The 67838-nt window shown below is 36.2% G+C and overlaps 1 protein-coding gene across 1 annotated transcript; it reads right to left on the bottom strand.

Annotated features, from left to right (window-relative positions):
- Nucleotides 1–7224: 7224 nt before the first annotated feature.
- Nucleotides 7225–60439, bottom strand: HEATR5A (HEAT repeat containing 5A; the record flags this gene model as incomplete). The annotated part of the gene is made up of 35 exons (XM_082000666.1): nucleotides 59260–60439; nucleotides 57960–58171; nucleotides 53248–53356; nucleotides 52573–52722; nucleotides 52139–52310; nucleotides 50046–50206; nucleotides 47379–47634; nucleotides 46232–46387; nucleotides 45230–45480; nucleotides 42195–42306; nucleotides 41164–41316; nucleotides 39688–39787; nucleotides 38810–38923; nucleotides 34444–34603; nucleotides 34147–34322; nucleotides 32581–32686; nucleotides 31424–31614; nucleotides 30814–30973; nucleotides 29500–29689; nucleotides 28755–28924; nucleotides 24314–24452; nucleotides 23034–23213; nucleotides 21935–22171; nucleotides 20857–21038; nucleotides 19011–19079; nucleotides 18419–18598; nucleotides 17457–17691; nucleotides 16769–17017; nucleotides 15004–15131; nucleotides 13940–14087; nucleotides 12969–13241; nucleotides 10439–10663; nucleotides 9399–9553; nucleotides 7790–8003; nucleotides 7225–7526 (listed from the first exon to the last, which is right to left on the bottom strand). The coding sequence occupies exons 1-35, from the start codon at nucleotides 59383–59385 to the stop codon at nucleotides 7225–7227; spliced, it is 6141 nt and encodes a 2046-aa protein (XP_081856792.1). The 5' UTR covers nucleotides 59386–60439.
- Nucleotides 60440–67838: the final 7399 nt, after the last annotated feature.

Raw genomic sequence — 67838 nt, 5'->3', positions numbered from 1 at the left:
CCTGAAGGGGAAAATTACAGCACTGAAAGCCATTGCTTTAGTTAATGTGCAGAAGGAGCCAGTGAAGAATACTGCTTTGAGTCCCGACCACCAGCTGCGGAGCTGATCCAGCCACAACGTACCGCAGCCTGGAGCAGACGGTTTCCACAGGCAGCAGCAGGAGCTCTGTGAGCTGCTGTGTCTCCTCTCACTGATGTATCAAAGCCACGGGAATTTTTTGGCGAATTATGTATACTGGAAAAAAAATGATCACATAACTGCACAAAGTCCATCATATGCAGAAGTCTTGCAGCTATGCTTGTCACTTCAAGCTTGACAAACCAGGTAAGTCTCTGCTTCTTCATCCCTTTCTTGGTCACAGAGGCTTTGCAGTAGTAGTCTCATCTTCCAAAGCTGTTTCCGTGGTCTCTCTGCTCTGTAGCCAGTACGTCCAACAGCCTTTTCTCTTCCGTCTTGGTTGGAAAAGCTTCAGGGGTCTTTATGAATGGCTGCTGCTTATCCTCAGTCATTGCAGGTCCCGGTTCTGCAAGCGCACCGAACCGAGCCGGAGACCGCGTGGATAAATACGCATGCGATGGCTTCAGCAACTGCTGCTCTGAAGGACACCACGGAGAGACACGCCTGCGTGGTGGCACAGACCAACATGAAGAAGAGCTCGATTCTCATGTATCGATTGGATTTATCCGCAAAGTCTAGTTGCATTTGACTACCAACAGTCTCAGCTTGGATCCAGACCGCCAGCGGTCACTGAGCAACGCGCATGCACACGTAGCGTTCCTGAGCGGTGGCAGCTGTGTGCTCCAGTGGGATCCCAGAACAGGAGACTGTGTGAGCAGGTCTAGAAACCTGCTAGAAAGGTAGGAAATTGCCTACTTGAGGGGGGAAAAAAAAAGTATTCACTCATAGCTTCCCCAGGTCCAGCTGGTTTCAGACAGAGAAAACTACTGTGGTAGTTCATACCATGCCCACTGACTGTCTGTCTTCCCTGTACCGACAGGGTAGGGCTATGGCCTCTTGCCACGTCTCCGATGCTACGTGGGGAAACAGGGATAGAAGGCTGCGAGCCTTCAAGCCCTGGGGATCCGCACGTACCTGCATTTACTGTGTGGTTCAGAGGGTGCCTAGAACTACAGACGGGTTGTGGCTCCTGCTCAAGGCTGCTCATTCTGGAGTACTTCAACCAGCTTGAGAATTCTCGTTTCACAAAAGTAAATTATTCCCACGTTTGTTGACCTCAGAAGGGAACTAGGAGCAATATGGACTAAAAAAAGCCCATGTACCCTCCCACACTGCCCCTGACCACGATACGGTGTCACTTGACTCCCTGACAACTAAACTCTACATTGCGTCGTGCCTCAGGTAGGAGGGGAAAAGCCATTTACTTGCATCGTCTCTTCTATTACCCCTCTTCGTTCCATCCTTGCTCATTTAATAAACACAGTTGATGAAGTATCACGAAAGAAGACCTGATCTTTTCCTATAGGCAAATTCTTTTATTCCTCTAACTGAATTTCAGGTAAATTTGGTGGCAACAGCTTGAACCAGTTATCCTTGTATCGGTGTTTCCTGTAAAACATGCACACGCATCTGTGACAATTTTTTCTTGGTGTTTGCCATGAACCTTACATGAGAGAGGATGAGGTTAAGAGCATTTGCCTTCATAATGATAGGTTGTATTTTCAAATTGCATAATATTTCTATTTTTAGATATAAATCAAAATTGTTTCCAGAATCCCTGAGGCCTGTACTCCTACTGAAAAAGCATCACATGCAAAACCACCTCCTTTTCTCGCAGGAAAGGATACTGAGAACTGAGGCACTAGGCAGGTAAAAAATGCTGACAACAATACCATAATCAAAATCTTCCCCAGAGAAGCTAATAATAATAAAAAAATTCCCACTAGTAGCACCAGGGAATCTCAGCAATTCTGTATTTCTTTTCACTGGCAATGAGAGAATTCACATACATTTTAATACATGAATATTAACATTGGTTTTAGAAAATCAAGTTTCAGGCTAGACAATTGCAACTCATAAGGCAGGAGCTTAGAAGATGATTTCACCGATCTTTTCCATTACTAAATTTAGCTTCTTACCAGCAACTTTCAGAAACAGGCTTTACTCATCTGCAAACTTCTTCACGTACATAAACAACACATTTTTCTCTGCAATAACTGGACAAATTGGCACATATGCTAACATGCATACCGAGAGCAAGCTCTGCTGCGGCTGGTGCCCGTCGTACCCATTTGTTTTCTCCTGTGAGTGCCGCCCTTAAGCAGCTGGAGCGCAAGCACAGAGGAGGAGATTTGATGCCACGTTCTACTTTTTAGAATCTGATTCTGCGCTTCAGGTGAATGGGGACCATAGAAGCGAGAACTGGACCACAGAGTAAAACTTATATTTGGCTGCAAAGTGAGTGAACTGGGCTTAATCTGCCACGGATTACTTAAGGAGGTTTCGGAAGTCTGTTTTTGCTTTGGTCTGTTTCTCAGAAAAAAAAAGTCTTCAGCCCTGCTTTTGCTATATTTAGATGTCACTTCCCCTTTCATTGTTATTTGTAATAAGCCATTTATTCTCCAGAGAATCCAGAGAACGTTTTAGGGGAAAAAAAAAATTAAAAAAATCTACAACTGTGCATCAAAACCAAAATAAGAACCACACAACATTTTGGAGATGTAGGTGCATAGCCCTGATCTCTGTAGTGTTTCCTTGTGCAGACAACATAACATTTCAAATGCACCTGGTTTATTTTATACTACATAATACATTTTCAGTATTCATTAGTTAAAAATAAGTTAGAGGCAGGTAAAGCGTGTCATGTCTGGCCAAATATGCATTTTAATTTTTGTATCTTGGAAGCTATAGCCTACGGTCATTAAATAGCCTGAGCAGTATATGCAAAAATGAACTGTTTGCTATATACTTCAGCTAATTGAATTGGAGTCCGGTGTCAAACATCATCTACAGCAACAGCTCCAGCGTCGCTCAGACGAGAGCGTTACGGACAAATGCGAGTGCTTCTTCTAACACTTGGCTGCATGAAAGTACAGTTTAGCTTTATTGGCTATTTTTAAGCAGCAGAGGTAGCAACTCAACAACTATTTCATGATGCCTGTATTTTAAGAGCAACTTTACTTGTGTGTGTAATCAGGTTTCTCATGTGGAAAAAAACCAACATCTAGGAGAGCTCACAGGATCAGGGCTGGCCAAGTAGCGCTACTTCCGAGACACAAAGGAATGACTCTTCCTGTGGTTTCTGACACCACAGTGCAGACAAGTAGAAGAATAATCTATCTTGCTGTATGGTTTTTTATTTAAAAACTGAACAAAGAGTGTTAATATTCTATGGATTTTTCCCCTTGCTTTCTTGCCTTGAAGTATCATTGGCCAAGATTTTCAGTAAACACGAAAATTGGAAGACCACTATCGGTTAGGAAACAATATGCTCTTCTAGAAAACAGCTCTGACTTGCTGCCTGCTGATAAAGAGAGTTACATTTCAGGAAACAAAAGATGTACACCTCGCGGTGCGGTTAGGGATGAAGTTTTATAGGAGACTGTCACAGTGACCTCTCATATGTTGTTATTGCCACAGACACCTCCAGCTTCACTCAAAACTATATTGAAATTCCATTGAGTTTGCTGCCCGATCCCCACTATTACTATCCCCCACAGTATTACTATTACTTCTCATAAACTAGCAAACTATCCTAGATCACTGCACCCCTTCTGCAATGGCAACAACTCACATTGTTACTGCTGTGGCACTCTTGGGGGAAAAATTGTTAAATGCCAAAAAATTAAATTCCCATTATTAAGTGACTCTTTTTTAAATAAAAATCCTACTATGCTTCCTATGCATCTTGTAATCCTATTTTATGGCGATTATGGGCATCACTTGACTCCTGCACCTCTCAGCCTGAAGGTGACTCCCGCACCTTGGAACATACCCGAGCAGTCTCGGACTTATTCTAGCCTAAGCAATACTATTAGAAATGCTGCTTATTCAGCTGGAGTGCTACAGACTTGTAGCCAATTAAAAACAACCAGTCCCCAACTATGTGATGCTTTTGCACGGTTTTGACTAGTTCTGGTTTGCTGCAGTCAACAGAAAGTTGTCAGCAAGTAATTTTTGCATAGCACTTAATTCCTACATTCTGTGATGTACCCATATTTATATATGTATACACTTAAGGTTAGGCATAGGCAGTACCTTTTGTCACACAAAAGCATTAAACTTGCTAAATAAACAGTGGAAACATACGAAGTAAACATGCTTGCAGGCCCCATGCTTCATCGCAAAGACAATTTACTGGAAGAAAATTTACTGGTGTTTATAGAGAAATGGCAAGAAAAACCATCAGCAAGGAGGCACTTGGACACAGGAAGCAGGAGTGGTAAAAGTGAGACTTTGGTTTATGGCTAAACATGTATTTGGCTTTATGTGTTTGGCTAAACATAAGAGTTCGAATGCCAAGCACTGCCTAAAAAAAGAAGAGTGTAATTAAAACCAAAACCCTCTGTGGTCTTATTTCTTCAGGAAAAAAAAAAAAAGTTTGTGCAACTTCCTTGTAAATAAACCAGACTGCATCAAAGATATCTGCTATCTAGAAGCCAAATTCTTACTGTAACTGAAACAAGACTATATCTGTAAGATTCAGTTATAAAATCTTAAATGAGGAGACTTATTCACATGATCCAACTCGCCATTTTAAGTATACATAATAAAGCACAACACAAGGCACAGGTATTTTTACTGTGTGGATAAATTAATTATCTGGATAAGTTAAGCTCTAATTTACAGTAGACATTAAGAATTAGCAATGGTTCTCTTCATTGAATCGCTTTTGCTTCTGCATTTGGAATATACAGGTATGTTGAAAACGGTGCTTTTCCACATGTGGCTACAAGACTTGACCAAGAAACGTCAAATCACATAATTATGGCACTTTTCAGTGACTCAGTTGTGAGCTACTACAATAAAAGACCCTCTAAAAAATATAGGACTAAGCTATTCTAAACTTTAATTTTTCGCTTTTAGCGGCTTTGCTTGGTGCTCTTGCAACTTGAGCATGCTTCTTCAATTTTTTTGAGCAAACCAATTTCATCAGACTGCATTATCAACATTAAAAAAATGTTAATGAAAAAAAGGTTAATGCTGTTCTTATACATTACAGAAAGTGAAAAAAAGTAGCCACGTATACCTGTTGTAGCAACTAACCTTCTCAGCAATATTCTTGACCACTTTGATAATAAACATGACGTGAGTTTCATTTAAGTGTTTCAAGTCCTGTAAGAATCTCTACGATTTTCCAGAAGCAGCCTTGGGGGGGGGTGGGGAAAAAGGTATGTACCCACTTTGAAGGGAAAAATAACGAGGTAAAAAATTACTAATGAGATAAAGATGAGTAACTGCCAAATTTAATGTAACTCCCTTTCAACACAGCCAACAACTACAGATTTGACTGCAATGAAGAGGTGGAACAAAGAACTTCTGGTTCTCCAAGGAAAGAGGGAAAGCATCTCAACCATCTTCCCACAGGCCACACGTTTCAGCATTTGGCACAGGTATTCACACATATAAAGTCTACCTCCCTGATCCTACTTATTTACCCATTATGCTATACAGGACAGAGGAAGACCTCCAATGTCAAGTCACAGACCTTAGTGTATCCAGCCCAAATATTTCTTATTAGTTGCCTTGTGGCAAGCATACGAACATTTTATTTGTTACAGAAGTCCTTAGAGCTCCTCTGCTATTGGGTAAAATGACTAAGACAAATCTCAAGTGAAGAAAATTAGCTTTATTATGTAAATTAGAAAAATGACTTGTTAGAACTTTGGTCAAATGGTTAATTCTGTACAATTTACAATTGTATTTATATACAAAACTTATAATAAAATACAGTACATCACACTTTTCCTGAGTCACGGTGTGTTTCTCAGTTCTGTAATTTTTTTTTAAATTCTTTCTTTTAAAGTAATTAAGAAGGAAATATTATCCTCAGTTCAATTGTGTTTGGTTTAGATAATACTGGTATTAAGAAAGAAGTTAATACACTATATATGTAGAAAATACTTTATAGCCATTGCAATTTTGATAGTTATTTTTCTATATTAAAATATGTTCCTTGATAAAAATGCTAATTAAATATTTCTTATTATGAGTTCCTTGCACTTCATTTGACACAAGACAAGCTGACTTCAAATATGTCCATCTCTCATGGCAGAGATACATAAATTGAGGTGTGTTGCATGTATATATAACAGATCATTTAAAGATCGGGAAACATACATCCAGATAAAGCAGATGTCTGAATCGAGGCACAGTATATTAAAATTGCTGTCCTATCCTGGACAAGATATGTAAGCTTCAACTGCCTGGCAAGCCTCATACAAAATTAACACAAGTATTCATCCTGAAAAGTGAGACTATGTCAAGCAGCAAGGCACCGAGCCTGCAAATACTTAAGTACGCGTAATAGTCCCACTGTGTAAAGCACTACGGAGTCCTCAGCCACGAAGTACTGTAGAGCCGTGTTTAACAGCATCTGTTAAATCTTGGCCAGCTCAATTAGTTATTAGGATTAAAGCTATATTATCTTACTGAGTTGAATTTTTTGAGATCAACAATAACCTATTGTAAGGCTTACAAGGATATTTGATCTGTTTTCTTACTGATGCAGCATGTTAAATTAGTAATAAGGATAGATTACAACCTGCAAGTAAATTTAATGTCCCAGTTAAATCCAAAAACCAGTCAGGCTAACTGAATTTTGACAAATGTTGATATAAAACAAAATTAATTTTACTTAATGGGTAAGTGTGGGCTGCTCCTAAATATATCTATGGTAAAGTTCACTATACTTTTTTAATATAGGCATGTGCATTTCTGGTATCTTAGTCCAAAAAACCCCCCAAAAACAAAACAAAAACAACCCCTCCCCCCAAAACCCCCAAAAAACAACCCACCAAAACACCCCCCCCAAACCCAGATTGATGACCTCCAACAGATTTATTCATAGTGTTTAGTGATGTTTAAGAAGTCTTATAATAACAGAAAGTTATCTAGAGATTTCCTTTCTCTTAAAAACCTTCTATAACACTTCAGTGCAAACAGAAATGTATGAGATCAGTTCACAGTGATCCTACCCTGATTAGAAATTAAAAGGGACATTTTTTGCTGCTGGTATCAAAGTGCGTAAAATGACGGTATGAGACGTTAAAGAAAATTGGTCTTCAGCTGAATGCTTGAACTCTTCCCAGGATTCTTTGCATGTTTAGCAGTCTTTACTTTGATGCTTTCTTGATTGCCTTTTACAGCTGACTCAAGCCTGGCTTTCATAGTTGGAGAGGAAGCCATTAGTTTTTTAAAAACTGATGAGTACTGTGGACCAATCTGCATCAGATTTTGCAAAGCAAACTCATGGAGATTTTTTGCCGAGTTCGTAGCAGAAACCAGGGCATTTTCATCCAAAAGAAAGGAAATAAGGATGGGAAGAAGGCAGGCCACCAAATGAGCACCTATAAACATTGAAAATACAACTTAAACATACACTTTTTAAAAACAGATTCAAAATCTAACTAGAAGTTATTTCTAAGTTAACATCTAACACAAGCTATAAAGCTGCAAACGTTATTTGAACCGTGTGTAAAAAGGACCAACATTCTTGTTAGCAATTCGTGTTCGGGACTGGATTCCTGGTGCTCATTTTGTTTTAATTTGTTAGTTATGGCAACTTTCAGCATTTCTAATGCTTTGGTTACTAGTAATGGAAGTAACTTACGGTGCTCTTCCTCAGCAGTGGCTGTAAGAGCTGTAACCACCTTTATTCCCTCCTGAATGACTTGAAGTTCAGCAGCATTTTCAGGCTTTGCTTTTTCTGTTTCCTGCAGTTTTCCCACAATGGACGGTGCTAAAGAATGAATATAAGGATATGACACAGTTTTGTTTGGATGCTGAAAGATGGAGTGCAGCAGCTGGTAGCACTTACACTGTACCTAAAGGGAAAAATCAAATTTGCAGTTACAAAGCATTATACTTAAAAATACATGTCACAGTGTTTTCAGCTTGTCAGATAAAATTTTAGGGAAGGGGAAAAAACGAGTCTCACAGCTTGAAAATTCATCAGGTTGCAGACTGCTAATACATAATACTTTATAGGAGCATCATAACTTGTAATGAAATTAAGAGAAGCTAGATCATGCTTCTGGTTTCTTTCCACCGAGTCCTACATCTTCCCACATTTTTGAGTTAAGGCGAAAACACTATTTTTTCTGTGAAGATTATGTCTTAGTACTGTTCTGAAAAGACACTCTTTTGCAAAAAATACAGCTGACTGAAAACAGGTGCTTAAAACATTAAGCATGACCTCTGTCAAACTGTAGGCACAATTTTAAAAAGCCTCAGATGGTGCAGTAGCTTGCAAGTCATTGGAAGTCAACAGGACTGAAACTTGATATCAAGTTCCTACATAATTTCTAAATCATAATTTTCTCAGATGCCTGAACACTTGGATAACATTTGCAAATGCACACTACCATTTTCTTGCAGTCAGTCATATTTGGCATCCCCAGTTTCCCATCAGTGGAAAGCAGTGTTAATAATACCAGAAATGTATTCATATATTAAAAAGTACTTTCTTTCAGCTATTTCTCAAGTAAAGGTAACTGCTTAATTTTTGTTACTGCGTGAATATATATAGGGAAGATGCAGGAAAACCAGTTTACAGTGAATTCTCAGTCAGACATGAAATCTAATACATGTTATTTTCAGAGCTGGACTTTCAGAGTGAGGAAAGTCCCACTCCTAGAAAAGACATTTGTATTTGCAATGATAATATATACAATGTATTTTTTTTTTAACTGATACGCCAGTATCTTAGATGAAGAATAGTAACAGATGAACTGTGACACTACAATCTAAAGCAACTACATAAAAATATTCATGCTAGGTTGGAACAAAGCATTAATCTAGTTCAATATGCTGCCTCCAGTAGTGACCAGGAGCTGATGCTATGGTGCTTGCTCCAGCTCCCAAAGACCCAAAACTGAGGGATTTCCTGTGCAAAAGATAGTATCTGTGTGTTGAAGGTAAAATGAACAAATAAAATGAAACAGGTGCCTGAAAAACACCACAACTGTATCATATATTTATCAATATATAAAGCTCTGAGTCTGACCCAATTAAAAAAATAAATCAGAATAAAATAAAGATAAAATGCACCTCTGAACATGCTCTTGCTAACTTGCCCAAACTGTATTAAGATACAACAGATATAGTCAGGACAGAATTAACCGGAATCAACGCACAGAACAAGTGAAACACCTGAACCGAAAATCAGCTAAAATCCATTTAGTATGATACGATATTTTTACAACTTCACCAGTACTTACAAGAGGATCTTTTGACTCAAGCGTTATTTTAAACTTCTCAATACAACGCTTTTGAAGGCACTCTATGGTAGTAACTTCTGGACCGGTAGATATAACAAATACTGTAATAGCAGTAAGCAGGCTAACTTCATCAAGTTCTTGGAGAAGCCCACCTGCTATCAATAAAGTAAGCAGTCTGTTAGATTTGCATTAAAAAGTAATTCTATGAATTCAACTGTTACAAAGAGGTGGAATAGAAATATCAATGTCTACGTTTCTTTAGGAATATATTTTTTTCAAATACATGACATACCCTGATGCACTGATACGAACTTTTACTGTAATAAAAGCCAAGGCCAAAATGAGAATTCAGGGGTGGTTATATGCATATTTAGAAATAACAGAATACTCCTATGCCATTGTTCCTCTGTATAAAGTACAAGAAATATCTTTGAAGAGCTTGTATGACATATTAGGATAAAACCTATTTTAAGAATAATGTAAGATCTGCATTAAGAACATCACTATAAAGATCTGCATTAAGAACATCACTATAAACAAGTTCCAACAACAAATTACCTCTTAGAGGTTAACGTAAGGAATCACAAAAATACTACAAACTTGGGAAGCTGAAGAAGCAGCACACAGAAAACTAGCTTTAAGACAGAAATATTTTTTCTTGAACTACTGTTCTAAGACCCTTTGCTTCAATACAGACACTAATTCTTTGTGGAGAACCTGCAGGCAGTACAGCTGTCCTTGATGCTTAACTGTACACTGAAGCCATAACTCCTGTTTATTCCATCGTGCCATATAACTATGTTGTGGCACTACGTAATACAGGGATAAACCTGGAATCCCACATGTATACCTTTACTGTAGGGACAAAATTGCACTATAGTTTCAACAGCACTTGGTAGCCAACTAATTCTCCTGTGACTAAGATGTCAGTCTTTTTTTAAGATGTGCATGAATTTAATTTCAATAAAATCAAACAACCTTTCACCCAAACATTTTTTGTTCTGTTTTTTTAAACACAAAAACCCAAAATTTGTGCTTACCTTGATCCCAAGAGTCAAGCACTGTGACCAAAGCACTACGTAGAAGATCAGTCCAAGCAGTCCGACTCTTCTCTGCTCGAGCCATTGGAGAAGACAAGAGTCCTTTAAGAGCTTGTAGAGATGCAGCAACCGTCAAAGGTAACTGGCCATCTCTCAATTTCAGAGCAGTTTCTTTAAGTACTCCAATAATTAGGTACAAGATAGTAGGAAGAACTGAAACACTTCCTGTAAAACAAAGGAAATTGATTTCACAGAAGTTAAAAAAAAAATCAGGTACCTTTTACATTAAAAAAATTGAGGCAGTTTTCTTGGATTCTCCTTTTTATTTATAACTTATAATTTTTAATCACCTACGTGAATGCAGGCACTGGTAATTTGAAGAAAGATTTGAAATACCATGTAACTCGCTATAGCAAACACAGCGTCAGACTTGCTTAAGTGAATTTAAACCTTTTCTGTGTTTAAATTAGCATTGTATATCTTCTCCTCGATGATTTTCTTATATGAAGTGTGTAATTATGTCATGTTCAGAGAAAAGCAAGAACAAAAAGATCAGAACCACCAAGAAGCAGAAGAAGAGAAGTTATGGAAGTATGAAAAGTATGGAATAGCAGAAAACAAATTATGAGCATCTAAGCATATTTTGCAATGAAGACAATACAGTGAAGGAAATTAACAGGGGGTAATTTCAAAACAAGTAAAAAGAAATACTTCTCCCACATGATGTGTAGTTAGCCAAGGATGTCCCTGCTCCAGGAAATCACTGAAGTCAAGAATTTAGTGAGATTAATGAGAAGAGGATCTCAGATTAAAATGTGTAACAAAAATTCCTAGAATTATAATGAAAAAAACTAACAAATATTTTGGAAAAAGAGGAGACCTAAGAAGAGAAGCAGATTGTTCCACAGCCAGATCTTCATGTCCCTGAGAATCTGATAGTTGACCTGTCAGAATAAGATGCTATAAAAAAAATTAAAATCACAGGAATAACTTGGCATAGCAGTTTTGCTTATTCATATGTCTTGTATCTAATCTAATAGTAATACAGAATTCTGCACATATTGGAGACAATCTGGAAACCTGCATACTTATGTGTTGCTCCTATCTTAAGTTCTGATGTAGCAAAGCACAGAGTTAAGCATATGGCTTAATATGCTCATGTCCTTACCTTTTTAAGATTTTAATATACTGATGTTTGTGAGACAGCTGTTGAATAATAAGGGTCTCTGACATATCCTTAAGTATCTTCTGAACCTGAGGACATCTACCTTCTATTTTTAAACAGTCAGGTCTCTGAAAACTGACTGTTGGAATTCGGTAGGAAATCCAGTTCCTGAGCATCATTTATTTGAAAATTTCATTATGCATACATATCATGACAGGTACCTGAAGTAAGAGACATAGTAGTCAGAGGACTATAACTGCAGTTACCTATTGAAAGGGGGAAAATTATGCAATTCCACATAGGAATTCTCTTCTCTTTGATTATATGAGTTGACTTTTGGAGATGCTTCCTTATTCAACTGACTGTATAAGCAAGCTTAAGCTCCTCATTTTAGTCACCTGATATAAATGCTTAAATTCTCTAGTGTAAACATCCCATTTGGTCTGATCCTGCAAGCTGTTGGCTTGTGGAATAACTTGAACAGCTAAAGACAAAAAGAACGACAGGGAGAAACGAAAAAAAAAAAAAAAATCACAGATTATTTTTCATACAAGATAGTTGCACTCAGATCTAAGGATGCTATGTCTGTTTCCTTTTGCTTTGAAGTAATAAATCATGAGCTGCAGATAGAAAAGAGAAATCATATCACCACCCTACAATGACAGCAAGAACTGCCCACTATTCCATTTGGAGTATGCTATGCCCCGAAGAAGAATCCTGTAATGGAGAACCGATTAAAAAAAAAAAAAAAAAAAGACATATCCAAGGCTGGTAAATGCACACGTTTGCAGAGAGTGTAACACAGATACCCAAGGTGAGAACAGGGGAGAAAATGGTTTATAAGTGTGGCTGTAACAGTACTGAAAGATCATACTTATAAATATGATATTGCAGGGACAAGGGAACCCTCTTAAACTTTGGAGTGAACCCAAAATGGGTCATAGGTAAAAGTAAACTAATCTGAGAAATCAACCATAACTCCTTACAGTGCTTTCCTAACATTCAAATGATGGAAAGGTAACACGATACATTTCCCTTTTAAAAATCATTTATGTCTGCATTATAAATTCCAGAATAAACAATTCAAGTAGAATGGAATCATGTAGCTATCTCATACTTCCCTGTACAAAATGAATCTAATAATTGCACTACTACATGTAGGAGGAAAAGAATTAATTGCTTCAGTTTTGTAACTTGTTTTGTAATCTGACAGTCAAAAAAATACTTAGAACAGGAAACTGTCACAAGCAAATCAACAAAACTTGTTGCCAGATTTATCCAGCTGAGAAAATTAGGTAATAACAAGGGGGCTCAGAAAAGCCCAGTATTCTTTCATTAATCTTTCCTTGTGATGAAACGGCATACCTTCAGGAGAGCAGACTGCAGGAACATCAGAGAGAATAACTAATGCTGCTGCTACCAGTCTACTTCCATCTTCTGACAATAACAGATGTTTTCCAGATTGAACTGCAGGGCTACAAGTTAATTTAGGGTTGAGCTGGGGAAGCTGTCTGACAAGAATACAAACACACAACTCCAGTGTTGCAAAGACTAATGATTTTCCAGGCACCAGTCCTCCTGTATCTTTGCCTTCTCCAAACTCTGGTAACGTTTCCTTTTCTGCGGCACCGTCATCAACTAAAACAAAAAAGACGAAATATGGCAGAAACCTGCAGGCTGTACCTTGTTTCCAAAAAGTTTACTTCTTCAGATTGTTTCATTACCAAATGATAATCTTGATACGTATATATGTGCATGCATATGAATTCAAAGTTCTACTGGCAAACACTCATCCATCTGAATAAGCAAACTATGCATGGACTCAAACGGCAAAAAAGCGTGTGCAATAGATTTAGACATAGAACACGCTGAGGCACCATGCCAATATGATGTCACCTGATAGAAGTGTTTCATTTCATCCAGTTTTTTTCTTTTAGAAGAACTTTAGGAAGTTACAGAGTAACTAGTGGAGTCTGTCTTGTAACAGCTGTGGGCTGTGTGTGCTGAGTCTCTCCCTTGCTCTACTGAGGCTGATCCCAGCTTTCCACTAAGACTTCTGCCTCCCTAACACCACACAAGAATACCCCAACTGCAGTTTCTCCAGTTTTCCTCCTGACTTCATGCCCTCTAGTCACCTCCAAAACTACCTGCTATCTACCATACCATCCCAATTTCTCATGTCAGGCATGTGGACTGACTTAAGTAAACCAGGACTAGTCAACAACTGTGAAACTCTTCAATTAAGATTGGAATATCACCTTCAAGAATCCAGTTTTCCAAGAAAGCATTGCTTTAACCCTGGTAATACCTGTTCATCATCTCACACATTACTGTACCTTCTGCACTTCTCCGCTTTTCCTTCACATGTTCCTGAGCTGCAAAAAGAATCAGCCGAACGACTTCAAGGGCAGCAAGCTGAATATCAGGCGATTCTCTAGTCAGTATCAGTCGATGCAAAACATTCAGCAGCTCTACACCCAACTCCTACAGTAAGAAAAACGCTTAATATGTCCCCACTTTAATGCAGGAATTTTAGAAACTTGTTAATGCTTGTTAAAGCCAACAGTATTACTCATTAATCTCACTAAGGGACACAGTATAACTAATATACAGGAGTTGGCATTTCTTCAACATCTAAGCTCCTAGCTCCCACTAGCAGCAGTCCTGCCCAATTCTTCCACCACCAAAAGAGTAATCATGGTAATTTAGAGATAAGACACTTAAAACAACTAAAGAAAACCCCTCAAGTCATCTTTATCTTATGGCTTTTTAACTTTTGAATGTGGGGATACTACAGTGTATTCCTCCTACAGTATATGCATTTCGTTGGAGAGAGCATCAATAGTCAGCAGGACTTAGGCATGTCCAGAGCTTTATCACTTTTGCTGTGTTAGACAACTGCATGGCACACAGGATGGTAAAATGCTTAATTTAAAGGAAAAAAAGTATTTTGAAGTTACTACTTCTTTTTAGGATCACTGGTGTGTTGAGGGTTGGTTTGTTTGTTTGTTTTAATACTACTGCTTTTGTCCAGTTTCCTTTTATTATCTTGGATATTTACAACAGAATTAATTGAACTGTCCCTTGACAGAGAGACTAAGAGAACTTTTTTTTTTCCTGGAATTCTGTCTTTACCTGGCTCTCATCCTACTCATCTAATTAGTCCTTCCTGATGAAACGTCCTCAAGTTCTCTGCCCCCACTGTGTTCTTACAGGTTCCACGTTGTGCTCTTTTTCTCTCCTCCCTCTACAGCTTTGGATTTTGGTAAAGTGTATATATACATAATTCACCTACTAATTATGTGTTGAAGATTCCTGGATATACAATAGAGAGTAGAGATAGTGTTCAAACTAAAATTATGCCTTAATTCTGGGGGTCTTTTAATCATTAAGACATTACCTGATCACCACCTATTTTAGACCTCGGCCATGGAACATCGAAGAGTGCCTGTAGGGCATGTAAACAGGCAATAATGTTCTCCATTGCTGCATCTGATCGAGGAGAGCAGAGAAATTCCACACTAATTCCTGTAAGCATCAGAAGAAAAAACCTGTATGTGCTTGAAATTTTAAGAAATAATTTGTCAATTACTAAATAACCTATCAGTAGGTTGAACAGACATAGAAATAGCATTTGCATTTTATATTAAGTGAATTCATCTCCTATTACGGATATCTTGGGGCAAGAACTCTACTTCCCTCAAAACAATGAAAGAACTTCAGCTTCTAGACAAGTAGACACAATTATAACTGCTATTAGCATAAATAAATTAAAAAATAGAGCAATTTCTGAGTAAAACACTGAACTCTAGGTCCAATGAAGAGGCAGACAATTCACGAGTATATAGCAGAATATTTGCCTAATCACACTGATTTATGTAATAGAAGAAAATAATGGAGAACATAATAATAGTTCACAAACTCAAAGGCTGAGGCCTTATCTTCCCATTTTACAAAAACGCTAAAGATCACAGCTACCACAACTGGATCACCAGCAGTAAGTAAATTACATGAAGACTAAGCTTGCAAATCCTGGAGCAGATAAAAACAATGACTTTTTTTCTGAGCTTTCAAGACTCTTCAGATGACATTTTATGACATTGGAGATAAACTTCATATAAACAGTGATCCATATTCTCATCCCAGTTGCACAGCTGTAATTCCAAAATGTGTGGTGACTTGGGAAAAAGATCAATGTACACTAAAGAACTGCTGTGAAATGAAGGAAGTGAAAATGAACAAGTGGAATATGCTGAGAAGCAGAGTAAACAAGCCAGGTGTCCATGGTAAAGTATATGAAATTTGAAGCACTAACCCAGTAGCACCAGACACAGGGGAAATGAGCAGCTTTTGTATCGGAGGTCCCACTTTTAACTGAGGGAGCAATGGAGTCCAAAAGGAGGCTGGCTCTGTGCAGGAAGATTGGGATTCGAAAGAAGCCATATACATCTGGGTCATACAAACCCATTCCAAAATAGAATTTACAAAAGAAGGATAGAAAAGAGACCAAAGAAAAGAAATAAAACCAGAAATTCATAATTGTGTAAATTTAGAGAACTGGGACTGAATCCAACTGCCTGATTAGCCTCTGCAGTAGTGGAGGCTTAAACAGAGCTTTATGGGAACTTAAGGAAACACTTTACCATGAGGGCAACCAAGCACTGGCCATAGATTGCCCAGAGAGGTTGTGGAGTCTCCATCCATAGAGATATTCAAAAGCTGCCTGGACACAGTCCTGGGCAACTGGCTTTAGGCGGCACTGCTTGAGCAAGAGGTGGTGGACAAGATGACCTCCACAAATCCCTTCCGAAGAACACGCTATTCTGTGATTTAAAACTGTACTTCAGTGATGCTAAACTGTACATTCTGTAATAGTAGTGCTATAACTGCGACAAAGTCCACACTTGAACTTGCATGTTTATGAGCAGAGCAGTAAGCACTTGTTTAGGACTTGTTGAGATCACACTGAGTGTTTTTTCTTCCACATTTGGAAAAAGGCTTTACAATATTCTCACTAGAACTTAAATATTTTACTTATTCACATTTAACTTCATTGTTGAATATTGCATCTCTTAGAACAATACACAGTTTGTTTGCTAACAGTTTTATCTATTAACAATGACATTTTGGGTTACACCATCTAGACAGATTACGCACTCACTAACCCAAGATAAGATGAAATCTGTCAGTGTTCACATCCTCAGGAGATTTCACCGAGGGCCTGGTAGAAGAATCTTGACACATTGTAGTTGGGGTAACAGGTCTAGAGAGATTAGTAACTCCTTCATCTGGATCAACAATGATGAAACCTGTGCTAGTAAGCCATAATGCTGTAGCATAAAGTATCAGTGCCCAGGAGTTGTAGTAATGAGGTCTGGCATTTTCAATTGTCTCTCCTGTATAAAATGTACCACCTACAAGAAGAGAAGCTACAGTTTTAAGGATGTCAGTTATTTTCAACTACCATATTTTCTCATTCTTGTAAAAGGGGATTCTTCTTATTGAAATTATATTCACTGTATTTTATGTATGACTTTAAAAAAAAAGTGCAATATTAAAATTCAGGCTAATGAAGGCACTTCATTTAGATTTATTTTGATAGAATCCAATACAATTACCTTTTTCTTCTTTCAACCATAAAATTACCCAAAAAACAAGAATACCAGACAAACTACTTTTCACATCAATGAAACCTCTGTTTTCAAAAGCAGTCTTTATCTTTAGATAGGTACACAAGCATGCGTATTCTCGATACAATTCAATCTTACTGTGATCTTAACACTAGTCAGCTAGGACATTAGTGATGTGTACTTACAAGTGACCTATGAAAATACAGTTGATTTGCCTTCTTACCTTCAGCAGGTAGTTGCAATGCATATTCTGAAGGCAAAGTTAAGAGAGCAAAATCCTGAAGTGCAGCAAGCCAGAGCTTGCTTAGTGTTCCAAGATCTGCCTGTACTAAATCCAGAAGTCCACTGGCTGAATATGTTACATCTCTGTAGCTTTCTTCTGCAGAGTTTGCAATTTTTAAACAGTGATTTTGTGCATCACTTTGATTTTTCTGCTTTTCAACTGCAACTATGTAAACCTGTTTATATATTTGGAGAGAGATTTACAAATATCAACAGTTGGAAAACTACTGTGATCATTAGCATGACTGCCTATTGAATGGGCATGAGCTCCCTGGTTATACACAGAAATATCATATTAACGACATAACATGCTCATATTTAGCTGGTTATCAACCATCAGCATCCAAGGCCATTATCAGTGCTTTCTAAGACACATCTTCTAGATGTTACATACATTGTTCACATTTTTTTTTAAATCTCTCACCTTGCATTTACATGGATTAAAACAGGCATGCACACAGGCTGACTTTAAGGCAGTTAGCCAATGCAGTACTGAACTGACATTGTTAACTTACCAGAACTACCTGTAAGAAATTAAATGCCAACAGACAATGAGAAAAATTACACCTATTTAAAATGGTACATTCAGCGGAACATCATCATAGCCATTTACACCATGCCAATTTAAAATTAATATTGAAATATTAGAACATGTTAAGAAATTAATATTTCTTAAGTACTAGACATATTTCTTAATGTATAGTATAATACAAACAGTTTAACTAGCAGTGCTTTTGTCAAGTTTACAAAGTTCACGTACCATTTAGAGGTATCAAAGCAAAGCAAAGGACCAGCAACTTCTATTTAATGAAGCATGTAAGGAATTCCTAAAACTTTCTGCCTGAAAAGTTCTAACTCACCTACTAGATATCAAGAGTATCATTACAGCGCTGTTACACTAACCTCTGCCCAAGCCTTAAGCACAGCCAGTATCTCCATAGTTGAGGCGCTTTCATTATATTGTTGACTTTGTGCTTCTTTCCCAGCCTGCACTTTGACCAAAGAGGATACAAGCAACTGGTGAACCCTTCGAAGGTCATTAAGATCGCTTACTACACCACTTGCTATCCAGGCACTGCACACCTAGTGTTGTAAAACAGAAATAATGAGAAACAAGAGCCAAACACCACTGGATACTCTTTCTTCCACCTGTAAAATCATGAAAACTGGATTTCATTTCTACTGAGATACAGTTTCTCTCAGATACTAATCAATGTTAAATGACATTACAGTTTAGTATACTTAAGTAATGCAAGCCAAAAACATTAGAGGGATGTCAAAAATAACAGCGGAAATATCAACTGCTATAAAGTTTCTCAAAAAGATTTTAATCTTTGAGTTGTTACAATATAGAGGTAACATGGGCAACATTCTTTGGTGTGCACTGAGGATTTGAGGGTAGATGATTTTATTTCCTTTTTCTTGTGTGGCATATCAAGCAAAAAGAAAATTTCAGAGGGTCTATTACCCAAGACTTCTGACTTTCAACACTTGCCTGACATGCTTTTGCTGTGACATCAGGGGGAGTTTCAGGAGCAAAGGCAGGCCTAAGTGCTGCTCCAACCTAAAGAAAAGTTATACAACGTTTAATACATAGTGAGCAATTAACTAAATTACTTTTCATGAGCAGGCTTTGTTGTAGTTTTCCTTTATAAAGCATAGCTTCCTTTCCATTTTTCCACAGACTGTTTCAGTGAGATTAAAGAGCAGGGAGACAGCTGCAGTCATACTTTTACTGTTTTGCGTTGCTTACACTGAAGATATGCTTCTCTCTGAGAGGGGTCTTCAAAGTCGATTCTATTTTTTGCACAGTCTAAAACTGAAAGAGAAACCTCTTCCTCCCTGAACTCTTGACTTGCTGAGAAGCCCGCAAAAGAAAAAAAACCCTATGTTCCAATCCATGAAAGACCTGCAAAGACACCTAATGAGTGACATTTCCTTACTCATTCCTTACTCAGAAAGAATACAGATTTAAGGAAACAAACAGCTCAAGTTGGTCAACTTTGCCAAGTGAAAGAAGGGGAGAGCACAGACCCCATTTGCCTAATAAAGAACACAGAAACATATACTTACCAGGTTGCAGAGATTTTACCTACTCTCACTTGTTGAAAGCTGTTTCACTAAAGGCTAATGAAAATTTCCCTTGCTGCTTCAGCTAGTACCTGAAAACTCAGACTTAAGTTCGATGCTCCCTGTGACAGAAGCACAAAGTGTAGTACAAGTACTACAAATAAAAGTTTGTGAAAATAAAAGTGAAAAGGAATTGTTTTTAATGACAACTAATGACAGGTTCTTAAGACCCCATAAAGCTCAGACCTAATTTAAGGAACTTCTGAACAAGATTTCAGGAAACAGTTACTTAAGTCTGGAAAAATCTACATCTGCCTACTTCTGGTTATTGTTATGGAAAAAAAATTGAGAAGAAAAAACTAGATATTTAACTGCTTCACATCTCTTCAACTTCTATGAAACAGTTGATGAGAAGATCTATGCATAGTATTAGCAGAAACACTTTAAGGGTAGTGAAGGTTAAAAGGAGAATTATTAGCTTTACTTGTGACCTGCTTGATGGTTTTGGACAGCAAGCATGGATAGTGTATTTTTTTCCCTTGGTAGTTCCAGACTAGATCAAGTCACTTTTCCTTTCGTACAAAGAAGCGCCAGCAGAATAGAATTCTAACAGCAAAAGCAAGATCAAAGCAGGTTAGGATGTCTTCAGTGTCAGGATCTCCCCATTTCTATGAGAGAAAATGATCGGACTTATTCAATGCCTGCTAGAAAGTGAAGAGTGGGAGTCAGATGAAGGTTAACACAGCTGTCTGTCATATTTAACGAAAGTGCAGTCTGGGATGCAAAATGATCAGGTCATCTTTTCTGTAAGTCTCAATGAAGACTTAACTGAAATAGACCTTGTAAGTACAACCCATGCTTTTACCTCCTCTAGCTTATTGATTGACCAAGATCTCCTAGTGTGATTTGCAGAGTGCAAAGGCTACTTATTTCTAAGCAGTGTTTTAAATGATAGTTTTACCTAATATTTCTTGCAATACTTCCGCACTTTGAAACCAATGCTTTCCAAAAAGCTGCAATGTTCTATTTTATTTTTGCTGTATTCAAATAGGGAAGGGGGAAAAATGCTAAAAGTTTAAAAAACTTTGGGGCTAAAACATACACCAACTGAAAAGATGCTTGCTAAGGAAGTTAACTCCAAACAAATTAATAATAGTTTCAGTAACAAACTAACTGAAACCGAAGTCTAACACTATGCACTGCAAAAGGCGGATTTCTTTTAGTGATTAACTGTAACTAAACTTCTCTAAATTAACAGCAATGGCACTTACATTGGCTTGATATTGCTCCAGAATTACATGACCTGGAAACTCTGGCTCTGGAACAGCTGCAAATTTCCGAACAACAATTAGTAATGTTTGAAGACCAGAAAGACGAAGCTGATCACTGTGATCTGTGGCAGCCATAAAAGCCATACGGATCAAGTCAGATAAATGTAATACCAAAAAGTCATCTGAAGAGACAACAGAGATTAAAAAAGAAATTAGTTTTATTAAATTTAGCTTTAGACTTAATATATTTTACAAGACTGCTCCCAACATTTTCAAAATGTATTATTTTACATTTTACCTTACCACATATCAAGGATTCACTTAAGGCACCTTACACATAGAACAATCTTACTTGGACATCTTATGCTAGCTGATCTAGGCTCCTTTCCATTTGAATTGACTCAACTCCAGTTGAGTCACCATCCCTGGAGGTATTTAAAAGACTGTAGATGTGGTGCTTAGGGACATGGTTTAGTAGTGGACTTGGCAGTGCTTAGGTTAACAGTTGGACTTGATGATCTTAAAGGTCTTTTCCAACCTAAACAATTCTATGATTCTATAATGTAAAAAAAAAAAAAAAGGTACTTAAAATAAAACATAAATATCTTTATGTATGAGGCAGATTTTCTAAAAAAGAGTTTTGAGGAAAACACCTCCAGATAAACAGAGAGGTACTGAAAATTGGCACTCTGTTTCTACTGGTAATTATGCAAATTACGGAAAGAAAAACAAGCAGAGTTTAAGTCATACTCCCAGATACCAAACTGTGGTGTTGTAGGCTGGTGCCAGCTATCACTTCTGAATGCCAATGCTTATGCAGAAACAATGGCTTCCTATGCACATACCATGGTACCATAACCGGGAAAGTAAGTCTAAATGCTGCAGTGATATGCCAATATTTTGGCAAATAAAAATTGCTCTACACATTAATAAATATAGGCTTCCAATCAGAGTAATTAAAGGTTTCAATGATTACAAACAACAAATTTATGATGAATTTCATTAAGATGCAAACAGCTAACATTTATTTTAAGCCTACTTTGCATTCTGTGAAATTCTTTCAGTGCTTAACACATACCTCTTGAATCACGTTGTTTTCTTTCTTGAGCCAAAGTTATGTCAAAATGTGCACTGCCTGCATTTTCACATTGGCTTATAATTTTACAAACACACTCTGCAGCAAAAACTCTGGTAGACCATCGTGGATTACTGAAAGGATGGAACCTCTCATCACTGTCAGACGTTAATACAGATGCATCATCCACTTTGGCAGTTTCCTCTTGAGTGGTATCTACTGAAGCTACTGTATTGAAATCTGTATTTAGGACACGGGGCAGGGAGAAGGAAGAAATGTAATATTCTTTTTTACTGTAACTGAAAACTACAGAACAACTCATAAGAAAAATCTCTTTGAAGTCCATCTTTAGCTTCCAACTCACTAGGACTCCCTTTAGCCCTGGTGTCTGAAAGTAAATTCTAGAATTAAAAATAAAATGTAAAAAAACTGTCTGCATTTGGTTGCTATTAATTGCTGGAAGACAAGATCAATACCACAAAAGGAAATGAAGAACTGTAGTGAAAGAAGTGAAAGAAAAAAACCCCTTTAAAAATAAGTGTGACATACTAGAAGCTAGTACCTTTCCAAACAAAAAACCTAAATCCAAGGAGTTCTCCTCCTGCACTGCAGCGAAAAGAATCCTCCCCGCCCCCCCGCCCCCCCATATTCATCACAGTAATTAATTTTATCTGCTCGGGAGTTTCATTATGATATAGTAGGTCTCTACCATTCCTCTTTATTAATAGGAGAGAGGGTCTGAATATTTTTGTTGTAGGTACATGCACAGGATGCACAAGCTCAAATGTATTCTGCGTTTACATTTCTGATATGGAAATAAGTTAACATTAGGACTATAAATCAACAAGAATACGAACAGGCAAGACATACTAAAATGTTTACAAAAACTTGTTCAATAGGGAAAAGGCAATCAGAAGGGAGAAAGGCATATTCCTTCCGAAAGAGCTAAGTTAAAGTGTCCAGTGTTTCTATATGAAGGACAATGATACACTTGGTAAGTGTCAAACATTCAAGAAACAAGAATACTTGCCCTCAGTGACATACTGTACTGCTGCAGGCCTTACTTTCTTTGGGTTCTCAAATACAGTGTATTGGGACTTACCAGCAGAGGCAGCAAGAACATCTTTACAAAGCTTCAGCCAAAAAGAGAGCTTTTCAACAGCCATTGAAGTAAGCATATGAGTCAGAGTCTCTTTGATATCTTGGCATAATCTTTGATCCAACTCTTTGTCCAGCAAGCCCAGCAACGCCCCTTCCAGGCCTATTTCTCTGATGTTAACATCTGCTAAGAACAAAGTCTGAGCTGAATGTTGTACCTCACAAAACTGCAGTAATGACCACAGAAACCCCACTAAATGTTGCACGCAGAGTATCTTGTGAACAAGTATCTAGCCCTGAAATACTTTTGAAATAATAATATTAATTGCTTTAATACCATGTCTAAATCATCTGAGTACAAAACAAACTTTGAACTTTTAGAGAAACGTACTAACAACAGGAAGAAAGTTACGCCAAGGGGAAAAAAAAAAAAAAAAAAAGAATCCTACTCTGAATTTCACAACATTACTATCACCATAGCATCCGAACTCCTGAAAAAAATTATCTTTGGCCATCTAATTCCTCACATTGACTCATAAGGTAATAGTAAAACAATGTTTTAACTTGGAAGGGAAGTTAAAATTATTCTCCAACAAGGCTCAAAACCAGACATAGAAATAATTTGTAAAATCCATATGACAAATTTTTATTTGCCCAATATTACCAATTACAAAAATCATCAATTTTACCAAATGGCTATAGACTATCTTCTCTGAAAATTTCCAAATGAGCTTGAATTGAAATCCAAAGTGAAATCATTTATTACCACCATCCCCTCCCAGGAAGGCACATGAGGATGAACTAGTGATCAAAAAACCCAAACTTTTAGGAAGTTAAAAATTCTAGGGACCCCACCTGATCATTACTTAACTAGTTATCCAAAGAAGTCAATAGAAATGTCCTTCAACAGGTTTGCAGATTTTTAATTTGAGATTTACATAGGAAAATACAATTATGAATAGGCATGTAAAATGCAGGACTATGAAGCAGTTACTACAACAGCCACCGGCTAGATAGGCTTAGGTTTTTCTGGAACTCCACTTGCATTTTCTTATTTAGTGATCCTACCTACAGTACATGAAAAGCAATAGTATCTTCATTTTATCGCCAAGTAAGTGTTTAGATGTTTCCATAATTTGGTACTATATAGAGAACTGAAGCAGAAAACCATTTTGAGTTAAAGATTTCAAGGACATAGCAAAGTTTTCATACCCATAGCAGAGTGTTTTTAAAATTCACTATCAATATGTCAAGGTCTTTGATCCCAAAACTTCAATACATTACCTGGAGTAAAATCTTCTCTGCTCTCTTTAACTAACGCAACAGCATATTCTGATACCTCAGCAGCTTCTCTTTGCACAAGTTGACGTAAGCAAGCTACCACTGCACGTCTCAATAATAAGTACGAGCTACAGAGATTCACCTGAAACATGCAAGAAAAAGCAGTAGGTTAGGTGACTAACAAACATTTATAGCAATACCTCAGTAAGGCCCGTATCTTATGAACAACTGCAGTTAGGACAAATCTGTGAAGTCAGTAAGCATGTAATTGATGCTCTTTTTGCTCAGCGCTTTTTTTTTTTTTAAACCCCCAGTGAAAGGCATTGCAACTCCTGTAATCAATTTTAACGTATCAGTACTTTTAACATTTTCTCTCCAGAGGTAACTTATAAGACTGGTTTGGGGCTGGATCCAACTCCCTCTGATATTGGTAGAAAGACCCCCATTAACTTCAATGACAGCTGAATTGTGGTCTCAATGAACAGTTAACTCTAGTCTTTGACTACAGGGTATATATAATGGACTTGAAAACTCAGTGCAAGAGAAAATTACAGAAATCACCATCATATGTAACTAGAGAAATGCCAATGTAACTGAAGGTGAGACAGTCAATCACACTTTAGTAAATCTGAACTCCATGCATGAAAGAAAGTTTATAAGAAAGGGCAAAAAGAACACTGCTGCAATTTCATCGCAAAAAATATTATATACTCAGATTACATTAAATTACATTTTAGAGAAGGCGAGAGGAAGGGTGAGAATTACTGGTGAATGTATCACACTGAGACAAGTCAGCTCTCCTGAGTAGTTTCCAGCAAAAAAGTTTATAGCATCACCATATTTTAATGCCACGAGGCCAGTGTTTGTTTTTTATACGGAAAAATATATGATAAAAGATTCATTATTACAGGAACAAGGAAAAACACTTAAAAAACCCAAGACATAGCCTCAAGGGTTTTGTTTGTTTGTTTGAGTAGAGCTTTCTGATTTTTATTTGCTTGTTTTCAATTTTAAGAACATTCTGAAGGGGATCCCAAAGATACAATGAACCAGCTATCTGGCCAAGCAAGATGGCTACACCAATATTTATGCGGCTTCTTTTAAATTAAGCTTAGGTTATCATCAAAAGAGTTATTCTCTACAACTAAGTAATTGTTGCACCCTTAGCTGTCACCGTCCTTAAGATAGACAGAGCTGAGTGTCTGCTGCAGGAAAACCTTGCGGTAACGTCATGCTCCTCATACATTAGTCAAAATGCCTAATATGTAGTAGTTCGTAAGTTCTTCTTTTTAACTGCATAAGGACAAAAAGAGTAAGAATTTCAGCTTTGTTACATTAACAAACCTAAGCTTTGTCTTCTGAATTTCTATGCGTGCACGTGAATCTACAATACTCAGAATTACATATTTAATGCACACAAAGATACACTCTCTGCATAACTCTTCGAAAAGAAACCTGACTCATTAAGTACGCCTACAAGATACTTTAATTGAGACTTTGAAAACAACAAGGGAGGCTTTAAATGCAAAATTTATGCAAGCAGGCTACACATTCTACTTCAAGTTGGACATGCATAAATTGCATGCTCATTTTTAATAGGGAAAAAACAGAGGATCCAATAAAGGCTACTGAATAATGCAAGATGCACATTTTTCATCTCTCATTCTCCCACATTCTAAGCAGGGGACGGGACTAAATAACAGACACAAAATGCAAGCATCACATACAAACTTAAATGAACAAGCAGTTCCCTTTCTGTGCTTAACATGTTAAAAACAAAATTATGCCTCACTACGCACATAAATGAAATGTAAGTCTGCCATGGGCAGAAAGTTAGGAAGGGTCTGGTTAGGATGACAATCAAATGTCACTTGACATGCTAAAAGAAATTACATTAAAATGGTTAAAATGAAAAGATAAAAGATGAAATAAAAACACCACTGCAGACTGCAAAAGTTTAGGATTAACAAGGCACAGGGACCTACCAACACAGAATTATCCAACAAGATTTCCTGCACAAAAACAAATGACAAACCAGTCATGACAAAACCAAAATATAGATATAACAGCGATACCAACCACACATGGAGACTGTTACATGTAAATTCAGCGTATATCAAAATTCAGAATCTTATCTCAAACATACAACAACCCTAATTTTTTAGTTCATTTATCTTATATTTAATGTTGAACACATTTAAATCGCAAGCCAGCTGCCCCTAAAATTAATATTTAAACAGTACCAAGACAACAGCACAACATAGTTATTGATATTATATACTTAACCGTGTTTCAAAATATCTTTAATGTCTTGCAGCTGAAAAATGGTGTTCACTACATCATAAGCTTACACAGATAAGCTCTTTAGAAGTTTGTGCTCACCTAAGTTAGCTTTAGAGCTAATGTTAGACATGATTAAAAGCATATGATTTCTATTCTGCTGGAGCCAAGAATTTAACTGACAGAATAAGCATTACTGTTAGATGCAAAGCCCTGAGACAAAAGATCCAACTGACAAACAAGGAATACTTTCAGAAGCTGAAGAAGGGAAGCTAGATAATGACAGGCACATGCACACAAGTTAAAGAAACAAAAACCAAGCCAGTAAAGCTGTGTATCCATTGCCTGAGTCATGTTTTGTTAGTGCTAGCACAGTCACAAACTGAATGGTGTAAATAACTTTGGGCACCTGAACCACAGCATGCCCTAGGGGCTGGGAAGACAGGTGAAGGTAGCTTGCAGCTGCTCACAGCAATTGTGCTGGCATGCTTAATGCTGTATTTATTTTTAAAAAAGAAAGAAAGAGAGAAAGGGGCACACAGAGAGAGAGAGAAAGGGGCAGGAGGAGGAAGAAAAGAGAATGCCTATTTCAGGATTTTAAAAAGGCAAGTTTGAAGACAGAAATTTTCTGGAAACTTTGGGGAAAAAGGGTGGAGAGGGGAGTTGATTCAAATGTTAAAAAAACAACTCTGCACATTTGTTTTCAAGATTTTATGAGTGAGGATTCATGTTTCTATAGACAGAAGTGGAAAAGATCACTTATCTGACCACAGATTCTTTGTCTCTCAGTGCCTTAAATAAAGAATGCAGGGGTTAATATCCACAGTACCTAGCACCCAGCTTCTATACTCCCCCATAAGACTCCAAACTGAGTTGCAAAGGAGGACACTCACACCTTGCTCTCCTCTTGCAGAAATTTCAACTCATGGAGAATGACTTGCTGAGGGCCACCTTGCAAGCCAACAACAGAGTTAAGAGCAAATTTCAGGTCCAGTCCAATAGTTTATTCTGCTTCCCTAGCAAGATGGTGATTTAAGGGGAGTAAACTAACACAATATGGGGCTGAAAAAGCTTCTCCTTCAATTCTTCCTGGCTCCCACAATCATGTTTCCAGTCAAACTGAATAAAGATAAATGGAAGGAATCTAAACTTTATACAAAAATCAATATATGGTTACTATCAATACAGAAATGCTACACAGACGAAGACGTGAATGAGAGCTGTGTCAAGATAGACAAGAGAGATTTCAAAAAACTGACCATGCTTTATTGTTTGTGTTTTTTTGTTTCTCCCTGATTTACAGGGAGACTAGACAGTCTTACATAAAACAAAACACCACAAAAACACCTAGCTAGCCCCTGAAAACCCATCAAGGTAAATAACTACCAGAAAATTATTTTTGCTTTCTTCATAGACCTAAATGCTTTAGAAGAGTAGCTATTCAAAGACAGAGAGACTGTGGGGGAAAAAACCCCAAAAAACCCCCAAAACCCTCAGCAAACAAACAAAAACCCCCAGTTCTTTGTCAAATAGGGATGAAAAAGAGTTTTCTTTATTTTTTCCAAAGACCTACTTTAACTGTTACTTATGTAAGTGTCAGAAAGTTTTACACTGATTGCGAAGAAGTCAGAACACTGAAGCATTAGTGCTACAGAAATTACAAAATAGAGAAATCTACAATTCTGCACCATCATGAAAAGCAAACCCGAACAAGACAGTTCTCAGTAGTTAGTACACACAATTGTTTTTTAATCAATCCTTCACCTAAGACATAAAAAGCAGCAGAAGAAAAAACTGGCCAATGTAAAATAGCTGGTAAAAACCTAGCACAAAGTTGTAACGGATGGTATACTCTGCCAGACAACTGGCCTTAATAAGAGCAGCAGAATGCTGAACTTGCAAGCAGGTCAGAAGGCCAAGATTTCTACAGAATGTGCTCATCTTGTAAAAGGGAAGCAGAAACTGGGGAAAAATACTGGGGGGGGGCGGGGAATAGAGAATACTTGCCTGTAGGAGGATATGAAACACCTCACCCCTACACAATGATCAGTTTCTCTAAGAAAATGATTTCTTGTTCTCTAAAGAAGCATCTGCATTTTTTTAAATCGTTTCCGAACAAAATGTTTTAAAATACAAGGATACAGACTAGTAAACGCATACTTACACATAGGCAGCTTACAAGGCTACACAAGTTGACATGTCGAGGAGCAAACATGTGAAGCTGCTGAAGGCAAGAGATGGCTTGAGCCTGAACAAGGCAGTCAGGATTATCCTGCATCACTGCACAGCCCAGGAGGCAGGAAGTTCTTAAGGCTGAAACTGTCGTACTGCTGCCTATATTTGGAAGAAAAAAGGTTTTCATTTTTTGTTTTTAAAACATCAACTTTTTTTTTTTTTTTCCAAAACATGATAGCCCAGCTTTTTCCCAAGCAACCCATAACTCCCATCTTTTTGAAGGATTTTTTTCTATATCTGTGTTATACTCTGATATCAAGGAGTAATAGTCACACTGCTCTCTGGAAATTTCAGCGTCCAGCTATCTAAGAGTTGATTTAGATACAAATTTTCAAAGTCTGCATCATAACTAAGACATAGACTGGCTGCTAACTCTTGAAATATGAGTACCTTCTGTTTTCATGCTAAATGTAAGAATTTTCAGTTCAAGGCAAGGCTTTGAGAACCCGTTCAAACAAAAGAAAAGATGTCAAAAAGAGACACAATTTTTGGAAAACTGGCAGTCATGTCATCTTGATTGCATAAAATTATGGCCTGTGAAATCCTGTCTTACACTGAGGAAAAAAAAATAGCATGCACTTATTTGTTGATAAAATTTGAATTACACATTCAAGCAATGCTTAGCAATTTTGTTGCTAAACCAAACAAAGCTGATACTATTGTACGTTGTATACCTTGCAACTCAGGGCCCAGCGTGGTAATAAGTGCATTTAAACAGCGACCAAGGCTTTGGTGAACTTCAGCGTAAGCAGGAGGCACAGTCAACAACAACATGAGAACAAGAGATAAGGTAGGTTCCACGTGCACGTGATACAAGGGGCCAGCTAAATCTACTATCAGTGACAGAGAGTGTAGTGCCCATGCCTGTAAAATAAGAGAATGTAATGTCATGTCATGCAATGTCTCTATGATAGAATAAACAGAAGATCTTTTTAGAATTTATAGTTCCAAGTGAAATTCAGTAATTAAGTGTAATAAAAGTTGCACTTTTAGTTTCCAAAGGGACAAATGGAGAGGTTATAGAAAGAAATTTTAAGAACCTGATGTTTAATAAGCCATTTGAACATTTCACAAGGAACTGTACGTTCTGCAATGAAAGAATCATTTTAAATTTGTCATTGTTCATTTAAAAAAATTATCTAATAGTGAATTAATTTAACAGAAAAATGAAATAGATAAATAAAAATACTATCCCTCAAATCTATTCTACTCTTTCTAAAATTCCTTACCATTCCATGTGCAAGAACAAGAGAATTATGAAAACATACTGCAACAGAGTTGTTGAAACAACATATTATTTTAGTCTCAGTTACTTTGCACAAATAGCCACATCTGTTTCATGTCAACACACAGTTCTTTATGTAAAGATATTGTAGAGAAAGCTTAAAAAAAAATATAATCTTTAACTGAGATTTAGACAATTACATGGAATACACTCAATGTCTTTTAAAGCTATTCTGACTGATAGCAGTTATAGCCACAAAGAAATAATTTGAATTAGTCTTCAAATACCTTGCCTTATTCAAGGGAGTATATTTACCAAGTTCAACAGCATTCAGGCTACAAAACCCTGTTATTTACTGCATAACCCTTCAACAAAAAAATGCTGTGACGTAAACATCGTAGCACAGACAAAAACTAACATGAGCAAAAAAACCTAGGTACTATCTAGTCAAGGTCAAGATATAGGTGAATGTGAAATGAATCAATTCCTAAAACATCAGATATTGTTTTTGAAGCCAGCATATCTTAGCCTGATCAGCCTCACTGATCATAAAATAAGAACTTCCCGTATCTCATCATAGTTCTTGCTTGGAAGGTGGATTTCCAGCAGGGGCTATGGTTTTCATTGCCTTTGCTTCTCCAGCCATCACCTGTGAGAGATGCCTAAAGGTTGTGAAGTATTATTCTTACAAGAAAAAAACTTATACTCCGGAATATAAATCAGTTAATTTGTAACATAACGTTTTTAGATAAGTGACATGTACCTGTACATCGGGAGAAGTACTGTCCTGAGATAAAGTATAAAGGATTCCAACACATGCGTTCAGGTGCTGAGTAGAACCTATTCCTCCTAGGTACCTATACAGACATCCCAGAGCCAAAGAATGACCTGTTCTTGATACGACATCCCTAGCAGATTTTAGCCTATTAATTATAAGGAAAGAAAGCTGTTAGTGTAATCACCACAACTGATACTATGTAATAAGCACATCTACAAATGGAATTTCTAGTATATAATCAGCAAAATATTTTGAGACACTGTTATATTGCCAAAATTCTAAATTAATTTACCATCTCTTATCTGAAGGAAGTGCCAAAAATATTTTAGATATTTCTTAAATGATGTTGCTAGAACAGCAGCCAATTTAATTTATTTGAAAGTCTACATGCTTACTTAGACAACTTAAAGGTCAGCAAAACTAAGAAATACATGCAGAAGTCAGGCAGTGCTTCTTCCCCTTAATTTCTGAAGTGACATCAAATTCATGAAGGAAACCAGCTTTTAAAAATTATCATCATAATAGGGGCCATGTGAATTTCTCAAACATTTTTATAAACTCAACCACTAACTTACCACACTTTTTTTGAACTTACTTGTCAAAACTGACTTGTACTAATCCAGCAGTGAAGGCACTATCAGAAACCACCTGTGCCAATCTGGCCAAACACTCTGCAGCAGCACATCTTAGGAGTGGATTATTGCTTTCCAAGGCACCCATTACCAATGCCAGGGCAGACCTTCTAACTTCTTCTGGGCCTAAACTTCCGTTGCAGTTAGCCAAGTGCTAAAAATAGATATTAAATATATTAAAATGCAAGACAGTATAGTAATCAGAATGTGTTTTTCTGTCAGTCACAAAAAAATTACAACACCTGCAGAAAGGTTTTGATTTTCTTCCCCTTTTATCTGCAAAATTCCTCTATTTTTATTTTCTGTTTTCAGAGTTAGAAGTCTAATTCTACATAAGTGTACATCATAGCACAACATTTTAATATCAACATTCTGATTTTAAGAAATATTGGATAGATTGCAGTAGAACCCAATAAACCAACACAGCAGCATAAAATTCAGGAAATGGTAGAAGAAAAAGAACTGGAAGAAAACCAGTGAAAACAGAATGACACAAAGGAAAATCCTAGTAAAAAAAAAAAAAAGAGGATGAGCTAAAGCTACAGCAGTTACCTAGACTGCATATTAAATATGCCCCAAATACAAATATTGTATAAATAAACGTCATGCCTATTCTGAAAACATTTTGCCTTAATTTGAAGAAAGCCTGAGAAGGGAAGAGTGAAAACTGCACATGAACACAGGAAAATACAAATAAAGCATCAGGAAAAAGCAACAAATGGCAGACAGTTGTGAGATTACTTTATTTTACCAATCGTTACTTTTTTATTTATACAGTAAGAAATATGAAATAGACCATGATAAAGACAGAAATACAAACAGAATTTTTCCATCTCTCTTAGTATGGATGATAGTATACTACAGTGTACTAGAATGGGTTTCCCTAACCCTTTAACATTAAAAAGAGGGAAAAATTAAACCATGACTCGTGAGCACTTTTGTGCTGACATCATATAAAAGTGCGACATCACAAAAACTATATTGACACAGAAAATAGGACTGATCTTTACCTTGACTGTTCATCAAAACAAGAACTTCTGTGTAGATGCATCTGAACCAACACATGCCATGTTTTAGTAACAGAGAGAGAAACAAAAGGAGAGAAACAAAGGAGATTTACCTTTAAGGAAGTAGAAAAGGCTGCCACAATATTTAGTTGTACTATTTGTTGCCGTGCTCCTTTTGTTTGCTTTATGGAATTCAACAACTGTTCTAACACCTGGAGCCTTAAACAAAAACAGAAAAGAAACCACAGAATTAAAAATTAAGGAAACAAACCAAGCTTATTTATTTTATTTTAAAACCCATAACAAAGTCTATATATTATAGAAACAGAGTTGGAACAAATCTATAACACTTAGCCTTGAGCATTTTCCTTCAGCTGGCATCCCTGCCTACTACAAGAAACTTTTGTATTCCATATTAAAGTAATTACTCTATGAACACAAATTTTTTTGCCTTAATGTTTCCTTATAACATACGTATTCACAGATAATCACTTAGATATAACTAACATTAGACAGATGTTATTAAAAGGAACTGTGGGAATGATGCATTTTGATTTACAATTGAGAAAAGGGGAGGGAAAAGAAAAAGAAAAGGAAAATGGAGTTATCTGCAGCAGTTAGTTCCGCTCTTCAGAAACAGGTGAAGAAAAACAACGAGCAACCTGGTGACAATAGGGGCAAAAAGTCCAGACAAACAGAAAAACATCCACAAAAAAAAGCAGTCAGTGAAGACAGAATAAGGAAGTAAATGCAAGTCAGAAGAACATATCATAAAGCATGTGGCAGTTTTCTTGGCAGATATGCTCATATACAAACAGCTGCCTCGGGACTGCACTAAATCCCGAGCGTTCTAAGCAGTGAAGACATCAAGACTCAGGACTCGCATGCTACGCACCCATCCCTCACAGGAAATTACACAACCATCACCGCCTATAATGATCATGATCCAAGGTCTAACTCCAGTTGGCCTTGAAAACATAAAGCTGTTTAATTTAAAAATAATTGATTTGCTCTTAGGCTGCATTCAAGAAAATTACCAGCAGCGCACAGAATAAGCAACAGCATGTAAAACTCTTGAGGAATTTCACGCCTCAGCAATCCGTGTGCTTATAAATGTGAAACAAACCAAAATGCCATGTTTGCAGTAGGAAGATATATACACACACAAAACCAAGATAAGTCTGTGATCCTTTTCAAGCATTCTTGTACCTTGACAGAACTGTGTTAAGACACAAGCTCTTGTTTCTTCTTATCCATTTTTTATAAAGAATGAGGCAGGATAAGGGTTAAATTTTACTGCAGCTTCCTACCCCTTTCAACCCTCCTTTGTCCTAAGGTATTCAACAATTATGTATTAAGCACTATAATAATTGTGTAATACCTCTTCAAATAACTTCTATTTTTATCTGGCTATCAAAGCAAAATATTATTTTTCTTGGTCAACAGAATTTATTACAATGACAGTAACCTCTTACTCGATGTGCCTTTTCATTGTGACTAACTTTAAAAGAAAGTCTAACAATTCCTTAGTCTGAATTATGTTACTCAGAGGGTTCACAGAATCCACTTATACATTTCACTATTTCTTCAGTATTGTTTTCTTCTATGTTCAATCTCAAACACTGTGATCACCTTTTAGCATCTCCCAAATCCCCCAACAGTTGCAGTCACTACTTTACCTGTGAGATTCTGCTACATGGGAAAATATAACTCCAAAAAGACGAGTTGCGGCACTGACAACAGACAATACGGGAGGTAGTGGTTTAGGTACTGAATCACCTTTGGGAACTTTCTCATAAATTGAGTAAGGGTCATACTCCAGGCTGCCGCCAGCTACGCTGCTACCTAAAAGGAGCTGTAAGAAGGAAAGAAGTGATAGCCATATTTTTGACCAAGTCAAAACTAGCACTGACGCAAATAACCAGAACCGTAGGAAAATATAATACCACCAGTATACTACAAAAAAAAAAAAGTACCTGCTCTTCGATAAATCGGTGGTCAGTCTCCTGCAGTAAGGGACTGAGTAAAAGGAGATCATTCTCATGACAAATGGGTGGAAGCAAAAATGTAGAGGCATCGATCTGGCTATCTGGGACAGTCAAGTCAGCCACTAACTCTTTTAGAACAGCACAGAAGCTTCCTTTAAATTAAAGGGGAAAAAAAAAAAAAATCAAAATTTCTACTTAATTACTTGCCACAAGCAACTTTGGGAGCAAGATATTTATACTGAAATAGCAACATCCACCTAACATTTTTCTTAAATCTTCACATAGTTAATTGGAGAACACTCTCGCTACAGGGGCAGCAACAGAGCACTATCCAAGATAAGCAAACTAAGCACATACAGATGAAACACAGAGACCTTCATCTTTACACAAGGCATAATGCCATCCAACTTTAATCTAGTAAGTTAGTTACATTTATAGTTAGAGGAAAAAGGCAGTTACAAGCACAGCCATATTTTCTTCTATTTCCTGAAAATTAATGCTGTGGAATGTACTACATAACCACGAAGGAATACTTGGACTTGGCAAGCAGGTGTAATTTGAAACATCCATAAGTTTGATAAATAACCAAAAGCTGCAGAATGTACTCCCCTATTTCCTGAGTTTGCACTCAAAAAGCAAAGCATGAGGAATTTATTGTAGGTTACATTATGATAATTTATACTGGTAGTTAAAACTTTCACATAATATTTCAGGCAAGATTATACATTAACAAAATTAGGCATTCTGAGTCAGACTATTTTAGGTTATTAAAATAGTCCCTGCAGCAAGAGAACATTTCCAGTGCTGAACCACACGTGATGAGAAAGGTCTGGCTTATCCAATACGTAAGTTGTGTTGAAAACTGCTGCAGAACTAATCTTACAGAACGTACACAGCAAATACCACATAAAAATTTACCTCCAGAGCATTATGATTGCAAAATCAAGTCCTCATGAGTTGGGAAATACCAGCATTAAGGGGAGCTTACCTCCACATATCCAGTTCTTTGCATTCACTTTTGTCGTTAGATGATCACACAATTACCCGTTTGCACTAAAGTTGCTTACAATTTTTCAACACATGGAAGTTCCAAGAAGTGAGACAACACAGTGATCAGCACCTCATGAGCACAAGCAGAACCATTTGTATAGTTGGAGCTGGTATCTGCAACCAGCTATTTTACCCTTCCTGCATCTTGAATCTGTTCTGAGAAAGCTGACATCCTCCTCGCTACCCCCCAAACTCCTGTCCCCATCAGCCTCTCCCTTGCAGGCATCTGTTGCTTTGCCTGCCTTCCCAACTAATTAGTACGTATGTAATTGTTCCCAAAATGCTTAACTCAAATCTAAATGCAAAAGGTTAGCACTATCAAATATATTGAAAGATGGTCAGATAGTGTGTGAAAGGGACAAAAAATGAGCCTTTAAAAAAGGCTCCAAAACTAGAAACCGGCTTTTCATTAATTATTATAGATCACAATAAAAAAACAGATATGAAAAACCCTTTCTATGAAAACAGTTTTTCAAATAAAATTTAATGGAGATACTCAGCAATTTTTACCCAATTAACATTTATTTTAGTCCCAGACACTTGGCCAACCCAACATGTCAAATAATAGTATCCCAATGTAAAGCAGTTCAAAATTTTGAGCCAGAACGCTGTTCCAGCATTCTAGCTATTCATCTCATCCTATTAAGAAAAAGAAGTGAATGCCTGTATTCAATTTTATGGTTTAGACAGTGGAACATGACAAGCACAAAGAGCTGAAGAATGAAGAAAACCCTAATGAGTTGTCTGACAAAACACATTAATTTCAGACCACAGAAAACCAACAAATCTAATAATCAAAATTCAAACTACTGAAATGATTTGTGTGAAATTATCAAAGTGGACTTGATAATAATTATGATTTTTATATTCACTCACAGAAAATAAATGTTTTCATCTCAAAAACATGAGCATGTCAGCATCCAAAACTAATGACACGTGAAAATGACCAAGAATATAAATCACTTAGAAGCAGAACCTGATTTTCTCAGCTTAACAAATTCATACTTTGTATCAGTTAAATTGCAAAGTCTTAACCATTCACACATGACAGAAGGCAGCAACTAGAACATATTAAATGTTTTTCACTGACGTTTAAGTTAACTTAATACATTCTTCTCATACCTATCATTGCTGAAATACTGAAAAAAATAATCTACTGCTCATGTATGCTCACAGTAAGCCTTCATAATTCTGTTTGAGTAGATATTGATTTTTATTGATGACAGAGAGCAGCAAGAGAAACATCCAAGAAGCAAAAAGAGAGGAGGAAAGGACCAAGCAGAGCCCAAACAAGTCCTATTACCTCAGGCCTCAGAAACCTGAAGGTTTGAGTTGAGAGAAAAGGCTTGGAGTTATGAATAAAGAATCTGTTTTCAACTGTTTCGTTTGCTGAGTATTTTGTCTCGTTCCTCTTCTACTAACGAAAAAAAGCTTTGCGCATTATTTGCAAATACTAAAAGCTTGAGTTAAAACTCCTAGTATATGTCCCCGTCGCCAACTTTCTTGAAAAGAAATGACTTGCATGTTTCTAGCCTCTGACAAGATCAAAGAAAGTAACTGAAAATAAATAAAACCATGAACTGGTGCAAGCTTCTCATTCAGCATGTCACTCTGAGCTATGCAAAATGTGCCAGGCTGTGCAACACAAGAGTAGTATTGTAGTACAAGAGTACTACAACCTACTATTCTTCTTAGTGATAATGACCAAAATTAGACCCCCAAAAAAGGACCCTGGGCTCCATAATCATATTGTTTTCCCAAATAATTTATTTTAAAAAATCCTAGTATATGCAAAGACATAGAGTTTCTGAATAAAGCTGTCATACTGGAAATAACATGGAAAGAAAGGTATTTGTTTCAACCTTTACTTCCCCCCCCCGCTTCTAAATGATGCATACTTACATGTTATAAAATATATAACAGACCTTGAAAATAAGCGCTAGCAATACAGGCATTTTCATCCTTTCCCCAGTTGCATACTGCTGTATTACGAACCGCTGACCAACTCTGAGACTACATCCGTCAAACTACTGTTTTGATTCTAAGGCTACTTCCAAAGCTTTCAGCAGGGTAACCACTTATTTATAACAAACCTTTTCAGCTTTTTCTTTAATTATTGGTTCTAGATTGCAGCATCCTCAGCTAGGATGCTCTCTTATGAGATTCAGACTCTACAGGTCATACTGTAAAATACTGTCTATTTTTCAATAAAATTTTTCCATATGTAAAAATCCCAAACAAACCAAGAAATCACCAAAACCACCCATATACAAAAATCTGTATTCTATAAAACATTGTCCCTGTAATAAGAGAACAAAAAATCCGCACACTGCTGTAAGGGATGGAGGTGTCATTTTCAGTCCTTGAAGTCCAAGTCACAAATGAATATTATAAACTATGCTTCAAGTGTTATATACAGACTTCTAATGCGACAACAGCTTTAAGGCAAAGGTCAGGGATTTGTCCTTATGAAGATTCACTTAACAGTTACCACTAGATGGAGCAGATTATCTGAGGAAGGATTCCCTCCATCATACAGAGGACACAGCCAATTCACTGGCTGGCTGGCCCATATTCTCTCTGTCCTGATGAAATATCCTGTACTTCTCTTTCCCGCTATGAAACACTCCGATGCCTTATTTCGGTCCATACTGTAGTCTATGGCAAACTATATTCACAGGACAATTTAAGGACGACAAAGACATTTAACGTTTCAGTTGAACTGTTATAGACCTAACTGCAGTGCCTAGTTATCGGATTAGAGGATTAGATTTTAAATACTGCCAGGTATATTCTGCTACAAAAAGTGAGACTATCCTCAGATTTTTTTGAAATTTTTCTTTAAATACAATTTTTTTAATCCACAATCTGGACAGAATCAGATGAATATATCTGTAATAAATAAGTCTACTTAAAGCAATTTAATTACATTATTTTAATGGACTATATTTAATTGATTTATGCTAAGATTACACCTTTTGAATTTAGGATTCAATGGAAAGTAAAACAGGCAAAGAAAGTCAACTCTTCAAGTCATTTAAAACTGCAAGGTTGTCTACTTTCAAGTTTCAACTAAAAATAGGACAGAAGTCTGTAATAAGAGAGGGGTAAAAAAGAAGATCATGAACACTAGCTTTTCAAAACCATGACAACTTCACTACGATTTCATCAAATCTAAACAGAAGGAATAAAATTTGGGTATTAGAAAAGGTGGAACTAATCCTTGCTAGCTGAATATATGTTGAACAAAAACTTAAAAATGAGCCCGTGCTATTGTTAACAGATGCCTCTTTGTAAGAAATACATACCTTCATAGGTCTTTGGAGGCAATACTGCTAGTAATTCATAAAGTTTATGTCTGTAAACTGTTGATGATGTTTTTAAAGGATTTCCGTATGATTTATATATTGAAGAAAGCCTTAAAATACAAAAAAGCACATCACAGATGTTGAAGACTTCAAGCATTATGCAACACTCCAGTTTAATTTGTACCATTCTACTGAATACTTTAAAAATCTATACAAAGTACAGTTTTGATTTGCATTACTAATAGTAGAAGCAAAACAATTCATTTTACATGTTCTGACAGAACCTCTCTGTACTCCATTCCCAGTCGTTATTTTTATTTAGCACTAGAGAAATAAATAAGGCTTTCTATTGCCTTTGATTGTACCTACATTTATTACAATTAACTTTTTTTGTGGAAATATGTCTGTAAATTTTATTTTAGAGCCCAAATACATTAAAACACTACATATTTTGAAGGCAAAAAAATTTAAAGTTATAAAACGCTTTCCAGCTTAGCTCTGAATCTAAAATATAAAAAATGCCCATCTCTAAAGCTTTTTGTCCAAGCATATTCTTGAACTTTGTTTTTAATTTTATAAAAAATGATCATGCCTAAACACTAAAAAATGTTTGATTAAAAAAGTAGATTAAAAACAATTAAAAAATAATTAACAAAAGCATGCGATAATTTCTTCCCTAGCTTTTTTAACATGAAACTGAAATCTACAAGCATTATGCCAGCTAAAGTCTTCAGCTATACAGCTGAATTCTCTACACTAATTTTTGTACTTTGAAAAGAAAGTTCTTTAGAAAATGCATTAAATCGAATACAAGAAGATTACTCTGTAGCTTGTCAAAACCAGAATCTCTTTTAGCAGTTTGATACACACTTACTGTGTCAATAGATCAACGGCACTTGGGAGAGGTGGAAGAAGTCTCTGAACAACTTCATCCGTAAGAAGACCAGCACAGTGAGAAACAAAGCTTTTGATAGCTAGAAAAGGAATTGGATTTTAACTTACTAAGTGTGAGATATCTAGAAGAAAAAAAACCACATCAGTGAAGTAATCGCGTTATTACTGCACTAATAATTTAAAAGTAGAACAAAGCACACAAAATATTTTTTAAGTATTTGGACCAATAAATTAAGAAACGGGAAAAAATCTTGAGAGAAAAAAGTAATATTTACAGGTGCACTATTTTGGTGTCTCAGGTTGTACTTTCATGCCCTGACTTTTACTTGCATATATAAATGCAAGCATTTTTTGCTTTTTGTTATGAATTATGCGATATAACTCAATTTCATGATAATTCCATGATAGTAATAAAAAAAGAAAAAATGGGAGAAGGATGATGATCAGATAACCTACTGATTACTTTGCTAGTTTTCTATTTAAATTTAGCTTAATTACTGTACTTTAAGAAACAACTTATATGTACACAAGAATTTTTCATTATTTACCGAAAATTAAACTTGAGTTAGTAGTTCAAAAAGCACCTAAAGAACATACAGTGTTAAAGACCTCTTTCCAAAAGGAAAAGAAAATATTTAAAGGTTAATTGTTTAGGTTAGTTCTAAACTGAAATTACTACTGAATTCCACATTTTCCAATAGATTTTAATAGTGAGAGAGGAGTGATCATTATACTAGGGTTCACATTTCTGCAATGCAAAGGACCATTTAGTACTCTAGAATACATTACTGAAACACATTAAGTATTTAAAGATCACTGGAGTAATCTCTCTGAAACCCAAAGTCACAATATTTCATTTTGAAAAATTGCAACCTACCAAACAGCAGACAAATACAGAATACTCTTTATCAGTTGAGAATTGCAACTTCTTTATTGTAATTTTACCTGAGTCTTCCCACTCTCACAAATGTGTTTGACTGACTCATCAATTCTATTTTGCCTCCAGTAAGTCAGCTATTAGGAAACAGAACTGCTATTTACCAAATATAATAGACTGTATGAACAACAAAGCATACCCTGGTTTGGCTCCCCTTTCACTATTGTGATATGTACGTTAAGAGAAGAGAAGCAGCCTTCCTGATATCATTTTTACTGTTTGGAGATCAACTGATTAGAAGAACAAGAGGAAGAAAACCTCGTGGTTTTGGTTTGGTTTTTTGTTTGTTTGTTTGTTTCAAAAATGAAACGCATGTATACAGATACATAGGTAATTATATATATACACACATATACACACACACGCACACATACAAGCATGTAAGTTGGGGAGTGAACACATCCTTTAACACTCAGTGAAAAAAAATCAATACGAAGTATTGTTGCTCTTTCAGAAGATAAGACAAACCAACAGCCAAACTATAAATACCCAGAGAAAGACACAGTAAATCCCGCTTACCACAGAGAGCACCAGCTCGACCTTCCAGTGTTACTTGCCAGGTAAATGAATCTCCTCGTGTCTTCTCTGTTTCTAGGTCTTTAGGAGATGACGGAAAGATGCACTTCCACAGCAACAGCATTCGTGGCAGATGGTGTTGGACAACTGCAGGACCTGTAAGTGTTGATAGTTCTCATGCCAACGTAAGGATTAATAAAATTAAATCTTCTCTTTGGTTCTTTTATCTATGTTCACAAAATCATTATCATTGTGAAGAAAACTTTATGCTACTTTCCCAGCCATCTCATGTATCATTTCTCAGATATTTACTGTCTTGGTATGCCATTTTCATACATAACTACATACCCACTAACACATTTACAAGTATGTCACCAAGCCAACTATAATCTCTGTTTTACCGAGTACAGACTCTGCAGATTATCAGCATAAAAGATATAATAAGCGATAGTGACGTTCAGAAAAGCAAACATTTGTTATCGGTGTATGTACAAGGTGTGTTTTCCCTAATCTGAGAAAAAAAATTGGAGCTGTTGAGCAGAAGTAATAGCTGAAAACATGAAAGGTGCCTTAAAAATATGAACAAAACAGACAAAATACATTCTTCATGAATAATTTAGTGATCTAAATAAACTGATCACTAAAAATTTCTGTAAGATTCCAAATGCCTGACAGAAGGGAAATACAAATTATTACTTCATTTTGTTCTGGGATAGATGTTAAAAAATATCAATGTAATTCTTCATGACCACAAAGACATTTGGTTGGACTAACTTTGAAATTTATCTTTTACATTTCATTAATAGCAGTCCCAACCAGTCACTGTTTTTCAGACATTGCTCCCAATGAACTGATACCAAACCTGGAAGAAACAACATTTTTATTTTAGAAAGTTTTTCTAAAGATTCCTATTCACATTGTTTTTAAGAATTATTTTGCAGTGCTAAATTAAATGAGACATCAAAAGAACTGAAGCCAGAGAAGGAACACAGAACAGCTTATTTTAGTTTAAGAAAATTGTAGCAATCTACTACCTAATGTCATGAGGGCCGCTATCAACAGCCATCCAGCCTGTGTTCGCTGCAGTGAAATGCGACTGTTCTGAGAAGCAGAACACAACAGATCCTCTGCTACTGTCATGATTACCTTCAAAGTTAAAGAGAAAAACAGAGCATCAGCATCTCAGTAACTACCAAATGATTTTTCAATACTATTTTCCGTGATACTTAATCTTACTTCAGTATCCCCAAATAGAATACCATCTTCTCACACTATAGCAAGAAACTCAGGCTCATGAAGTTGCAATGACTCACTTCAGTACTAGTCTGGGATAGCTTCAACAGTTCCTAGTTAAATTACGTTGCTGCTTTGTTCCCTTCTTTCATCAGCAGTAAAATGAGAGCTGATAATTCTCACAAGAATATGTGTGGCAAGGATAAAAAGTGTTCTGATATTCTGTTTATGCCACTACGCAGAAAAAGGATAGCATGAGACCTAGGAATTAGGCTCAGAAGCAGCAGAAGGGGCAATGAACTTTTATTCTAAAACAGGGATAAAGGTCTATCATTCTCTCTGACAATTTTTAATCAACAAATGATATGACTAAACAAACAAATTAGAATGGTATGGTTAGAATTAATCCTATCTTAGCTTCTCCACAGTAATTGCATGTGGCTACTATTATGTGCTAAATGCAAGGTGACAATCTGCACTTGTTACCCAAGCCTGAGCTACCTAGAATTTACATAGAGGAACACACAGTGTGCCCATGGACAATTATCACAGCATGGCTACAACTTCACAAAGTATTCTGCAAATGGCTTGCTTCAATTCTGTTTCACATATACCAAAAGTATTTCTTACATCTTGCATTATGTCTGCTTGCCAAAACAAACTGCTTGCAAATTAGTATTACAAGTAAGAAGTGTCATTACCAATAATATAATTTAAAGCTTTAGTATAGCCAATTCCCTTCTACAATTATTTTGCAAATGATAATTTACTTGGACAGTATAGACAGCATCCTTCTATAATTTATTTGAAAAATTATAAAACTTCGTGAAAGTTTGCACACCTTGGCTCATCAAGGTTTGAAATCTGTATACTTCCAAAACTTAATGTTAACAGTCTGAAAATATTAGTTTCCCCAATTCCATAATGCTGTCAGATGGTTGCAAACGAAGATATTTAAAATATTTGATTCTAAAATTAAAATGGTACCCTTTTAAAATTATACTATTAAAAATTACTAATAGCTTAGTATACTTAAATTACTCGATAAATGAGCATCCTAGAAAGGATTTCATTTCACGATTTCTGACAATTTTTCTCTCTATGTACTAGAAGTGTCTAATGCTTAAGAATTTTTTTGAACTGAAGTATAAGCACTAGTACAGAATGCTAAATACATACAAACCCAGTAATTATTTTGTTCTCTTGAATAAGGTCCACCTGCAACTCTAACCACTCTCTCAAGGAAAATGCATTAATATAAAACAGCTTCTGTCCAGGTCCCTACTGTCTACGTTTGATATTTCCTTTTCAAAACTGCTCTATTTAACACTGGTCTCTTTCAGCTCTTCAGAAGAGGAACTAGTCTGGAATCTGGCAGTGTTCCTAGGAAAGAATGGAAAAGGGCTTTTGTCAGCTCCTTTGGTCTCCCCCCTGCCAGCTTAGTACAGAATACAGTGTTTCTCCCACACTTTTCTGTGCCCTCCCAAACCTCCTCCTGGCCCTACTTCATCCTATTCTACTCCTCTAAAAGAAACCTTTGTTAAGAATTAGGTTTCTCTGTTAAAAAGAAACTTTATCTCAGCTTAGGTGTATAGTACTTGAATAGCACTTTTTACCTATATAACTGGGTGAATGATAATCATTTTGTCCTCTCCCCATGGTCTTCCAGTAATCACGAGGAAAAGTTGTTAAAAGCTAAGAAAAACAGGGTCTTTTTTTTTTTTTCCCCATTTATAAATTGTTTCATCAGCAGTTGGAACTTTGAACTTTGACTTGAGAACTGTAGCTAGCAATAACTGTTAGGAGTGGTGTGGAACTGTTAGTACTCAACAACATTGAAAGGGTTGACTGGAATCACTGCAAGGGACATTTTTCCTAGTGTACTAAAGCATTCCTTTCATCTTGCAGTGGTGTAGTAACAAGAAAAAAGTATATCCCATCTGTGCTAGTGGAGAGATTTGTACAAGCATCTTAGACTATGTTAATGCAAGAAACGGGTTTCTGTGAAATTTTGTAAAACAAAATGAAGGTGTGTATGTATCTATTGGACTTCATTAAAGATTTTTTTGGACTTGACCAAAGATTTTCAAGATAATATATAATTGCTGTTATTGGTGGAAGCACTGACTAAACTGAACCCTGGAGAGTCATTGATGGGCCTGGGAAATATTAATTTGACTTAATCTGTGGTTGAATGAGTTTCTTTCTAGGACACTTATTTCTAACATCACAGCATGCAATAGATCTGTATGTATACTTCTAATTATTTTTTTATAAGAGAAAGATCTTTTCCTTTGGTAGAGTCTGATACGTTTCAGCTGTATGTACTCCAGACTAGCCTCTTCTCACCATTAACACTGCTGAAATGTCAACTTTCTAATTTAAGCCAATGTCAAACTAGGCCAAAATTGCAGAAGGTTTCATCTTGCTGTAAAGAACTTAGTTTGAAATTCTGAAAAACCTAAGGCTATTCAAGAAACGTTTTCTCCAGGTAAACGTTTTCTTAGACTTAGTTCAATTTAAGTCCTTACAACTCCACAGAATTCACCTCTGTCCCAAAACAACAAACAAAATTCTGCCCCAACAAACTTCCTCATTAGAAAAAGGTAGCAGTATAAGTGGTTAATAAAGTTATTAATGGCATTTCCTGAGAAATTCACAATCCTGATACATGCGAGAAAAACACTTGCTTATTTGAGTTATGTGTGCTTCAAAATCCCCTTCTTGAAGAAACTCTCTGATCAGTATATTGGGTTATGTGATCATGTTATAAAGAATACACGTAAATACTACTGTAAAAACATCAAAGAACTGCCTATGAGTATTCAGACCATACCTTCCCTTTTCCATGTGGAATTCCTAAAGGACAGTGTTTTACTGCACCCAGCAAAGCGGCAACAGCAAAACTGTAGCCAGTTACTGCTTCTGGGGAGGATTTCAATGCACTAAGACGTTCAATGCAACGATCCAACAGTAAGGACACATAGGAGGGCAATGCTACTGCAATACAGCGTAAACACCAAGCTGCTGTTAGTCTAACTGAAATGCTGGGATGAAGAATGACAGAAATTACTGCTTCCAGAACTCCTGAAAAATAAAAGGCATAAGCATACTTAAGAAATAGGCAAGCAGTTTGTCAAACAAGCAAAAATGTATACAGAAGACTGGTGAACAGGCCACTATCCAGTTTCTGTACTTCTCTTTAAAGAGTACTATTGATTTTTATTGTGAAATATTTCTTATCAAATTTAAATACTTCAATACTTTTCAATAGAAGTTACCGTGAATGAAAAAGCATCAACATGGAGAAAACCTAACATATTGTGCAGGTTCACCAACATGCATAGAAAATATCTGTAAGCATTATCAAGGAAGCAAGATGCATGGAAACAGATGTCCACTTGAAACCACCCAGAAAAAAAAACTTCTCACTTCAGCTAAATGATAACAATAAAGGTAGATGAAGATACACAGCTCAAACTGATTTACTACAAACATTACGAAGTGTTGGACTTTAAATACAACCCTTAATGGAGTTAAATTGGATACTTTTTTTTTTTTTTAAATTAAAATACTAGTACAGGCCAGAAAAGATATAAGTAATGCCTGAAGATTTCCTACAGCATGTAAGGTAGCCAACTTTCACTCTAGCTTTTTTTTTTTTTTTTGGTAGTTTAGTGGGAAGAAACAGTAAAGGATAGAGGAACTAAAGAGGTCGAGGTGAGGAGACTACATGCCAGAAGAATTGACAGTCTAGCCATCAGAAATCAGAGAATATCACAGCGAACGCAGGAATATATTTTGTACTCTCATTCATGAAACAATTCAGGGCTTGTACCTGTACTGGAGTCTTGCAGTAACGGTGCTGCTGTAGTTCCTAAGCCATGGATGAGACTTCCAAGTTCCTGAAGTGCACACACAAGCACATGCTGACTCACTGTTACATCTGTTGTACTAATTCTGGTTTCCAAGTTACTGTCACTCATTGCAGCATCTGGTAACACAATATAGGCAGATCCCCATGAAATCACTACCAAAATGAAACAAACAGACTGGAAAAAGGATTTTGCTATGATAAGTTGTTATATGGCAACTACCAAATGGCTTATCTTTAAGTGATGGGGAACAGTGGCTAGTAAGAAGCATGCTATTCTTAGCCTCGCTGAAAGTGACTTCAAGAAGTCATGCTTTGATATAACTTTCCAGATTTTACTACACAGCAGGAAAAAAAGAAAGGAAAGAAAAGAGTAAAATAGTGCGAGAGCAAGCAAGCAAGAAGATGGTGGCAGGGAATAAAGAAGGAGGGGAAAATCTGTAGTTTTTTCAAAGTTCATCTTTTGAGACACAAATGATTATGTCAGTTTAGACATTTAACATTTAGATATTTAACTAGGATAAAATATGCAGCCATACACCAGGGGATAACTGGTTATGTCCAGCATTCTCTTTCTTTTCCCCTACAAGGATGATGGTGGGAGATCAGCAGCTTTCTTTGGAAGTTGCATGAAGGACTTCATCACGTAAGAGATCGGGTTTTTTTCCAGGAGAAATACTCATTTTGTCAATTAGGAATAAATGCTTCTTTTTTGAACGATCAGTAGTATCAGCTGCTCTGAACAGGAATGCAGAACCTGGCTAGACATATTGACTGCCAATTTAACTTGTTTTACAATACTGTCTGTATTTCATTACTGCATATATTTGTTATTTTGTTACATTTGTAATTGGTTAAAATGATATTTGCTGGGGAAGAAGTGTTAAAAAAAAGATATTTACAGTTGTGTGGGTACACACAGGCAGAAACACTAACACAAATAACCAGCCCAAGTTAAAAACAAAGCAGTCCATCAAAAGCCCTCTACATTATTATGGTAATAAATCAGCACTATATATTCTATTTCTGAAGCCTCTGGATTAGGAAGTTGGACAATCACTTCAAAAAGGAAAAACAGAGGCCCAAATGGATAATCTTGTTAGACCCATACCGACAACTTTCTTCAATTTCCAGATGGCCTGACAAATCTCCTTGGCAGCTGCAATTTGAGCTTTTTCCCCAAGAAGGCCTCCTACTGTAGCTCGAAGGATAAATGAAACACAGCGACGATAGCCGATCGCATCCATCTGACTCTGAACAGCCTTAGGGTGAGACTGAGACACGAGATCTAGAATATGGGAAAGGAAGGCAGAGAAGTTCCTTTCAAGCCATTGTGCTCCTAATGTAGAGACAAATACCACATATGCCTGGAAGAGATTTGAAAAGAAGCCATATTTTAGAGCAAAATCATCTGGAAAACCACTGCCAGCTATCCCACATATATTTTTTTTTTAATTCTCTGCACATTGCCACAACTAGATTACTGTACATTTATGCATCCATAAATCACGTAGGTTCTCATTTACAGGTAGCTGCATTTTTTTAAAATCTATTTAAATAATTTAACTTACTATCAAAACTGTGCTAGCAATATTGCAGCCTGCTTTGACTGTAAGTGAATTCAAGCTGCTTGCCCATTTTATTTCATTGCAGAGTGTGAGAAATGGCAGTTTACCCTGCACAGGCACTTGTTATGTAAAACATTGTGTTTGGTCCCACTGAACAACAGCTTCCAGCTATTTAACATTCTGCACATGGAACCGAAATTTAATGTATGAATGCATTTTAAGAACTACTATGTTGCAGAACTATAACCCATAACCCTGAGAGAATTTTGTTGTTATAGGCTTTGAATTAGGGAATATTTGCAGCCCCCAAGCATTGCTGTTCATCTCAATGAATTTTAATAGTTTGCCTTGCAATGGAGGTATCACAGAAAGACTATGTTTGTCACAACACAGAGAACGAATGCAGAGTCACTTTACAAATCTAATCACCACAAGACCATTTATTTCGCCACATAATGTGCTCCCTTACAAATGCCTTCCATGTGTGTGTGTTGGATTTTTTCTTAATGAATAGATGTGCTAGCATACAAAAAATGAGAATATGCAAATGAACGCAAAATTCCTCATAAGAAAGCTCACCACTACTACCCATATCAACAAACTTCTGTATTTTCTTCATACATACTTTCTCTCATGTCTAATATTAACAACAAAATTATTCATGTAAAAGAAAGTGAAGTACTGTAGATGGAGAAATTGTACTATTAGATCCTGTTAGCATCTAATGGCTTTTGACAAATACTACTTCAGCTTCATAATGTACCAGTACATTACCCCGTTTTACAGATTTGAAAACTGAGGAATTTAACAGGACAGACTTGTGAAGAGTCAAACTGCCATGACTACATTTTGAACTACATCTTGAATCCGTCTGCGGCTTCAAGAAATATAAATTCTTCTTCTATATGTAAGAAGTCATCTTCAGTGTTTTTCCTTATTTTTTAATTTATAATAAGCTGCAATTCACATAACAATTAATACGTTTTATACCTGCAAGTATTTTCTGCTCACAGGCACTGATATATGCACAATTTCTCAAGTTTTTCTTACAGAAACATTGCATTATTTGAACTGTTCTGTTATAGCTAGAGTGTACCATCTAGCACAGGTACTATTGTCTTAACATAGGAATGCATGAAAAAGGAGACAATCTCCAAAAAAACAGTACAAATAGTCAAAACACTGAACTGAACTATCTATTCCTGGAAAACTAATAAAACCACCATGTACACAGAACACCCTAGGAGTCTGGCATGCATTTTCTAAGCAAATAGCTGTCAAGGTATTATTGTTCCCCAGCTTTTCTGTCTCTCAGCCAGAAGTTAATGCTTCTACCCAGCATGATCTGAGCTTAGAAGACAATTTGTGAGCACATTCTAGCTGTTTCAGTGCAAAGTCTGGCAGCTTCTATCAGTAATTTAAGCTAATTTACAGACTTTTTGCACTGCTTAAATTGAAATGCACTGAAAAACTCCCTTACTGGCAAAGACGACTTATCAAATAGCTGGGGGGACTCTAACCTATTAAAATAATCACAGCTGTTTGATATGTGTATGTTCATCATCACCCTTAGTCGTGATTCATAGGTTTAACATTTGAGTATCTAGGTCTTGGCATGTAAATACCACTTAAAATAATATTTACTGGAAGAAGCCAATCTGATATTGTCTGAAAAAAATTATACCGTTTTTACCAGCCCTGCTCAGTTAACAAGATTCTATCCTCCAACCGAGCATCCTGGAACACAGCAAAACAGATACTTGCTTTTTTCCCCACTAAATTATGTTTTCCTTATTTTTCACGCACTTACTCAGAACAGGACTGAGAATGTCCCTAAGTAGAGGAAACTACTGCAAGTTCAAAGAATTCTTGTAACTTCTCCTTTCATTTTTAGACATAAGGTATTAATTTTTAAATTAAAAATTTTAGGAAAGTACTTATTTATATCACTTACTTGATATTCATACTGTGTGAAGCTTTCAAAAGTAATGCTTATTTAACTTGGAAAATTTCAAAGTTAACAATAAGCAACATCAAAAATCTTTTTTTCCTTCTTTCTAGCATAACTCAAGATGTAAATCCTTATTTTAAATTACATACATTTTGTCACAGATACAAAAAAGGATGAAATAAGAGACCTATGGAGAGCAAACCATTTATTATAGGACTGTTTAGCCATCTCAGAAAATCATAAATAACATAATCCAAACCTGTGTGACTCCAACTCTAACATCTCTGCTGACTGAACTGGTCCCTTTCAACATATCACCACTGGCTCGTAGAAATCCACAACTTCCACGCAGAAATCCAGTTCCCAATAGCTCCATCACTTCATCCAAAGAGATTCTGCGGAAGTTATGCCTCGTGGATGCTAAGAATGGATGTAAATCTTTAGAGGAATAGCTGTGTAAAACTTGTTACATTATAGAAGAAAGCTTCAACTCTAAATGTTTTAGAAAAAACAATTTGCACAAATTCAGTAGCACAATCAAATCAAAAAACTGTTTGAGCATAATTTCACAAAAGAAACTACAACATTTTGGAACTCAGTGTTCCAGTGAAGCACATTATTTATCAAGTTTTTCTGCTTCAGCTACTTTAAATAGTTCAGGCCATCACCTACTACACATACACACATTTACCCTCCCTCAGTAGTTAACATCTAACCAAAGCTCCCTTTGCAGAAAGGTCCGAAGCTATCACCCGAACCTTCATGGAAGCCCCGACTAACTAATTCCGGTTTACCACCAAAGACAACCCACTATTGCAAACTCCAGGCATGGTGGATTACCTTTCTGCTATGCTTAGCCAGATAAGGGCATAAGCTGCAAGTTCTCTTCGAAACAAAAGCATCTTACCTTAGTATTCAATTAGCTCTCCAAAAGAATGAAAATCATAGAATATGTTTACAATCTTCTAGGAAAATTGTTTATCCTTAATTCCTATTACATTGTTTTATTTCTTGACAGAAAGTTTATTTAAAATACATGTTGGGACATGTGTGTGCAAACTCAGTTTGCACAGTGTGCAGTGATCATGCTAAGTGACCTAAAATTTTCACTAAATTTCTCATTCTCCTCCAAGTATTCAAATGGGAAAAGGAATGAGAGGATTTGAGACAATAATGTTAAAAAAATCCTCAAAACAACAAACCAACCACCAACTCAATATCAGCACGTTATCAGGTACAATGCAGAAACTTCAAGATTATGCACTTCTCCAAGTACCGCTCCCTCCACCTCTCCCTGAGCCCCTTTTACGTCCACCTAGCTTCTTCCTCACTTAATTCTGAATTCTTTTTAACTAAAATAAATAAAAATAACTAAAAGCAACCAAGCAAACACTTTAGAAGCTTCTCACATAATCTTATCTTAAGCTTAAAGAAAACTCAATTTTATAAGGAGGTCAGTTTTTTTTTTTTACTTTATTGGGAAAAGGTAAGTGCTGATTGTTTTCTGTAACACATTACTTCTCTGCAAAAGATTCTTAGAAAAATACTTTATAAATCAAGACTTCAGAGTCTCCAATGCAAATAAACAGCCTCAAGAACTCTGAAAGGCAGTAAGTAGGGCTTAAAGGCATATAATTTTGTCATTTGCTGCTTATTGCACTGAAGGTTTTCTCTGATGCCGTTAAAAGCAGCACAGTCTGAACGACACTTACTCTGCATCCTGCTATATTTTGCTTAGATTACAGTTAGATATTTACCTTTGGGCTCCTAAGATTGGACCAAAAATGCCCAGTCTGAATGACACCAAAGATTGGAGATGTTAAGTTTGTGCCAGAATGCTCCTGTTAGATCAAGTACTGTCTGGCAGCAAACCCCGTTACATGGTCCATTGAGTGAACAAAACTGCATGCTCTTTTCTCCTTCTGATCACATTTGTACTGCTAGACAATCCAGATGTGGTATTCCTGATTGTGGAAAAACAGCTTGAAGAGATATCCTTAACTCTTCTTTGACACACTCCCTCAAACCTTAGTGCTTTCTACACTGCTGAAATTAATTTTGCCTTTGAATTCTTGAGGCTACTAATTTCTCTCCACACAATAACAATCTTGTAACAGAGAAAAACAGTTTTACCAAATATTTTTCCTTTTTTATTATTTTATAAAAATATATGTATAGGTTAACACAACCAAAACCACAGCACTTCACAAGAAAAAAGTTACAAAAAACACCAAACAGCCAGGCAAAGCTTACATTGTGATTTTACTTCGGGCTTCAATAGAGCTTGAGAGTTTCTGATCATCTGACAGATTTTTACAGATGAGGAATTGGCAAACAAAGTATATACTTTACCTGTCGTCTGTTTAGATGTTAGAGCTCTAGCCAATACTGTGCCTAAAAGTTTTGAAACTGCTAATCGTACATCATAATTGGAACCTTCAAAGGATTTAAAACACAAGGTCACAACACTATCCAGGTCTGTACTCCACATAAATACTGCTTCATTCTGAAGTTCAAGAAGACACTGGACAAAAAAAGGGAAATAAAAAGGTTTTGATGTGGAAAAGCAATCACTACCAGTTTTAGTTTGCTACATAGTACAGAGTTCTCCCTCACAAAATAAGCATGGTGCTTCATAGTAAAACCACTTGAATTTTTGCTGCCAAAACAATATCAAAGAAATAAAGATAAGCAAACAATGTATTTACTGCTGTGTTCATCATCCATCAAAAGAGAATTTTATTTAGGGAGCTTACTTCATAAAAACAGCTGTTAGAGCACTTTACCTTAGCCGCAGCACAGCGGACTGCCATGGATCGATCTGTCAAACATGATCGGGCAGCTTTGTAAATATCTCTATGACAGGGGATAGCAGCAGCTCCTAAACCATTTAATATATTTTGCAAACTAAGCATGATTTCATAACGACCTTGAGACTGAAAAATGAAAAAAAGACAAAACGTTAAAGTTTTGTAACCCTAAGCTACTTGGAAATACAAAATGTTGACTACTGAAATAGGTAAATAATAGTTTGGGTCTTTTAGACTTGTAAAGGTCTTTCTATGTGGAAGTGAGTTAAAGCAGATAACATGCTTTACAACACTACAAGCAAGTGAAAACAGTAATTCTACGTTCTCCTAGAAAGTACTCACTAGCAGTTTAAAGCTCAAAACATGAAGTACATGCTGGAGCAAAAAAGTTCTCATTAATAAGGCAATTAGATTTTCTAGTTTATCAAATTCTTTCATGAAATCAGCTTGAGAATAGATATGATGAATCCTTTTATAGTTATAATCCATTAACTCTCCAGTAATTCTTTGCAATTGATTTTTCGCCTATGACTTGCCACAATTTTTTCATATTTTGGTATCATGCACTTTCTCCTATTCATTGGTCCAGCTACCAATAGTAAATAACCTCTTATTTTTCCAATCATTTTTTTAAACATGCTGTTCCAATACCTCTGCATTCTTCATTGCTTTAAGCACATTCCCAACGGTGTCAGTAAAACTGTTTCCCAAAATTCTTCCCAATTTTTTGTATAAATAGCCCAAGCATACCACCGCAGCACTAAAACAAAAGCAAATCCAAAGACGCGTGAAAATGGATTCAGTAATAGATGAAAGGGATTAAGATGACTAACGTAACCAATGGGTAAACAACAAAATAACTAAATAGAATGTCCCCAAAAATCTAAGTGGATTATCAAAACGAGGCGGGGGGGGGGAAAAGTCTGTGTGTGGCACATACAGTCTAGGAGAAATGCAGACACAAGGGTTGCAAAAATAACTCGGACAATACAAGAATTCAGGTAATAGAACCTTCAGGAATAGAATTTTCATATCCCCCATTAAACCTTTACATTAATTTCTAACTAAGCATGCCCTGCATCGTGCAGCCTATGGCACTGTGCTATGGCATATCCTGCTAGAAGTAGCTAAGGACAGGTTTATTTACAACTCGATGGTCAACAGTAGACTGCAAATGGTAGAGCAATTAAAACTCTGGCATTTCTGTAAAATAATACATAATAAGGAAACATTTTGAAGGAAATAAAAGTATAAGCCCATGTCCTTTTCATGGCACACAGATTCTGAATTTAGTTTCCAGCTGAAATACCTGACAATTAGACTCTCTGTGCTCATTGGCATCTCCTTCAGCAGAAGCAAAAATTTGCTAAATATTGAGGAAGAAACAAAAAGAAATAAAGAGTTGCTTAATTAAAGAGTGTTTTCCTTTGAAAAATTAAGGAAAACACTTCACTTTTGTATTGACTAAATAAATATAAAACTATAACTAAACCAATTAGTTTGATGAATACAAGGAAAAAAGAAATTATATATTTAATAAGCTTTCAGCTCTTTGGCCAGACCTACTTAAATACGCAGTGACACTGCTCAGCACCTCCTTCAAGAAGAAAACATTTTACTTATTCCCCAAATGAATTCAAGCTTCACATAAAGAATTTTAAAATCTCATACTGAACACATGCTTAATTAGAAAAATGCATTTGATATTAACAGCAATCCCCTACATGACAAAGCACTGTTTTGTCACTGATATTGTCTCTTACCCGAATTTCGTTAAAGCAACATGTTTCATTACTTTTATCCAACTCAGTACTCACCAACAATTTGAATTTTAATTTTGTTCATGGTGTGGCTGGGGATAAAATTACAATTGCACCATTTTACTACTAAATTGATCATTTGATGGTCACAGATACTCTCTTTAATTAGCTTCAAGCCTAAATAATATATTTTACATCATAATCCAAAGGAGGAATATTTAATAAATATATACACAGAAAAACCCAAACCAGAACTGCCTTACTACTTCATAGTATAACCTGCAAATACTCTTACATGGTTGGCTGTACTGCCATGGGCCTAAGTGTTGTATGAAAAAGTCAATCAGCTTTGAAAAGTCATTTCTAGCAATGAAGTGGCAATATTTGTTGAAGAGTAACATCTAGACAACTAAAGATGAAAACCCAGCTATTTCTGCACATCAATATTTGAGTTTCTATGAAAGTTCGAAGCATAGGACTTGAGAAGCTCTTCTGACTGCCTTCTAGAATTGTATCGTGACACTAGTTGGCTATTTTTTTTACTTTTGCCCACAAATGTTTCTTCACTATGTCCAAACTGTATTAACTATTGAGTCACTTTATCTGGCAAATCACAAGCAACAGCCAGAAGTTTCCAAGGAAGTCTCTAAATTTATACAAGTTTTGCAGGGAAAAGCCTCTCTGCCTGTGTTTTTTCCTCCCTGGCAGCACACCTCCATTTTGATATATGCCTCTCTCTGTACGATAAAGTTGTTTTCTCTCAAATTTTCCCTTAACAATTGTACTCTGAGAGGTACCAACAAAAATACAGAACTAAGATACTTAAACATGTGGTAAAATAGCACTGAGATCAGCTATGAAAGTTTGCTGACCAGCCAAATGCTTTCAAAATGCTTAAGGTTTAAAAACAGTCCTAGTGGATATTTTAAAACCTTTGCAATTTAAAATAAAGTTGTAAGTTGTATTCATACTACGTGACTTGTTCATCTGATCTGATATAGCAATCACATCACATTCAATTTAGGAGGAGATGAGCACCTAACTAGGGTTCTTTTTAAAATGCTTGCCTACAACATTTCCATCTTCCATCTATATGAATGAATAAAAATTATAATTTATAAGATAAAGAACAATTCACTGGAAACTGTATTTAAAGGAGTTTCCAGGTAAATCAACGTATTGTGAACAATGATGGCAAAATGTTGCTACCTGACAACATGGGCATGTATGCTAAATAAGGACAGATGGCAAAGACAACGCTTGAATCAAGATTTTAAAAAAAAAAAAAAAAGGCAGTCTTCCATCACTGAACACCAGGTATCCCATATATTTGCAGCCCAAGATGAAAGACTTTACACAATAGAGAATAATTTGTAGTTCAAATTATTTTTCTGTAGCCTGCTGTCTCAGCGTCAGTACTATAATAAATACCTTTTCCATAACTTTTTTTGAAGTAAACCATATTTTACTGCTGCCTTTTTCTCTACTTCATCTCTTATTTCTTCTCCTCACTACTGCTTACATAACCCAGCAGGATTCTGAACATTGCTACCTCTCTCTCAGCCCCCCAGCTACTTCTCTGCCTTCTGAGCCTGGGTATCTGCCATTTCTGCCTGCCATTTCTGCCTTGCTGCCAATGGACTCCATCATCCTTCTTGCTATGCCAACATCATCCCACTTCCTCCAGTGTGGCATCTCACAGCCGAAGCAAGGAAGACCTGCAGAGCTCTGTCCCATACTACAACTCACCTACAATGTTAATGCATCTCACTGTTGAGGAGCCAGTAGTATAACAGTAATTTACTTTGCAGGACTAAGATCCTTTACAGCAAACTTGTTCTTAACTCAAAAGACTGCACAAGAGATCAACTGAACAAGAGGGAAACAAAGAAATTATGATATCGGAAAATACAACTGACTCCTTGCAAGAATCTATTTTCAAGCGAATTCACTTGGGTTGTCAGAAGCAGGATTAGCAAAGTGAAGCAAAGACAACAGATTCTGCTCTGCTTTGTATACTGTATCATTAATGAACAATGATGTTTTACCATCTCTACTTTTATCTTTAATTTTCTTCACTATAGTGAAAGATGTGTATTGTTTCAGGAATGAAGCTCGTTCATAAGACTTCTGCACCTTAAGATTAGGTTTCACATCCTGCAATAACAGTTCACATTTTTCTCTTCTGTTGGCTAGGCTTTAGGCATTTAGCTACGAACATTTCAGATGTTTCTAACTACATCCAGTTTCCCAGTTGGGTTAAGAAATGTACTCAATAACTGCGTTTTGCACCTGGAGTTGTACTTATCTGGTTTACTACTGTACTCAGCAGTATATTACCTTCTCCTTGTTTTTTCAAACACCTGCCTGCTCATAATGCTGTTATCCATTGCTAGTATTCTCTCTGGCCTGACTTTCAGTTGTCTGGCTGTAGGTCACCTACCATCTTCCACTCTTTTGGCTCCTGCTGCACACATACAGTACCTAATACTACCACATTCTTTGTTTTATTATCTATCCTGTGGTAGTAAACTCAGATGCATCATGTCAGGTAAAGATTTTTTTTTTCTTTTACTAATGCTGCCTAAGTTACTTATAAAAAGCTTTCTTTACCTTTTTTTGTAAAAAGCAGCATGCATTTCTCTTGCTGCAAAGCATGGTTTATTCAATATGGCAACACGTATTGCAAAGTGATTTTGTCCCCTCTCTGAACAAAAACATAAAGCATAAACCAGCCTCAGTTTACCCTATTACCTTAAAGCATACTATGGTCATTATAGTTCCAAATGATAGCAACAGGCTTAGCATTCCTACACTCCTAAATAAATTAATTTAGCTTAGCTTTCAAATCACTCAAGACATTTCTTTCCAGTGGATCCAGTAAATACTAGCTAGCTAGGTACATCAAATTTTGTTCTAACGTATGCAACCTACACTGACTCCCATCAGCCACCAAATTGCCTCTGCGGTAGAAGCTTCAGAAGTAATAGGGTTTTTAAGTGTTTTAATGTGATTGGGTTTATGTTATATTTTGTGAATCATAACAAGAAACTTCTATACAAGGGAGAAAAATATATTTTAAACTTATTAAACTTTCAAAGGCAATTTATGTTGTGAAGTACTGACCTGACTTCCCCCCTGCCCCAAGATGCAGCTGAACTTCTTACTCAAAACTTTTCAGTAAAGACACAGAAAGGAATATATAAAATGCTGCACAAGTACTTAACCACTCATAATTCTGCCCTGAAGGCAGCATATATTAAACAATTAAAATAAAATTGTTATAGTACCTGGAGGGAAGGAAGCAATTTGAATTTGCTTTCAGGTTTCAGATTAATTCAGTTTCCCTTTGTAACACTGAAGGCTAAAAATTTTAGAGATGTAATACCAAAGAAAAAATTGCTTTTTACAGCTGGACACACCCACAATAATGATACTAATCAGGGAGGCTCCCAAATTCTGTGTGTCATATGGTACAAAGCTTCTACTGGACAATGGGCAGAAATTACGGAGCATACCCTCTCCTACATTAACTTCTCACCATGTAAATCTGTCTCTCTTGTTATTACTGGATTTGAAGTTTGGGGTTAAAAAAATACTTACAGTTTTGTAGGCAGATAACTTGGTGAATCATCTTTACTCCGAATGAGTTCATTGCATTTGTCAATTGTTTGGTAAACAGAAAAAGTGTCTCCAGTGCTATAAAGTACAGCTAAATTCTTGGCAACAAGCCGTCTGGTAGGAGGTCCTGGTGAATTGTTTAATAAAGAAGTCAATTGTTCAACCAGTTTCTTCTGGTTTTCCCTTACATCAGCCTGGAAATAAAACCAGTAACCAGTTAAATTTCAGTTAAATTTAAAAGTTAGTTAAAGATAATTAACGCTAATTCTCTTTACTTTTCATTATTACCATTCTGATACTCTGACATTGTTAACTGAAAATGAACATTGTATTGCATCTTTCTACTTAAAGAAAAGCCATTTCAAATATGCAATTATTTTATTCTTATTAAAAAAAAAAACCACCACATTTTTCAGATCATAATTATTTCTAGTAGCATTTCAGGAGTATTCTCCCTATGGCACTTGAATAGTTATATCTTGCCAAAACAAAATTGTCATTTCTTGCCTCTTTTATGCCTGTTTTAAAATAAAACAATTAATAGAAACATAGTAATTTAAGAAGTAAAGAACTACTTTATCAGAGTTCAAGAAGTTGACCATTAGGAAGGAATGAACTTCCCTTAAAGTAATAATCTATTTCAGACTTACCTCAGTTTTTTAAAAATGTTTTTTAAAAAATAATTAAGACCCCGGCACTGTATTTCATTTACGTATTTTAACACAAATAACTCTTAAATAGCACTATCTAGGTTGGTTTATTGTTAAATACGCATATATGCTACTTAATATACACTAAACAGTGAACCAAACAATTGGACAGTTGGATAGAAACAGATCTTTTATCATTTAATTAGGAAAATGAAAAAAAAAAAGAAGAAGGAGAAAGAGAAAGATGTTACATTCTGGCTTGCTAGAGAACTACTAAATAATTGTGCTGTACTAGGTGGAAGAATGACTGCTATTCTTCATCATGAGTTTGCAAAATTTTGCAGTAATAATCTGAGTTAAAAAAACAAACATTAAAAAAAAAAAAGTACTTAATGCTTATTTCCCAAATTCCTTTCACTGGACTGGTGGTTCTGTCACTTGAAGGGCTGTGACCAAAAACTTGTAACATCTAGAAAGTTATTGCTAACACGGAACATACTTTCGTTATGCATACATAGAAGATGAAGTAAATGAAATTGAATACTGCTCTTTGTTTTTAAACAAAATAACAAAAAAGACAGAGAGAAATGGCTCTATAATGTGCTTTTCTTCTCAAGTGTCTTGATACTTACTCTGCTAGTCACTGGTAAAAGTTTTTCCAAAAATTGTAACCATTCAAAAATGAACTCTGCTTTTTGAAATTCACCAAGCTGGTTATACACTTCTTCATTAAGTAGTAAACTGTGAGCTAACTCCATTCCTTGGAATTTTCCTCAAATCTGTCCTCAAACACCGTGGAATAAAAAAACCAAAACAGAACACAAAACCAAAATACCAGAACTGTGTTTTCTTCCCTATTAATACGTGGTGACTGAATCAGAAGTTTAAACACCTAAACAGAAAAAGGAAAAAAAAATACTAGTCAGCAAGCATATTATATTTACACTTGGCTTATTAAAACTAAACTTTCAAAGGAAAACTTAAAATAATAAAAAAAAATATTACGTTACTTTTATTAGGTGGCTTAAGTAATACTTAATGATTTTGGAAATGAGACAATGGTATTGATGTAATATACAAATTAAAGTTAAATATACTTCAGAAAAAATCAGAGGGGTTGTCAATAAACTACTGGTTTTTCTTCATCTTGTTTTGCATGAAGTGAGGTTCACTAGTACTTGGTCACATATATACCTGAAAGTAATGACCAGCGCGCCCCAAATATAATTATTTTTGCGATCCAGAATTCAGTACAGCAATAGCAGTAACCTACACCTAGCAAACTCGTGTAATTATATTCACAAATAGAAATGCTAACATCTTATTCAAACCCTTTATGTATTCTCAATGCCAAGCAAGGCATAAAGAGAAAACAGAACTTCATTGCTGAACAAACCTCTAATGCTGTCCTAAAAAAACAAACAAACAAAAAAAACCCAAAACAACCCCAAAAAACCAAACGACACCTGAAAAAAGGATGTTTCAAAAACTCAAAGTTCAAAAGAAGTTATACTTATGTCTCTCGAACTGTTTTGGGACTTTCCACACTGTCAATAGGCATAACTAGAAGCAAACCAAGATGAAAAATACCTCTAATGATAACTTTTTTTTCCACTATTTAAACACCATGTAGCCTCAAACTACAAAATACAATATTCTGTAGGCTTTGCAAACAAAAATAGTCAAGGAGATTGTGGTAGGATGTCAACTGTATTTTAAACTCCCAAACAAATTATGCTTTCTAGAGGTCACCAAGACTGCTGAACACACATTCTTTCCCTATGCAGTAACAATATTATACTGTAAAATGATCCATCAACAAAAAATGGGCAATACAAAGCAATGGTAAATAATTCAGTACTCTGGTTATCATCAAACACACAGCAGAAGACTACCTTTACTACTTTCTACCCATTTTTTTAATGTAAAATTTATTCACAAAGGAAATGAGTCACATCTAATTTACTATAATGAACTGTCACTTCAAATTTACCTGAAATACCAGGCAGCTTGACAAGGCACCACACTATAAAATGTATATTATAACCAGAGATAAATGTACATACCTAAGCATACCTATATATATTTGATCTGCCTAGGTACATAGATGTTCACAGTTTACCAGTTATCTCACTCCTAGAACACTCACAGAACTTAACTCTATTCTCCCATTTTTTGAAACATACAAAAAAAGTAGGATTACATATTTCACTGAATATTTGAGAAGAGTTTCATCATCACTCAGCCTGGAAATTACACATACAGGTCACAAACCCTCCTTTTTTCCTCACCCAAGGCCTGTCCCAATGTCTAGTGTATCTAAATCACCTACTGCCATAGCAACTGATTCCACTTACATACAGAGCCAAGGATTACAACTTATGGCTGTTTTCCCCAAATGAAAAGATCACAGAACGTTGTCACTCACTGGCACTTAACTTACCTAGCGGGTAATTTCTCCTCATTGTAAAAGCTGTCTCTCTGCTGCTCCAGGTTCTTGGATAAAGGATGTCATGAGCTCGATTTTCTAGAAAAAGAGTTAACACAAAAATCCACTTTTAAAAAGCATGTGAAATACAATCATCTGTTCTACAAAAAACAACCTAAGAATTCCAAAGTCTTGCATACTGCCAATTTTTATTAGCTAACAGCTCACCAAAAGGCATTGAACTGGACCTCCATAAATATTATTAGCTGTCTATATGTTACACTTGAATTGGGCCAATCTATCATATTTACCATGCAATTTAATTCATTTAACTGCTGCAACCACCTTTCTTATTTCTGTTTTGCTAACTCTGATTAATTCTAAAAAAAAGGAAGCTCAGACAGCATAATATCATTATTATTTTCTAGGAAAATGATTTCAGTGCCTTCATCAGACCTACATTACTTCAATACACCTAAAAAAGCCATGAAAAATATTTATTATATTAATCTGGAATGCTATCATGAATGACCATGTCCTTACCATCCTAAATCACAAGCAATACAACAGCATTCATGCCTCAACAACCAGCAGAGCCAGCAAAGGTGACTCAACTGTTCTGAAATATTAATGTATAATACTATGGATACACAAAGACATGAGGATTATCAATCCAGTTTCCTAGCTCCCAGATATAATTTTAATATTAGAATCAATGGGTAAAAACACTTCCTTTTAAACTTCATTCAACCTGCACTTAGTCTGGAAGAACATGAAATACAGGTTGCATGCTATTTTACAAGTAATCAGTTTTCTGTCAGTCTTTAAAAGAATGAAGTTGAGAACAAATTAAAAGTACACATAGGTTTCAAAGTAATCCAAACTTTTTTCAGCCTGAGGAACCAGGGTTCAAGCCTGGCAAAGAGAAGGCTCAGGAGGACCTAACAGCAGCCTTTACACGGGAAGATTACCAAGAAGATGAAGACAGGTTCTTTACTGAAGTGGATGGGAGGGAATAATACCAGAAGTATCATAAATTGAAATGGGGAAAGTTCCAAGGAGAGGAAAAAAAGATTTTTCACTGTAAGGATTACCAGCCACTGGGACAGATGCTGAGAGGCTGCAAAACACCCTCAGAGTTTCTAAGACCAGACTAAAAACCCTAAGCAACCTAGTCTGAGGTTGGACAAAAAATCTCCTAAAGCCCATTACAACCTGGACAAGTCTACATTTTGACAACTATCCCGCCCCACAACTCACACTGCCACCACATGTTCTTCTTGTTAATGTTAGTCAAAGATAAAAGTTTATGTTGTTCCAGTGAAGTTATTATAGTAACATGTTTCTATATGTGACACTTCTACTGCATAAGCACATATTTGCAAAAATCAACTGGAAATATTTTTTTTAGCATTTGCTTAGTCTAAATTAAAAAAGAAAAATATTATGGTGTAGCTGCTGATCTTTATCATGAACACCTGCTAACATGGCTAGAAACACCAGCATTTCTCAGAGGAAAAACTATCAGTTCTGAATTACAGAGGGTGATTGTTCATTATGCAAGATTTAGTTTTGCAGAAACTGAGAACTAACCACTCAGCAAAAAAACCAAAAAACACAGACCTGATCTTTCCAGTGCTGGCCAACAAGCAAACCTTGGTTCCACAGAGCTACATACAAAACAGTATACTCTCCATCCCATCAGAGAAACTTATCCCAAATACCTAGTGAGGCTCCCTTTAATGAGTTGTAAGGCTGCACACCAGAGATACTTACGAAGCTTCAAAAATAGTAATAAAAAAGGGCACAGGCATACAACCTTGTGAGAATGTAGGGAATAAAATTTTTACTGCAGCATATCAGATTTGCAGTCAATTTGCAGAAGAGTACAAAAGGCACGGTGCTTACGAGGCTGTGCAAAACAGAACACAAGCACAGAATGTGGGGATGAGCAGGGTTTGATTAATATTAAATATGTCCTTGTTACGCATACAACACGTTACTAGGCAATTTCTAAGCGCAGAAGGAAACATCAAACCTAAACACATACGCACCAGACATGGGTGCAACTCTGCTCTAATTAGAGGCATGGCATAGCTATGTGGTGGGCTAGGCAAACTCAATGAACGACTGAATGTTTTGACAGCTATTGCTGGTATTTACAGTTTCTTGAACATCCTCACACACTAGTACAAGCTAAGCATGTAAAGATGCATCCATATTTACATAAAACCCCTGTTTAAAAATGTTGAATTATTTGAAAGTCCCTTTCCCCTGGTGTTACAATTTTGAACCTTCTCAATCTGAAAAAGAAATCTGGAAAAATAAATGTGAAATTTCATTGAATGAAAGGCATATTATGCCATCAAAAGAAAAGGTATACATAGGTGACAAAAAATATCAATTTTCTAGCTAGCATGATGCACCATACTTTTGGTTTTGTAATTACTTCTGTTATCTAGAGACAAAGTTTACTTTCCCATCAGCACTACAAGAGTAGATCAATCAAAAATCCCTCTTTTCCTATGAGGCAAGTTTCTTTCACATTTATACTATGCTACAAAACTGTCACAAACATTTATTGAACAAGGCAGATTCCTACTTATTACTGACAAAAAATTTTTAATTTGCCAACTGCCAATTTGGCAAACAGGATTGTTCAAGACTGTCCAGAAAAGAGCTCAGAAAAGCTCTTAGAACAAGCATTAGACGGAACACTGACCTGTAAATTTAAAAGAAATATAGGGTGAATCAAGCACTAAAAGGGAACAGCAACTGAGTTTCAAGAGTTCCTGATAGACCACAGAGCAAAAGAAGGGACTTGTAGTCTTCTCTGGGGGCCAGGGGGGGGAAGGTGACTGAACCAGGGGAAAACAGCTGTGAACAGCTGCCTTTAGCAAGTGGCTTAAAAATGAGAACCAACAGATCACCCTTGACAAAGTTATAAAAGAGCCAAAAAACCAAACTGAAATTCAAAACAGATCTATTATGTATATCAAGCTTGTTCTGAGATAGGTAGTCTCCTCAAGCTTTGCAGGCTGAGGGAAGCTGCCCATAGACTGTTGTATTTCTTTCACATTGAAGTCTACGAAAAAAATTAATACAAAACAAATGAAAAGCTATGAGAAATAGTGGCTACTTGATGAATTTTACTTTTCCCCTTCCTTTTACCCCATGGCATATTTTGTCTCTGCATTAAGAAAAAGAAAATCTACAATAAAGCAGACTCCTAACTGATCGCTCACTAAAAAAATTAAGCTTTTAAATTATGACTCATCATTTCAAGGAAAATCAGCACAAGTAATGGAAACTACCGCACAGAGTAAGTATGCACTTACAAATTTATTTTCTTTTAAGATTTCTCACATTTGATTTATTGTTGTTCCAGCAGTTTGTCTTTGCCAGGAACAAGTGCTGCTTAAACAGAAATCAGATCAACCTGAGCTCTCTGAGCATGATACTCAGATAATGATCTAGTATACAGTCTAGATGAGGATCTAGGTCTCTACTACATAGTGAAGGAAATAAAGTTCTGTATAACTTAATTATTTATATTTTTATAATTTTGCAATTATTAATATAGTTCTGAATTAAATCCGATATAAAACATAAAGATAATGAACCTGTGTATTCAATTTTGTACCAAAGACTAGTCTAGCAGAGAAGTAAAAAGGACATTATTCTCTTAAGAAATTAACACTGTTACTCATTGACAGTAATGAGTAAGATATAACTAATAATTTTAATAGTTACCAGCGTTTTCATAATGGCTGCTCTTGGGCTAACTACACATTCCATGTCATAACCATCATGTTGCTGAAAAACAGAGCTGAAGCTTGTTCATTACCATCAAGTTGCCCTTCACTGCATCGCAGTGGTATTTTAATGGACTTCAAATTCATGCTTTTTTTCCTCAGAAAGCAAGATTTATTACCATCTATCTAACAAGTGAACCAATCCATTTAAGAGAAAGCCTTCCAGCCTGACACATTTAGTTCTAGTCATTAACAGTTCAGATCAATGTTACTCCTTGCAGCACCATTTTAAAAATTTAAGGTGATGATCGTTACCCATGCATCTGAGCTGACTGCATGACAGGACGATCAACGCTCAAGCCTACGTCATGTCCTTGCGCATACCTGTCTACAGAGTGTCTCCCAAATGTAAGCAAAACGTCTGCCCAGCTCCCTGGGGCTTACTTCTGACGGCAGAAACCGAGTATGATGCTCTTTTTGCCAGCTGGAATGGAAAACCACTTTAAAGCACCAGCCAAATTCAGCTACTGATGAATGAAACCTAGACCAAAATCCAATAGTTACAGTGTATTGTCCATGCTAGTAGGCAAACCTAAGGAGGCTCGGAGGTCTGGAGAAGGCAAAAAGCACAGGATCAAACTCCCAGCAACTTCAAGCGAGAGACCTGATTGCCCAGGGAACAAAGGACTGAATTATCTTCAGCTGGAATCGAGCTAGAATTTATAGCACACATGAAAATAATTTAATTTAAATAAACTACAATGATAGAATCTTAATAATTTGCTAAGAAATAAATAAGAACTAAAATTCCAGCTCAGATGAGCTTGGAGTTGTGGCACTGGAAATACACTGAAGTGGGAATATTCAATAGCTACAGAAAGATATTTATTATTACTCAAAAGACAGGGCAGCCTTTTACTTACTGACTTCTACGAACTACTACCAGCTAACACGCAGAAGCAAAGCCTGTCTCAAAATCTTCGGTAAGAGAAAGCAAAGCTAAATAAAAGTGTCAGTGTAAGTACGTCAGTACTCCAGTATCCTTTGTGTGTCAGGATCCTCAGCGTTCAGCCAACTTGTGCCTTTTCTCTATATACAGAAGCCTTAAATTTTTCACTCTGCAGAGCCACATGAAGCAATGGCACGTAACTGCTGGTCCTGACATAACACTGACCCCTCTGTACACATTTTCTGTTCAGCAGTGCTAATCACTCTTGGTCTCCCATTCAACTGAAAAAAAGCTGAGAATTTCATGTGCCTGCTCACTGCTTTCTTGCATGTAGTTTCAAAGAAAACATGTAAGCAAATTTAGGGTATTTCAGCACCAAGACACCAAGAGAAGGATTTAAAAAAAAAAAAAAAAAAGAGAGAAAGAGAAAGTTAACTCCCCTGAAGACTGACTGTTTCTTAGCAGAAATGTTGGTATGCTGAATTGATTAAACCCTTGATGAGGAAGACTATGAAGAGGTTATGAAACCGGAGCCCAGCCTTCCAATGCATACACACATGTGCTTGAATTTATCAGTGATTGGTCTCATCAATTCGGACCAATTTACTCCTCAGCATCATATAGACTTGATTGCTCTTCATCCAAAATTAATATACTGCTATAAGAATGCCAGGTATTTTGCAGTGTTATGTTATATTGGTCCAGCAGTGGGGAAACTTGAAGCCAAGCATGGAGAAGATGGGACTAACACTGATGTTCGACAGCAGTTTGCAAGAATAGGCCATAAGAGAAAGTCATCACAGGACCACAGCCTGGAACACATGGAAAAAGAATACCAGGTCATGGAAGAGAAGGTCCAAGATTTTAAGCCTTTTAAATCAAGCAGAACCGTAAGTCTTAATGTCAGATGTTAAGTGCACTAGCATGTAGAAAAACACAGCAGATAGCAAATCTCACAGTTGACTACTCGTATGTTTTATTGTACATTCTGTGTTACGAAGGGATTCAATTCCACTCACAAATCAAGCTATCTTCCTTTTTAAATAAAAATATATACACACTTGCATCTCATGTTTATCCCAAATAGCAAAAAGCAATAAAGAACCTGTGTGACTAAGAGCAACAAAAATAACAGATTATTACACAACCATCCATTTCCCCTAATTACTGCTGAAGATTTCACACTGGGACAACTTCCACTTACATTATATTTTTGTGTGCAATTATCCAGCTTAGAAATATGATTCTGAAATCATAGATGTTGAAACAAGACCCCTTTCTTTCAGGCTCTCTGCTTATCAGAGTTCTGGATGTAGCAGTTTGCCCCATGAAAACTATGCATTTATTCTACCACTGAAAATTTAGTAGCATTTACGCAGGTACTTGGTAAAGATGTAAGTGCATGCTCATATATTGCACCTTCCATGTAGGTCTTGCCATGTTTCATGTCGTACTAAAGAATAAGTATCACGCAGCCCAAACAGAATTCTTGTTAGTTTCTCAGCTAATTTCATCTGTGTTGCAAAACAAAAAAGCTGTATTTTGATGTATTGTCAACAATGATGCCCATACAAAGTACTTGTTTACACCCACAGGAACAGTTCCAGATGACTGGTTTTCCTAGCAAAATGCCTATCAAATGTTATTGATTTCCACATTTCAGAAGAATCACCATGTATCCAAAAAGCAACAAAGCTTAAAGGCAACAAAGATCTAAGCGAAATCTATCAGAATCCTTGTTCTGGGCTTGCTGCTTTTAAAGAATTCACACAAAGAATGTGACCACCCACAACCCTCATACATAACGGTGACATTGATAAGAACTACAACAATATACATTTGCTGATGTGTGAAAGAAATGACAAGACAATGTCTTCTAGGAATGCTGAACGATTTCTGTGAAGTTTTGAGGACAAAGCTTGACGTAACTAGACAAAAAATACCCTAAAAAAAAGTGCCTGGAAATGCAATAGCTGCTTTAGCAATGCAAAGCATTCAAACATTTTTAAAATCTCAGATTTTGGAAGACAGTCATTCATTCATCCTGTTAAAAAGTACATGTACTTTGCTTTTCTTATC

This window comes from Phaethon aethereus (assembly GCF_964289735.1).
Source record: "Phaethon aethereus genome assembly, chromosome: 5".
NCBI classification, from domain to species: Eukaryota; Metazoa; Chordata; class Aves; order Phaethontiformes; family Phaethontidae; genus Phaethon; species Phaethon aethereus.
The sequence above is the reverse complement of the archived record's forward strand: the minus strand, read 5'-3'. Positions and strand labels throughout refer to the sequence as shown.